The sequence below is a fragment of the Melospiza melodia genome, chromosome 1, assembly GCF_035770615.1.
Source record: "Melospiza melodia melodia isolate bMelMel2 chromosome 1, bMelMel2.pri, whole genome shotgun sequence".
Classification (NCBI taxonomy): domain Eukaryota; kingdom Metazoa; phylum Chordata; class Aves; order Passeriformes; family Passerellidae; genus Melospiza; species Melospiza melodia.
In genome coordinates this window covers 90,374,137-90,445,247 of record NC_086194.1, presented here as the reverse complement: position 1 = coordinate 90,445,247, position 71,111 = coordinate 90,374,137, and the positions used below count along the sequence as shown (strand labels likewise).

General features: G+C 45.4%; 2 protein-coding genes and 1 long non-coding RNA gene across 3 annotated transcripts; 1 reads left to right on the top strand and 2 right to left on the bottom strand.

Moving 5' to 3' along the window:
* Window positions 1-5,563: 5,563 nt before the first annotated feature.
* Window positions 5,564-11,368, bottom strand: FOXF2 (forkhead box F2). Its single transcript, XM_063161546.1, has 2 exons — window positions 10,342-11,368; window positions 5,564-6,431 (listed from the first exon to the last, which is right to left on the bottom strand). The coding sequence occupies exons 1-2, from the start codon at window positions 11,351-11,353 to the stop codon at window positions 6,265-6,267; spliced, it is 1,179 nt and encodes a 392-aa protein (XP_063017616.1). The 5' UTR covers window positions 11,354-11,368; the 3' UTR covers window positions 5,564-6,264.
* A 34,224-nt stretch (window positions 11,369-45,592) lies between these two features.
* Window positions 45,593-47,254, bottom strand: FOXQ1 (forkhead box Q1). The gene has a single exon (XM_063161520.1). The coding sequence runs from the start codon at window positions 47,234-47,236 to the stop codon at window positions 46,001-46,003; it is 1,236 nt and encodes a 411-aa protein (XP_063017590.1). The 5' UTR covers window positions 47,237-47,254; the 3' UTR covers window positions 45,593-46,000.
* Window positions 47,255-47,415: 161 nt separating this feature from the next.
* Window positions 47,416-64,804, top strand: LOC134421096 (uncharacterized). The gene is made up of 2 exons (XR_010028522.1): window positions 47,416-48,020; window positions 48,128-64,804. It is a non-coding gene; the product is annotated as an uncharacterized LOC134421096 (long non-coding RNA).
* The last annotated feature ends 6,307 nt before the right edge of the window (window positions 64,805-71,111 follow it).

Genomic DNA, 71,111 nt, shown 5'->3' with positions numbered 1-71,111 from the left:
TAAGTTACCTGGAATCAAAGTACTCCCCTTCAGTGCTTTTCTGATGCCCCTTTTCCTCTGTGATGAACAGCTCTGCTTTCCCTTCATTAATGGCCAAGAGACCATCTGACATTAAGACACCATGTGTCGAAAGACAAGTGGAAGAACACGGAAATATTTCTGTGTTCTGCAATTTTAATTTATCTTTAATTTGAGCCTATTGAAGGCTCTTTATTCCTTTTCTAAAGAAGAGTGAATCCTGTAGCTGACTCTAATCTTCACTACATCTTCCCCCTCCCAATTGTTCATATTGTCTCCAGTACAAAGGATGAGAAGCACCATCCCGTAACCAAATAACTTTCTCTAAGCCACCAGAAAGTGCTCTGAAAGCCACCAGTGGTCAACAAATCTCTGTCAAGGAAACATTAAGATTTAAAAAAAAAAAACAAACACCTCCCCAGCCAAAAAAAAAAAACCAAACCAAACAAAACAACCCAAAAAAACATTTATAAAAAACGTTTATTCAAGAAGGCTCAAGGTCTGATTTTAAGGTCTTGATTCCATAAGATTGTCCAGAAAGTTATGATATTAATCATGCTTTACATCCAATTTCTAACATTCGGCTATTTCAAAGGGAAAAGCTGCAGCCCTTTAACACAAGAACACCTAGTCACAGACACTGCCTTGTTTAGTTTCAATCAGCTTTGGGCAGCTGATACCACTTTAAAGTTGGTTGTATTGGTGCAGCTTGCAGCTGTACATGTCTAAAAGAAGGATTACAGTAATGGAGTGTCCATAAACACCAGTTATGCAGTTTGAACTAAATCACACTTTTCATCATATCAGAAAATTGTTGTGCATGAGACACTGTCTCAAAGAATGATTTTAAACTAGTTAGAGAGATTTTTCATCAAGTAAAATGTGTTTGGTATATGTTAATCGGGACAGGTATAAACCAATCCAAAGAGGATCTCTGAAAATGAGATAAGATTGTGTACATAAGGGATTTCAGTAGCTCAACTAAATCAGTTATAAAACTTCTAATTTAAACTAATGCTACCTATATTTGGACAGTAAGAATTAATGGGCTGCAACTCTACTGCAAGGAAAATGTTCCCAGTGGGGATCCAGTCCAAGAAATCCTGTTCCTCAAAAGCAGCACAGTCTCTTTGAATCGCCCTAAAAACATCACATTACCTGTGAACTCAGTTGTACTTTGCACACTACCACAAATTCATTTTGCAATGCTTAAAATAATCAATGTAATGCAGTTAGTATTTCTCCATAATCTCCTAAATAAATCTAAATCCACTGTTAAAATATCTCTAATTTCCAGCTGCAGTTTGGTAGCAGTATCCCAACATATTTTAAAACCTCCTCCTCCTCCCTGCATATTTCTTTTTAGAAAAGACCAGTGGAGAAGCCAATAGATTTCTATAAATCACTGCTGGATGAAAACAAGCATAAAAAGGAGGCTTGAAGTTGTTTAATATTACAGATGTTTTGGAGCTCTATTCAGTAGTTGGCAAGTCACATGAAGCTGCTCTGAATTCTTTATAATCTAGACACAAAGATCATTGAACTCTGAAAGAACCTCTGGGCTTTTATTCAAAAATATGTTGGCTTCTATTTACCTCTTTCTTCATTTATATCTATCAAATGGCTCAATATATAAATAAAGCCCGGGTGTTCTTATTAGCTAAGGCAGTATTTCATGCAGATTAATGCCAGCAGGTTTTGCAGAATACATCTCTATTCAAAGCTGGAGTATGTTTTGAATTAATTTTCATCCTGTATATGAATCAGGTATATTCTACTCCTTTTCTTATACAGACCTCAGCTGCAGCACATGGGAGGAACCTGTAGTGTTTAATTCTCGTCCCATCATCCTTCTTCAGCAAAGCACTTTTAACTCTAAGCATCTGCATAATCCCATTGACTTTAACGGGAGTACTCATGTGCTCAGGTATATTAAAATTATAATTGAAAACAGCACCTTGCTTTCTCTAAGTGACATACCTAGCATTTTATTGAACAGTCTTATTTAAATATTACCTCATGTATATATTATGAGCAAATCTTTCTAGTTCAATAAAATCAGGCTTATTGTTATTGAGTTAAAAAAATCTTTACTTTTCTTTGCCTCCAAAGCAGGCTAAAACTCTCACACTAAACTGAAAATATTGTGTTGGCTAAAGGTATTTTGCCAGCTGAGCCAAAACACAGCAAGATGTTAATCTGCTGTTGGTCTTAATAGAATAATGGGCAAGGAGATTTAATGGGATTGATAAAGTCTGTTTTATAGAAAGCTTTGGTCCACTACCGGCTAGAAACTCAACATCCCACATAAGATATCTCAGCATTTGGCTAATTTTGCCAAAGTTAAAATGATTACTCAAATGATCCCAGCTTTCAAGTGGTTGAGTGGGGTTTTTTTCTGTGTAATATAAACACCCTCACAAGCAAAATCCCTCCACTGAGGCAGTAAGACTGTGATGAAACCAGAGAATGGAGAAAATATATATGTAAGATTACAGCGGATCACACGCAAACTGTTTGAGGCACTCCAGCGTGATTTCATTCCCATCCCACGGAGACTCTGCCTAGCGTGTTCTAATAATGGAAATGTTTGGATTAGTCTATGTTCAATCCATTTACCTCAGCACCTCACCAAATGTGAGCTATGCCATCAGTCTACATGACTAACTATTTGTAATTTAGTTGTAGCTCTCTTGTAGCTGCGGCGGTCCGGGGTCATTAGGGAGGCACGGTTTGCATTACTAGTGCATTAAACTGACTGATCTGGTTGGAAAAGCTCATGCAGCTTTCTGGATGCACAAGATGTTCACTAGGATAGACTAGAAGTGTACCTAGAAGTTCTCTGCTCACATCCTCCTTTGAGCCCACCTGAAAAGACAAAGTCACTGTGGGGGCTGCAGTCCTAGGCTGAAAGCAGGCAGTGACTTTTTTCCAGACACAGCAGAGGTGTGAGACTGTTGTTGGGTACTATTTGGGTTATAACACTGCTAAACAGGGAAAAACGTATCTTATAACATTGCTAAAGGGGGGAAAGCGTATCTTGTAACTCCCTACAATCAAAACATAGGAAACAAAGCAGTCAGGGACATGTTAGCAGGCAAGGAATCAAGAGAATAAGAGGAAGAGAGTAGACTATTGTCAAAGAAAAGAGCAGTAAGGGAGAGCTGCAGAGACACAGACCTTCCCATGTTTTATACCCACTGGTGCTCACTTTAGCATAGCAGCCACAGGAATACCTATAGACCAGCAAATGCGTGCTGAGTTTTGGTTCTGCCTTCCTGGACTCTTTCACAATGCTGAGACTAAACGTATACATCTAGATTTCAGGGGTTTTTCTAATGCTAGAAATTTCAGCTTTCTCCGGCACTTTGACGCCGTAAATCCCCACTAGTCTCAGAGATGAGTACTGCATCGCTGGTGCTGTGATTAGAAGTCTCAGTGTGCTGGATATCTGACAGAGAATTTCTCTTTCTGAAATGTGAAGTATTTGGGAATGCTCGATGGCTGTTAACAAATGTTAAAAGATGTAGGGAATTTTTAACTGTATGGCTAAAATGTAAATACCTTGTCCTCACAGGGGCATAGCTCTTGGTCATGACTCTCACTGGCTCTGCAGCCACTGGAGTTCTTTAGACTAAACAAGGGTTGAATTCCTAGGGTAGAAGGTACTGCAATAAAATCAAATATCAAAACAAAATCAGATCAAATTAACTTAAAAATCTGTCCACTTTTTTCCTCCCTGTCATTTAAGTCACCCTTAAATTCAGAAGAAGGAGTTTGAGCTCGTTTTACTGGCAGCACCCAGAAACATACTGATGTCTAAAGAGTACAGCTTCTGAAACGTCCTTTGTTTGAGAGGCTTAAACGGGGAAAGGGGAACCTTAATAGTCTTAAATCACCAAGGAAGAACACAGAAGTCCAAAACCGAAAGATGCCCTAGCAAATCTTTCCCCTCTCTTAGGTGACCAGCCACTGGGAGCGTTACTCACATCTCCTGCTATACAACAGCACTCAGAAGGTGGGGGGAAAAATAATAATAATTAAAAAGCATTCTCTGCGGCGGCGTCGTGCGGAGCTGCGGGGCTGCGGGAGCCGGGCGCGGTGCGGGCCGGGGCCGCTGGAGGGCACTGGAGCCCCGCGCCGGCCGCCGGCAGGGAAAGGCAGTTTTTTTCTCTTTGAGGTCCTGTCATTCCTGTGTAAACAAGTTACGTTCAAGTGTTTAGGATATAAATTACGACCATGCAGGCTTGCCTCGGAAAGAATGTAAACACAGCACTGTGGTCGGAGCAAACGCTGAAACTGACTTTATAATTTATCACAGGCCCTGAGAAGCTCAGGGAAGAAAAGGGCATGTCTGAGCATAAATATGTATTTTAAAGATGAAGAGTTTTATGTCTACGTATAATTACATAGATATAATTTTTATATACATATATATATATATATGGCTGGGGGGGTGTGCGTGCATGCACATATATATATGTGTGTGTGTGTGTGTGTGTGTGTGTGTGTAAGTATATGTATCTACACTTATATGTGCGCACACATGCACAGAGCATTTTGCTGAAACTCTCTGCCCTGTTTCAGCGCTCGGGCTCGGTGCTGGGCAGAGTCGGGGGTCGGTGCGCGTTGCGGGGCGGGGCCCATTCTGTGTCCCCGTCCCACGTGGGGTGGTGGCCGTGCCCAGCTGTCCCCGGGCCGGTCCCCGCCGTGGGCCCGGGTGGGTTCGGAGCGCATCCCCGGCCGTGGGGCTGGCGCGGCCCCGGGCTCTGCAGGATGCCCAGACGAGCAGCTCCTGGCGCCCGGCTCCGACTCTTGGCCGCTCGCCATCCACGGGGCACCGTGGGGACAGGGATCGCCTCGCCTGGGGTGCTTCGGGGGCCTCTTTTTGTTTTCTTTTGTACTTTTTTTTTTTGCTATTTTTCTCCCCTCCGACCCTTTTCTCTGCCCTCACTTTGGTGGGTGCTTGCCCCAGACCTTATCAAGCCACGGTTTTATCGCTGCCCCCACCCGTGACCTGCCCTCCCGGGTCCAAGCCCGCATCGCACAAGGGCTCCTGTCCCCACACCTGGCAAAGTCCCCTGGGGCGCAAAGAGACTCCGAGGGCGCTGTGGGGAAAGGGGACACGGGGACACCCATACGCATCCCCAGAGAGTGGGGAGGGCGTTTCAGACCTGGAGGCGCCCTCCAAAAGAGGATCATGCACTCCCGACCCTCCTGCTTTTGTGTCCTCTGCCTCGGTTATTCCCAAGCCCATCCAGCAGCCGTGGAAAGCAAGGTGGGAAGTGGGTGACGGTGGAAAGTGCGGCCCGGAGAGCGTGGCACTGGCCTCGCTCTCCTCCTCCGCCTGCAGTGACTGGAGGATTTGGGATTGCATCCTCAACTCTCTCGGATGCCGGGGTGGAAGAGTTTTCTCAGAAGGAGCCAAGGGAAAAGAAACGCCTGTCTAGTGATAGTCGTTATATACATTTTATTGGAAAAAAATTTTTACATCAAAATATTTTGGCAAACTGTAAAAAGTATACATAAGTGCAAATATATTCTCCTTTTAAAGCAATAGTGTGTGAGTATACACGAGATTTATTTAAAATATTTTTTTAAAAAATATTGTGGTAGAAAACAACTTTTGTAAAAATAAAAAAACAAAACGTTGTATTGCTGCAATACTGGAAAAAATTGAACTTTTCTTACAGTCTATACACGAAAGGGCTAAACAATACTGATTTAATAATATCAATTGGTCGGTGCTGAAGTCCATACAAAGTGTCCTTGGTGGGGCTCGGGGAGAGAACACAATAAAAAAGTACATTTCCCGCTAACGCAGTAACAGAAGGGGGAGTCCTCGCAGGTGCGGAGACATTTACTTTTCTTATGCAAAGACACTTTCTCGTATAAAAACGTGTCGAATTGTTCCCTTTCCCAAAGCTCGGTTCTTTGGGAGATGGCAGAAAGGCGGTTTGTGATTAAGGTGGTCAGACTTGGCATAAGGACACTTAGGTCCCCCCTAAGCCAAAACGTCACGCAAGGCATTTTTCTTTTAGTAAGACCTTTGGAGCCCTATACCGGCTGTACGTGTCCTTCGGGGGGTGGAGTGGGACGGAAAACACTGCTTCCTTAGGCAAATTCGCTAAGTGACTCGTGTACTACCAATGCTACCAGAGTGCACATTATATTTAATCTGCGTGGCTCCGTCTACACCTCGGCTCTGCTCGGTGACGCCTGATTGTCTCTGTTGGGGCGCGGCCTTCACATCACGCAGGGCTTGATGTCTTGGCAGACGCTTTGGTGGTGGTGGTGGTGGTAGTAAGATCCACTAGCGGACGGGTGAAACGAAGAAATGCCATTAAAATTGAGGACAAAATCTTTCCTGTCACACACCGGGGAGGGATGATGCTGGTAGCGAGGCAGTCCCACTGCAAGAGAAGGAAATAACAAGAGCTGCTCAGAAGTCGGAGAGCTTTGCCCGGGTGGAGCAGCCCTTCCTCCCTCACGCCAGGGAGGAGAGGCTGCCTGCACAGAGCTGGCACACCGCTCCCTCACGCCCAGGAGTCACCGAGGTTTGGTAACTCATCTTTGCCTTTCCTGGCGGAGGACTCGGACGGTCCCCCAGGGGCAGCGCCTGACGTGCTGCGGGGCAGAGAGCCCGGGCGTTCCATTGCCCCAGCGAGGAGGAGAAGGGCATTCCGCGGAGCCCCCCACCGCCTGCAGGTCGGCTCGGAGCTGCGGCCGTGCCCGTAGGAGCCCCGAGCCCGTTCCAGAGCGCACGGCCGTGCGGCACGCAGGCTGAGGGGAGGAAGGCGTGCGGAGGGGGATGCCCACGGACACGTGCCCGGCCGCATCCCGGCCTCGCGGGCATCCCTGGGCATCCCTCCTGCGGGGGCACACACGGACTGCTTCTGTCTGCCCTCTGCCTCGGTACTCATCAGCGCGGAGGGGTAGCGCAGCCCCCTCGTGGGGGTGGATAAGGGAGAGTGTGTTTTTTGCGTGCGTGTGTGAGAGGGAAAGAGGAGGCCATGCCCCTTGAGTGTTTTCCTGCGCGCACCACAGCCATTTGAACCCGATTCCCACCTTTCCTCGCTCTTCCAGCTCCCTACACCGTTCCTGGGAGGATTTAGCTTCTGACTTGAGCGGCTGCAGGTTGAATTCCAGTCAGGATCCGTTTGTGTGTTGACACAGTATGTATTTATTTATGCGTATGTGTGTGTAAGAGCCTTCACGCCTTTTCGCGTGTGCGCTTTCATAAACTCAAGATACACCCTACGGTTCATCAACAACAACAAGCCGAGTACATCCGTGGCACCGACATGCAAATGACCTCGCAAATTCCCACTGTGATTTCCCACAGCCCAAGGCAGCCTTTCGGGGGCCGCATGGGAGACGCCACCCCAGCCCCAACTCCGAGCCGTAGGACGGTGCTGGGATCCCTGGTCTGGCAGGATTCCTGCTGGATCCGGCGGGGAGGGGAGCGCTGCCCGAGCAAGGCCCGCAGGGCAGAGCCAGAGAGGGTTTGGGTTTGGCGTGTGGATGTCAAACTCGGCTAGCGGGATCCTGTCAAATGTGACCGAGGGTCAAGGGGAAAAAAAAAAAAAAAAGCGAGGAGAAAAAAAAAAAAAACCAAAAACAGCAAAAGAAAGAGCAGGAGAGTGAGTGTGTAAGGGAAAAAAAAGGAAAGAAAAAGAATCAGGAGGGAAAGGTGCCCGGTTTTCCTCGGGATGGCGGAGCCGAACCCTTTGGCAGCCCCGGCCGGCGGCGCGCACAGCCCGCTCTCCTCCGGCGCTGTCCCCTCCTTCACCCCGCAGAGCTCACTTTATAAAAGTGATTATTTCGCTGGATTTCCTCGGCTTTCTAATAACCCTGCTGGTATGCTCACCATAAACTGGGGCACTTTATTACAATCCTGATTCAATCATTTAGCAGGATTTAATAGTCTGCGAAAAAAATCCGGCTCCCCCCGCCCCCCAGCTTCAAAATCCTTTTAGCAGAACCAAGCCTCCTGTTTCCAATTTTTACCTCTCTTATTCTTGAGTCTGATATAAATTCACGGTTTTAAGTCCTCCCTGACGCTGTCATGGGTAGAGAATTATTGACCGACCAACAGCGATTAGTCACTGAATTTGCTTTGCATTTCACTAAGAGAAAGGGAAAGGCGAATTTCACTTGCTACTGCTTTCGCGGAGACAGCAGGGGAAAGATTATTGCTGATTTTAGCACAAATAAAAGAGCTCGGGTCCTTTTCCCCCATCTCCTTTCACTCTTCTGAAATATTTGTGCCATAGAGATTTTACTTATCATGTACAAATGAGGATTGGATCCACTAAAAACAAAATTAAAAAATAAAATAAAATAAAATAAAGAATTTGGTTTGATTTTTTGTTCAGTTAATCAAGGACTGCGTATGGTTTGCACTAAAGTCTTGGGCCCAGATACTGAAGCTGTAGAAAATAAGCGGAGAAACACCGTTTTGCAAAGTGATTGCATTAAATCTGAGCTGCTGGAAACGGACGCTGGTGGTCGACATTAAGACAGCGTCCAGCGGTTCGTATGAGTCTGTATCCGTCCTTGAACAGAAACAATTCGGATTTAAACCGCCCGGCCTCGGAAACCGCAGTGGAACTCCGGGAGGACCAGAACCCTCGCTCTCTCTCCCTCTGCTTTTTGTTTTGTGGAGGTATTCTTGGGCTGTTTCTGGATGAAAATGAAAAATTCTCTCCCAGGAATCAGCTTTCTTAGCTCAGGTGTCTGGCAGGAGGAGGGGGCAGCTGCCTCCCAGCCCCGCTGCCCAGGCCAGCCCCACTCCTGCACCACGCGTGGCCCCATGGGCCCTGCGTGGCGAACTGTGCGGCCGCAAATAGTAAAACAAACAGAGGGGGAAAAGATCCAAAGAAAGAAAAAGAAAAGAAAACAAAAATCCAAGCAAAAACAACAAACCAAAGCAGAAATTCCTAACGGAGAAGGTACGTAGTTCGGCGGGGGATGCCCCTGTGAACCCGCCGGCCTCTCGCCCCGGCTCCAAAAAGCACGTGGAAGGATTCCCTATGGCTCCGAAAAGTTGGTTTGAACCTGAGCAGCAGAGCCCTGTGGGCACAGGGGAGCCCGGCCGGGGACGCATCCCGCCCGCTCTCTCTCTCCCTGCGCGGAACAGCCGGAGAGACGCGACCCGCTCCGCGGCCGCCTCTGCCCAGAAGGCGCACCAGGGCTCTTTAGGGGTTCGCCTCTTTTGTTGTTAAGGGAGGAAACTTTGCAACCGCTCGTTGTCTGCGCCCTGACAGCCCAGGTCCCCTGTGCGGTGGCGGCGAGGGGACTCGGGCGGCGCTGCCCTCCCCGCGGCACAGCGGGCTGAGGGGCGGCCGGGGCAGGCTGCGGCGCTCGCAGGGGGACAGGAGAGTGATTGACAGGAGCCCAGGGAGGGGGCGGGAGGGGACCCAGGGCTGAGGGTCGCCTGTATTTGTTACTTGTTGAAATTCCCATAAAATTGAACAAGACCCCGCTCTCATAGGGGTTAAGTCAGGCTAAAATCCTCTTCGGTGTGGTCCAGCCCAGACTGTCTTTGTTTGCTTAACCTCTGGGACCCACGTTTAAAAGGGCTATTTGGAAAAATTCCCCGTAAGAGCCCAACATCTTTTACCCATTTTTACTCTCGGATTTTTCTGAGCAGACATTGTCTGTAATCACCGGCCGGGGAGGGGGTGAGGGGGTGGGAGACAGCGACCAGAAAACTCTTTCCCTCGGGTTGCAGAATTATACTCGATCCGCTTTAATCTTTCGAGCAAAGATAAGCGGTTGGTTTGGTGTTGGAGGGTTTTTTATTCTCTTTTTAATTCTTTCTCTCTCTCTTTTTTTTTTTTTTTTTTTTTTTTTTTTTTCCCGGTAGGGTTTGGAGGATAATATTTGACCCCTTTATTTGATTACTGCCGCGGCGCGTCTCCGCGGAGCGCGGTTTACCGAGGCGGCGGCGATGCCCGGCGGCGCTCCCCGCCAAGCGAAGCCGCAGCCCGGCGCGGAGGGGCGGCCCCGCTGCCACCCTGCCGGCACCGGGAGGGGGACGCGACAACCGGGACGGAGCCGGACGAAGCCAGGCTTTCCTCGGAGCGCTCCTTCTCGGCGCCGGGCAAGCGGGAGGGATGCTCGCCGCCGTGCCCACGGCCGCCCCCCTCAAACAGCCCCCCTGTCCCGAAACAGAGCAGCTCCAACCCACGCGTATTTTTTCCCGTCTCGCAGACAATGCGCCTCTTTTCTCCGACACCGTGGCGGTCCGGGGCTCCCCCGAGAGAAACCTTTGCGGCCGCGCTCCCCGCCGCCCCCGCCGCCCCTCCGCGCCCCTACCTGAGAGGTCGTCGCGGGGGCTCTGGTGCAGGTATCCCTGCTCCAGGGAGTAGGAGGGCACGCTGGAGTGGATGCCGGAGGAGGCGGCGTTGGCGGCGGGGAGGCCCTGCTGCTTTATGTAGGGCGAGGCCCCCGAGGCTGTCCAGTGAGCCGAAGGGCTCGTGTAAGGCGAGTGGCACTCGATGGCGCTCGCCATGGCCGGCGAGGAGGGCACGGGGCTGCTGCTGCTGTCGGGGCCGTAGTCCCCGTTGGCAGTCACAGGGCAGCTGGCCATGTAGGTCGAGCCGGGGTTGGGAGACATGTGCGGGACGTGGTGGCCGCCGCTGAGTCCCTCGTAGCCGCCGGCCATGGCGTTGGGCATCATGTCCAGGTTGTAGCCGTTGGAGTGGCAGGCGAGGGAGGCGGGGGGCGCCTGGAAGTCGAAGCCCTGCGGGATGATGGAGGCGCCGAAGCCCAGCCCGTTCATCATGCGGTACATGGGCTTCAGCGCCTGGCATTTCCTTCTGAAGCCGCGGGGCCGCCGTCGGAAGGAGCCCTCCTCGAACATGAACTCGCTGGCCGGGTCGATGGTCCAGTAGTGGCCCTTGCCCGGGCGGCCCAGGCCCTTGGGCAGCTTGATGAAGCACTCGTTGAGGGAGAGGTTGTGGCGCACGGAGTTCTTCCAGCCCTGGTAGGAGCCGCGAAAGAAGGGGAAGCGGGCCTGCAGGAACTGGTAGATCTCGCTGAGGGTCAGGCGCTTGGAGGGCGAGCTCTGGATGGCCATGACGATGAGGGCGATGTAGGAGTAGGGGGGCTTCTCGGGCCGCCGCAGCCCCGAGCTGGCCTTCTTGCTCTTGGAGGACGCCGCCGCCGCCGAGGAGGAGGAGGAGGAGGTGGAGGTGGAGGAAGAGGAGGTGGAGGTCTCCAGGGCGGAGGAGGGCGGCCGGCTCATCTGGAGAGCTCCGGGAGCCGGGCTGCAGGAGCGGAGAGGGACGGGGGGCTCCAGCCGCTGCTGCCCGCTCTCGGTGGTCATCTGGCGGAGGGAGGGGAATGGGGCAGGGTGGGGTGAGGCTGCGGGGGAAGGGGGGGAGCCGGGTGGGGTGGGTACCGGGGCGGGGGTGCCCTGAAGGGGGAGAGCGGGGGGGGCGGCGGGAGCCGCTGTCCTGCGGGCACCTCCTCAGCGCGGCGGGCGGCGGTGGGGCGGCGGCAGCGCCCTGCGCATCCCTCCCCGCGGTCCCTTGCGCAATGGCTCCTCTGCTTTCCGCCGGAGCCAGGCACTAGGCGGGATGGACCGGCCCAGCCCCGGCCCCGGCCCCGGCCCCGGTCCGGCCCCCTCCCTCCCCGCGCCGCGCAGCTCCGCTCAGCGCCGCTCCGCTTCCTCCTCTGCCCCCCACCTGGGGACCATCCCGCTGCCTAATCCGGCAAGGAGAGGAAGCGCAAAAGCCTGCCCCCCGCCCCGCAATCTCTTCCGCACTGTTATTCTTTCATATATACTTTTTTTTTTTCTTCGTCAAAGGCGCAGCGCGATCGCCTATCAGTTCCTTCAATCTCGCTATTATTTTTTTTCCCTTTTCCCGCAGACCCCCCTAAATCCGGCCGAGAAATCAGCAGAGATAGAGGGAGAGGGGGAGCGAGAGGGGGAAGAAAGAGACCACCCCTTTTCCAGCTGGCCTCTGTCCACCCGTCATCTGGGCAAGAGCCGCCGCTGCTGCCGCTGCCGCTGCCGCTGCGGCACCACCCCGGCTCGCTGCCGCTACCGGACCAGCGCCGGTCCCGCTTTCCGCCTTCCCGGGGCTCCCTCAGGGGCCCCACGGGCACCGCTTTGCCCTCTGCTCCCGACACGGCCCCGGGGCGAGGCGAGCACCCCGAGTTCCGCGGGTGCGCCCCGTGGCACAGGGGCGCTGGTGCGGGACGCGCGTGTGAGGGACGGCCCACCCTGCGGGGCCCGAGGCAGCAGCGTTTACCGCTCCTCAAGCCTGCAAGGCATTTGCTTTGTAAGACTTTTCGCTACCCCTTGCCACCTCCCATGGCCCTATAAAATGTCATTCATTTTCTCGAGCAGCCGGGGCAGAGTCCGAGGACCAGGGATGCGCCCTCCCTGCACGCCTCGGGATGTTCCACCCGTGGGAAGCGGGTCACGCGTGCTGGCTAGCGCCCTTCGCCCGGGGAAACGGGACACCGGAGGGGACAGGCAGGAGAGGGGCCGGCGGAGGCACGGGCCTGCTCACGAATGATGGAGGAGGCTCCAGAATCAAACTGGAGACGCAAGGAGGACGGCGGCGGGGCGAGAGGCAGAGCGGACAGGGATGCTGGAGCGAAGGGACGGGGGTGGGAAGGACGCGGGCAGAGCGGGACGCCGTGTCAGAGGCGTGCCTGCAGTTCTCTGTGTGTGTCTGTGCGTCCGTCTGTCTCCAGTGCAGCTCCGTGCTGAGAGCTCGCTGGTGGGTACGGGCAGGGAGGGGGTGGGGCTGATCCCAGACAGTGACCTGCGGTTGAGTGGAAGCAGGCTTTTTCCATCAAACTCTGCCTGGATACCACACACAGAGCCCAAGTGTCAGTTTACTGCCCTGAGCCCAGCTCCTTTTCCCTAAGCTCCACAGTAATTAGACAAAGAAAACCTAAATTAACTGAACAGGCGTCGACAGCTTCCTCCAGATCACCACTGCTACATACATGGGAATGTGTCCGAAAATGGCTTGATTGTATCTGAGGATAAGCTAAGAAAAACACTACCAAGCCCTGCTATGTTTATGACACATTTTAATAGAAAAAATAATAGGTCGGTCCATAGACCCATGTTTACCTTTCCTAGGGCATCGATTTAAATTGTTCCCATAATTACAAAAAAAAGAAAAATTCTATCAACCCATCTGTCTTCTTATCTTTTTTTTTTTTTTTTTCCTGTTGTTCCCTGGAAAGGCAGGGAGGCCAATATGAGATTCCTGATCTCGTTGTAACGACCTATTTTGCCTTTTTTTTTCTTCTTTTTTTAATATCTGTGGTTTTATATAAAAACATCTTTCCTTGCTCTAGATCGGAGAGGGAGAGTGCTTTTCCACCTTCCTCGGCGGGATTTCTGTCTAAATGTCATCTTCGGATGACGCGCTGAAGTAATCTCTGCAATCTTCAGGAGACCAAAGGAATTAAAGGCAGGGGGGAGAATCATCGCCTGTAAATCACTCTAACCTGCCCCCGATTCAGACTGTTCGTTTGGAGCATTACTTTCAGTCGAGCGAGAAAAATCCATTTCTCGCAGCACAAGGTGTCACGATGCGCCGGGGTGTCACTGGTGTCTCGGCGGCGCGGGACGGGACAGGCAGCGGAGCAAAGCCGGGAGAGGCAGCCCGGTGGCGCAGCCGAATGCTGCTTCCATCCTGACTTGACACGGCTCTGATATCGGGGCTAACACATTCAATCCTCGACCTGTCAGCAACCTCCTCTTCCTCGCAGCAGATACTTGTTTGAAGCACAGCATTAAAAAGTCTCCAAGACATGATCCCGATACTTTAAAAGATGATTTAAATTGCCTATGATTAAACAGAAGTGCATTTGCTGTTTTGTGGAGATGTTTATTTTGGTTGGTGTATCCATTTCTGAGCTGATCCTAGTTTCGGAGCACAACTGGTTTGTTTTACCAAAGTATACGGAAATTAAACTTTTTGGCAGATTTGGTTACTCAGATGTTGTTGTATAATCATAGTTTTTATTCTAGGAAATCTCTTCATTATTGCGGTTTCAGTTTCACGTTCATAACAGAGTCCCTTCTGCTTCGTGAGCTAAATGAAATAAGTTAGACTAAACCAGTTAAGAAAATGGAAGACAAATATGAAAGATAAATGTTTACGGTTATGTTGGAGTTCTTTCCCCCCCGCCTCTTTTTGTTCTTTTTCTGTTCTTTTCCTCCCTTTTTAAACTGTGTGCTTCAGGCTCTTTCCTCTCCTCTGAGGTTCTGCAGATGAGAAGCGTTTTTTCAATTAAAGCCGAGACTGAAACTTAAACAAATCCCTCCAGTATTGTAAAAGTGCGTTTCCTTAAGCCCTGGAGGATTTTCCTCCAACTGTCAGTTTCAGGGTGCCTGGATTTAGATCTCGATCTGCAGCGGCTGACAGAGATCCCTTTCCGCATGAGGGGCATGCGGGCATTTTAACGAGATGGAAGCAGCCTTGCTGCCGCAGTGCAGCGCCCAATTCCCGGCCCCGGCGGCCCAGGGAGACCACCTGGAGGGCGTGGAGGGGGGCAATCCCACCGCGGCGCAGGGAGCAAAAGGGCCAGCATGGGAAGGGACTCCCAGCGGTCTTGTCCCGTCCTTTGTGCTGCTCCCGGGACCTCTTGACTTCTCGGGACCTCTGGCAGTAGCCGTGCGATCCCAATGTTTGTTTAGAGAGGTTTTTCCGCTTTTTTTCTAACGCCCCCCCCCTTCCTTTTTTTTTTTTTTTTTTTTTTTTTTTTTTTTTTTTTTTCCCTTAGCGTACGCAATGGGCAGCAGGCGTGACCCTTTTTATAGAAGTCTCCCTGAAGGCTGCCATCAGGACCTTTCTTCCCAGCTCCTGTTGAAGAGTCGGTCTCTCCCTCCTTTCCGAAGCAGAGGAAAAGGGGAGATGATCACGGCAATCCGAGGGGTTGAGACGTCTCGCATCTCAAGGGCAGACAAGGACATTCAGCTCAAATGCGTTGCTTTTTCCCGTGACGGGAAAAAACCCCAAAAATAAGCCTGACTCCAAGAGCATCCCCAGACACTCTCCTTGCACAGAGCGGGCACCTCTCGCAGCATTTTACAGGGGATCACCTGGGGAATCGCCACGTGGGTTTGGCTGGCTTTCCGTGAAGATACCTTAAGACATTTTTCACCAGTGTCTGAATGTGGCAGAAAGCTAAGCCGGGCACAGGACACCTACACGAGTGTGGTGATCGCAAAATCGTAGGGCCGCACCTTTCCCTTTCCTCCCTGCTCCACAGCCCTCAGGGCCGGGGCAGCTTTGTTCAGCCTCCCAGTCCTCAGAGGACGGAGAGAAAGACCAGGCGGGAAACAAAGTTCGGGCGAGGAGCCAGCCGAAGGGCAGAATCTAGTTGCCTTTGGGGAAGAGTGTTCCAGGGGAAAATCGGCCTCAGCAGGTGGGAGAAGAGCCTCTGCTCGACTCTCCCACGCTGCACCCGCAGGACCCGGCTCCTGGGGGCGTCCCGCAGGGAACCGGGGCTCCGCGGGCCTCCGGAGGACCCCGCCGAGGGGAAGTGCGAGCATTGAACACCGGGGACGAGAAATATCCGCCCCCCGCCGCCCGTCCCATCCTCCGCCTCCGGACAGGTCCTGCTTTCACAGGCATTTGGTGTCTTCAGCGGGCTGGAAAAGAGTTTCTCAGCGTTTAGACTTTCCGGGGGACACCTTATGCCTAAGATTTTGTCGCATTTAACCCCCCAGCTCTCCCCCTCCAAGACTGCCCTCATCCCCGCATCCCACCGCAGCCTCCTCGCTGCCCGGGAGCCGTGGCACTCGGACACCCTGCGAGCCTGAGGTGCCCGCTGAGCTCCGTCTGAGCTCCCGAAACCCAGGGCTCAGCCCCGCCGAATGCCGCCGGACTGCGGGGCTGTGCCAGGGACCCGCTGGTGCCGGGCCCCACGGGCACCCTGTCCCGCACGCCCTTCTGTGCTGTCCCGCGGTTCGGGATGGTGGGACACGGGAGAAAGGGGGGTCCCCAGATGGGGGTAGAGCAGGGGCTCAGACACACGGAGGGGACCTGGCTGCCCTGCAAATAACGCGGGTGTTTCAAGCACCGGCCGGAGCCGCGCGGACACCGCAGCCAATAAACTTGCCCAGAGACCCGCTCCTCGTGTAGCAACAGAGCTGGTTTTGTGTCAGCCCCCGAGTACTTCCAACCGGGTGTTTTTGTGCGTAGACTTTGAGTTTCCTATACCAGATGACAATGTTAAAGATTTTGTCCCCTCCCATCTCTGCGCAGCTCCAACTGAACTTCCCGGAGCATCAAAATAAACCCCCTACAGCGGTCAGGATATAGGCCACCTCTCTAAAAGGAAACACAACCTTTCCAAAAATATAAAACATCTTTGACGTAGAAAAAAAAAATACTCTTTTGTCTCCGAGCATCCTCTGTCGGTGTAAATAAAACGTGACAGGCGCGGGGTAAAATAAGAAGCGGGATGTTTCGAGATCACAGGAGAGGCGAGGTGCCGGCGCAGCAGAGCGGAGGCTCCGGGCAGGTGGAGGCTCCACCGCACTCCCGGGAAGGAGTCGTGCTGGGGCCTCGGGCAGACCTGCGAGGGAAGGCTGCAAAAGACACGGGTGGGAGCCGGTGCCCTCCCCCCGTTCACATCCTAAAGGCTTCTCGGTGGTAAAGGTCGCGCAAGTGCCAGCCAGCAGCGCCAGCGCAAAAAATGTGAGCGGCAGCCCTTGTAGGGATTCATCGTGTCCCTGCAAGGCTGCAGGAAGAGCCCCCCCGTCTCCCGATCCTGCTCTGCATACCCCGTTGACAGCCGCGAATAAGGGCAAACACGCTTTGGCCCGAGATCTGAACACACGGCACCTTTTTGACTGGCTTCTCCCCCGCCCAAGTTTACATTCCGATCAAATGAGATTTCTAACTTTACACATTGTCAATAATTTTCATACATGCGCCGACCTTAATTACTTTCCATACCATTTGCAGCAGACAAATAGTTTCAGTGGGGTGAGGGAGCCAGCGGTGTCCCCGGCCCTGGCGGAGGGCTGCGCTTTCCTCCCGCCCCAGGAGCTCCCCCTCACCCCGAGCCCTCCGGCCGCCGCCGCTCCCGGCGGGACAGCATCCTCTTCCCGCAGAAACCCGCGTGGAAAGCTCCGCGGGACGCCCCCGGAGTGGGGCAGCGAGGGGGGAGCCCTCGGGGGCCGCTGGCGTGTCGGCAGCATCGCAGGGTGTGCGAGGGGGTTTTAATTTGGGACGAAGAAGGGCTCGGAGCCATGCGCGCAGCCCCCGCCGGGGACCCTGCGCCCCTCGGCCGCCCCGCGGCGGTGCCCGCAGCCCCGGCCCCGAGCTGGGGAAGGCGCTAATCAGGAGCAGCTTTCCCCGCTTTGCCTCTCCTTCCCTCCTCGCCGCCTCCCCCTCCGTACCCCCCTCTCCTCCTTTCGTGAGAGGTTTGCATTAATTTTTAAGTAAAGCCCATAAAACATAACGACCCACTCAAAGGTAGGGCAGAGTTACTGAGTGCCGGATTATTACATGATTTACGAACATAGTTTGGAAAAAAGTAATAATCCAAGATCGCACCTCAGCAGCGAGCCTGCCAGGCCCGGGCACGGCTGCTGCGGCCGCGGTCCCGCTACCTCCCGCCTCGGTGACCCTCAGTAGGGCCGGTTCAAGGTGCGGGAGCAGGAAACCGTAAAACCAATTTTAATTTTTTTTGTTATTTTGTTATTGTTGTTGCCTTTTTTTTTTTATTTTTTTGGGCTGTGGGTTTTCCGGCTGCATCTCCCCACCTCTCCCCCTCCATACACACCTTTTTACACCGATACCTCCGAAGCCCTGTGTCTGCTACGATCCCCCACCAGATCAAAGGGAAAGGGGGAGCAGTTGTGCCTCTACGGTCCATGTCTCCCCCACTTCCATCACCCTTTCTCGCTTTGCCTCCTCCATCCGGGAGGCTTTTATTGATGAGCTGCCTTCGAGCCCCCGCACGAAATGTCTCTGAAGGGTTTAGACAATTCATCAGCCATCACTTTCGGTATCTGCTTCCTCCCTTTCAAATACAATCCTCGCACACCACGCCGGGAGGGGAGGGGAGCCGACTTGAGACCAGAGCAGCTACAAAATCAACGTCAAAGTGATACCACTGACCTTTCGGAATCATGGAGTCCCGGCCAAAAAACCCTCCTCATGATTTATTTTTCCATTTTATTTTATTTTATTTTATTTTATTTTATTTTATTTTATTTTATTTTATTTTATTTTATTTTATTTTATTTTATTTTATTTTATTTTATTTTATTTTATTTTTTTTTTTTTTTTAAACTTTCACTGCCACACCATTTACACCACTATTGCTTGCTTTCCCAAATTCATTAAGGCTTTGCAGCTTGGCAGATCCAGCTCCTCCACTGCAGGAGATGAGAAAAACGGAAAATACAACGTGAGGTTGTAAAACCGTGTCCTCGTAAGCTGTCCATCTCCTCCGCGCGGTGTGTCCGGGCGAGGAAGGAGGGACCGTGGGACCACCGGGATGCTCGGTCTGCCCCGGGAGGGGACCCCGCCGCGGCCCGGCCGCTCCGCTGGGTGGCGCTGGGATCCTGGGAATGGGGGCTCGGGCATCCCTCACCTGCCGGGACAGGAGCCCGGGGACCCCGCCGCCCCCAGCCCAGGGCTGCCAGCCTCGCCCCGCTGGGCGCCTTCCCACAGCAGCTCCCGAACGGCCCTTTTTAAAGATACGTCTATATCGAAATTTTTCGCCCCCTACCCAGATGGGTTATGCCACTGCCTGGAGAGAAAGAGGGGGGACCCCTCCGATTTCAAAGGGGCCCTTGTTTGGCTCTCATGTCATCCCTACCGATAACGCCAGCCATGCCTGCTTCTCGCCACGAAAATAAATTCCCAAGCTGACAGGCGGAGAGGGGCGGCCCCAGCCGGGTCCCGCTCCTCCTCGCAGCCAGGCTGGGTTTGAACATCCCTCATCACTCCAGAAGCAAAAACTCTCGCCTCGGATTTGTCCCAGGGCAGAGCAATATCCTCTGCTTATAAAGACCTGCTATGCCTTTTAAACACGAGGCTGACATCATGCATACATTACATATACATTCGTCTTTATTGAAACTTCGAGAGAAGTTTTTGTAGTTTGGACCGAAGGGAGAGGAAGGGTGAGATTTGTTGGGAGGGACGGTGCTGGTTATGTGGACCTGAATAAACCTCTTGTCCTGGGTCTGGGCAGTGAGCAGGGAGCCCGGGGCTTCCTTTGCCATGGCCAAAGGGGGAACCTGGATGCCAGGCACCCCGGGCAGTGCATGGGCACAGACTGCTTCTTCCCCGAGGTCTCTCAAGGGCAGCTTGGCACCGACTCTGGCTTCTTCTTCCTTCCCTGGAAGGAAGAAACACTTGTGGCTGCTTGGGTGTGAAAAACCATTTGAATGGCACCAGAGAAGAAGCAGAAAAATGTCCAAGTCGATGCAGTCGTGAAGACATTTTACTATTCCTCTTCTGCAAACCCAGACAGCCTTTAAAGCTGCATGTGACATGCAAAGCAATGGATCTTTTCCAGCACTAGATATAGTTAAATTCCCTTCTCTTCCTTGTCTTCAGTCTTCAGAAAAACAAAAAGGCAAATAAAAATAGGATAAAATGGATTTGAGGGACAATTTTTCTTTAGCCTTTATTTCCTTTCCCTTGTCCTCCTTCTTCTTCATGAAAAGAAAAGAAATGAAAAGAAAATACTTTCATCTTCCCACCCTGGTTGAAGGACCTCAGGATGGAGGGATAGCTCCTGTGGTTAGAATCTGGCTCCATCTCCAGCTGTCACCCCCGAAATACAGTGTCATGCATTATAGATGTGAGGAGAGTTAATTAATGCTCTGGGAGTTTACAGATTGCTGGATTTCATCACAGAGATCCATGCCATGTCCAAGGAAATAGGTTCCATACTCACTGCATTCAGGAGTCCTTGTTGTGTGTCTCCTTGTTGTGTGTCCAGCCCCGGGGCAATGCAGCCACGGTGTGCAGTGGGAATTGACAGATGCCCTTGTTGCAAAAGATACACAGTGAGAGAAATTGTGTGGAGTGCCTGGTTCAGGCTGCACATGAATGCAGAAATATGTCCTGTCCCCCCTTTTCCAGAGGCTCTGCACTGGAACAGCAGCGTACATCTTCACGGGATAGAGGCTTAATTTCCTGCACTCTGAGAAGACATTAGCTAAAGTGTCTTATGGCTAACCATGCATCTGATTGCTTCAACAGATCAGACAAACTGGCTTGGAGGCTCTGAAGATATCTAAGAAAGAGCCAAGAAATAAGTGGAACAACAGCCGTGAAGAGGATGAGAGGTAGAGATTCCCCCCAGGGAAGGCAGCTCTGCTGCTTCTCATGGTACTGAGGATAGAAAGTCCTGTACTTATTCAAATTCAGCTATTCAAATCCTGCTTAATTTTAATTAGGCTTCCCCCCCCCCCCTTCTACTACTAACCCTTCTACTCTTTTTGTTCTCATAAAAGAGACAGAAAGAAAAGGAAAAAAAATCCCATGGGCCTTAATAGAGCAGGAGCATTTCTATTTAACAGAAAACATCACATCTTTCACTCTCCAAATTGAATCTTATTACCGACTCTTTCCAAGAAACACCAGACCCAAGAGGAAGAGGACATGGCCTTTTTTCCCAGCTAGAAGAATGCTAGCAGAGCAACTGATTGGGAGATGAATCTGTTGCCAAAGTTGTCCTGCCAGTAACTAATTTATTCTCCAAAGCATAACTTATTCCAGCTCTTGAAATCTGCAGTGCGAATCCAAGGGGAAATTGCCTCACAGAAGGTAGCAGGTTCAAGTCTCTGAGCTCCACACAGGAAAATGAATCTGGTGCTGAGGGTGAAGATATGTAATTTTCTTTAAAAATTTGAGCACTTGTAGCACTCTGGCACATTCATCACACCAGGATGTCTGGATGTAGAAATAACTGGCAGTGATATCTGTGCACATCCAGATCATATCTCAATGGTTGTCTGCCTTTCCAAATCATCAGTAATTTTATTTTAAAGTTATTTCTTCCCAGAGGCTGGACCTAGCCCTGCAAAGTGGCACCTTCCCAGCTGAGAGTTGGGAGCAACAGGACTGTCATCAATTACTTAGTTCCTAAATGGAAAACCTTAAAAGATTTTTTTATACATTGGTATAAACACACGTTTGCACATACACACAACTTTTACCTTTGTATCTTTACATAGGCATACATATAGCATGTACCTAAAGCATTTGCAAAACTCACCAGCAAGTACAATCCAGACAGGCTGTGTATTAAAGGAACAATTATCCATGTACAATTCATGTATCCATGTACAATTATCTTTCTTTCTATGATGTTAACCTCAGCTGTGGCTCAATCAATTCCCAACACAACTACTGAGTAATGTCAGAGTGACCAACACAGAGGTGAAATCTTAGCCATCCTATTTTGCAAATGGTATTTATGCATGAGATAAATCTGATATCACTGCACTTGTCTGGATGCATTGGTGATCTCTGATGCAGGTGAATAAGATGTGGCAGCATAAGTATTCTTCATGTAAGTGACTTGGTGATGCCTTTGGTTTACAGGATTGGAGGGATGTGATAGAAGTTTTCTGGTTTGTGCCTTGATCCCTTCTCCATGCACACTGTTGCCTTTTGGGCCTTGCATGTTTTGATGGCACAGAGGGATTCTCAGACCTGCAGGACTATTGTTAACTAGACACTCATTTTCTGTGGCCATCTGAGTGGATCAGTAAGTACCTTGAATCACTGACAAATTGTCTGCTGCCCCTGGATAGATCTGGCAAAGAAGGAAGCCCAGCAGCAGAAGGAGGGAGGAGAATTGAAAGATTGACACAAGAGTGAACTTACCAAAATGGCTGTGGAAAGCAAGGAAAGGTGTAAAAGCTTAGGTGACTAAAAAAGCCAATGATAAAACTAAACCTCAGTTCCAAAACCAGAGCAATCTTGATGGACAGGATAATAGGATTGTTTCCTATCCCATTGGCCTTGATTTTCCACTCACTTCCACTGCAATAAACAAGGACTAATTCAGATAAGTTAATGAAACTGTGATCGTGCTAGTCTGGTATACAGAGCTTATTGAAGCCAATAGAAATTCTACTGTGAACATGAGTAAAAGCAGGGGGGGAAAAAAAGCAAGCTTACAGCTTTCCTCCATTTTGCATGTTTTTGTACAGCAGAATTAATCAGCAGTAATATCTCAGTGCGACTGGAACAATGCAGGCACACTGTAAAAAAGTGGAAGTGGTGGGGTTATTTTTGGGCTCCTGCCATTGGGTGCAGTCCATTTCTGAGGCTGTGAGCTGGTCCCCCATGCAACCACCATGAGAGGGTGTTCAATTGGCCTTGCTGTCAGGAGTTGGGGTGGAGTTTGAAGTAGCTGACAAGTGCATTAGAAAAAATAAATATAACTGGAATGCTTGGGAAGTTACCTCATCCAGAGCTAGAAAATAATTTGGACTGCTGTGAGAAGGAATATTTGAAAAAAGATTATTCAGTAGGAAAATGCTTGGATTGGCTATTAATCCCCAGTGCTAAGCATATTTTTCTATATTTTTGCAATTATATTATTGCCAGCTACTGTGGGACAATTGACAAATAACATCTGGTCACAAAGCCTGTTCGGGGTGACGGAAAAATCACTACAGCAGCAATTAAAATGCTTAGAGCCAAAGAATAAAACAGCATGCAGCAATCAAGTGAAACAGAGCACACTCCACAGTCAACAGTTTTTCTCCCTCAGTTTTAAACACAGCAGTGCCAGTCCTGGTTGTTACAAGCACAGACTCACTGCTTTCTCAAGTGGTTCCTGCAGACTCTCCTGACACATTAAACTAACCAGGGCTTTTGCATCAAATTCTGCTTGATCCTAGATGGGGCTTCATGCATCCACAGTTGTTCTGTGAAGAAATACATATTTCAACTAATGCTTCAGTCTCTTTTTGATAAAATACCTTTAGATTTAGAAAGCTGAAAACGTTTTTGTTCCTTTCTGTGTTTTATTCTTTGCTGTCCCTCTTTTCTTGATTAGTTTCCTCTTTTTTTTTCTTTTATTTTTTTTTTAAGTCTGAATGGGGAGTGAAAAGAGGGCAGTGAAAAAGTGAAAATTGCTTTCAGTTTGTCTTATTTCTGAATACCTTATGCATATGCTTAATTTATAACTTAGCAGATAACTTTGGCATAAAAATAAATATCTCACAATTACCCCTGTACATATATATAATTCTGTATGTGGCACATATGAAGAAACATTAGTGGATGTTTACAACTCAAGCCATATGATTTTTTCAGTTTACAGGAACAGTTTAAAAGATCTGTTCAATAGCTGAGGTGTATACATCAGTAGAATGATTACCTTTAAACTTTTGAAACAATATTTCAGCAACAATTTCCTTGTCTACAACTTTACAAGGCTGTAAATAGCCCCTGTGTGCATAATGAATTCTGACATCATAGGCCAGGGTTCTTATACACAGCAGGTTTTCCAGAACTTTTATGAGCAAGTTACACCTTGAGGCAAAACTAAACCCCCCAACTTCTATTATAAATGTTACAATAAAATGTTCCTTTGAGTTTTCCTAGAGCTCAATGTTCCGTCTTTCTTCCCGTTCCAAGTCATTCTTTCTGTGCAGTGCCCGGATTCGATACATGAAAAATGTGTTTTGCTGCAGACATATTGGATATTAGGTATGGTTACAAGGTGTTTTTTATGGCTAGGCTTGCAGGACCAATGTAACAAGGTGATAAAGAACAAAATCTCTTGCTCTTACAATACTGTACTCAAGGCTGTTGCTATTCCTACATGAACCACGTGCGGTGATTTTATTTATCCAAGTGCTGGGCATAACAAACCTCCAGTATGTCACAAGCAAGGACTGGGAGGAGAAAGAGTCAAATGATTTTTTCAAAAGATTGAATAGATACAGGCTTGCAATGAAACTATTCTGTGCAGCCTGTGTTTCTCTTCACCCAGTGCTGTGGTGAGCCCACCTAACAGTGCTGCTCGAGGTCCCTTTGTATTCCACCACAAAGCTGATGAAGCTGTAAAGGTCTTTCTCCTCAGTTTTCCCACAGTAAGTCCAAGCTTTAGAAACACAAACAAATTAAACTGGATATATAAACTAGATATTAAACTGATACATGCCATCTCCTTTTAATCACTAGAGTCATTCCCAGCAGCTAAAAATGACCCTGGTTAGAGAAAATAAAGAAAAATCTCTTCTGTCCTCTGCATTGTCACTGGACAAGCCACTTCCATGTACATTTCTGAGCAGAAGACTAGCTAAAGGGTGGGGACAGTTGAATTAGCCAAGAAAGCACTTCAAAAGATGTAAGCAGGCATCATTCCTAGGTGAAAAATGGAAATGGTAGTGCATCCTCACTGTGTAATGCCCCTTCCCAGCCCTTCCTGTACAGAAAGGATTTCATGACAGTGTGACCAACACCTGCCTGTGCACAGGAAAAAGAAACCTAGGCAAGGTGAACTGAAGGTGTTTATACAATCAGCTGCTTACTGAATGTGTGCTGCTGTCAATGGCCATGCAAACAACCCCCATTCCTGCTTTTGACCCTACTTTCCCCTTCACTTTCAATTCTGCGTCTGCACTTGCATTTCTGGTATCCTCTGGGATGAATGACCAAAATCCACACTGAGACTATATATCTAAGGCAGAAGAGCTTGATTTGCCCACTCCCTCTGTGCCTTCAGGTTGAAAAGCTGTGTACAGTGTGGAGCTACTTTTTCTTTGGATTCCATTTCACCCTGGTCTGTGGAAAAGCAGAGTTGTCAGGTAAGAGGATCAAGGCAAGTGGAGGCAGCACCACTTAGCTGGTGCTGCTAGGGCACAGAAATTCACTTCAAATCTCCGTCAGGAAACAGTTTTTTTAGAAATGTGATACTCTTCTCCTTTTACAGACTCATCAGACGAACATCAAAATGATGACAGAGTTTTCCTTGGCCCATTTCCTATGGCAGCAAAGCATCTTCCCAGCGCTGCCCCTCCGCCTCCCCGGCGCACTGTAAGTTTCATTGTTGCTGAAGTAGGTTATCTAGAGGTCAGTAGGCTAACAGGGTGTTTGGATTTCCTAAGATTGTGCTTGTCCTTAAACGTGGCAAATGGGATTGTTTACCCACCACGGGGTGAGCCAGGACCGCACACCAAAAGCCGCATTCAATGCTGCTATTCCTGCTTCCCTATTCCTGCTTCCCTATTCCTGCCTCCCTGCTCCCTGCCCCCTCCCTGCAGGTATTCGGCTTTCCGTGGGGGGGCTCATTAAGGTTCATAAAACACAGTAAAGGACCTGGCTGGAGACACTTGTAATTCTACAGGTCCACCATGTGGGATATGCAATAAAAAAAATTGCATAGCTGGAAAGAGATGTCCTCAATAAAAGGCTTAATTGAAAGCAGCCCTGATGGTCAAAGTGGTATCAAGAGGAAGGAACTACCATGACACTAAGGTTTGAATTTGTTGCCTCTGACACTGATTTCCTGTATGGCTTTGAGCAGCAAGGCACTTAATTTCTTCAGAGCTCTGTTTCCCACCCATAAAACAGGGATAAGAAGATTGCTTTTATTTTATTGCATTTTATCTTACCTATTTGGACTGTGAGTCCTTCAGCACAGAACCTGTCTCTAGCCAGCTAACAGTATCCATGTGGCTGTTTAAGGTGCCAGCATTACACTGTCTAAAGACAGACAATATCTCTGTTCTCTTCTGCTATTTAGATGTTCAAGAGGGTTTTATTATGAAGTGCAGGAGTGAGTGTTACATTCTGCTCTTCTTCCTAGACCAGTAAAAAAGCCCCTTTGGAAGAACTCACTTGAATTATTGAGGGCTCTTTTGGGGCTTCATTAAGAACTACATTAACACTATTTATCCCAATGTACTTCCACTGAGATAATTTCACTGTCTTCACAGGTATTTTACCTTCTGTTTTTTCTCAATAAAAATATACCTGTAAAAGAGCAACCCAATTAAAATTCTAAACTGGAAACTTTCCACTAATGTCAACAGCTTTGGATTGAGTACAAGAAACAAGGAAGAACCTCCAAAAATAATTTTTTTACTTCTAAAGTAGTGGTAATCATAAAAAATCCTGGTTCTGGTTGAAGTGAGTGACATTTCTATGACTTTTTGCTTTTCCTAAACACAATATTCAAACTCAATCTTAACTTTGGCTGCTGTTCACTGAAAATACAGCATAACACGAACACTTACTACTCCTGCTACATTTTCTTGCCCATTTATGTCACGTGGATAATGTTAGAAATCACGCATTACTTTGCTTACAGATTGACACTCAAACATTACTGTTAAAAAGGCCTTAGGTGCATAGTGAAATTTTGGGCTGGAAGAAGACAGTTTTGGAGAGGCTGAAAAAACACACAGATTTTGAAGACATCTATGTCTACCCTAAGGGTACAGAAAGTTAAGGAGCTTTTACTGGAATATTGAAACATATATAATAAACTGAACTTATGAGGTTCACGTCATTCTGTCTTTTTGTCATGGCTTCATATTGTCTCCCTCCTTCTGTGCATGCCTGGCACCCATCCTGGAAACCACCACTGGGGTGGTTTCAAGCAGTGTGAGGGATCCATCTACACACAGGAAAAGTAGCCAAAATGACAAAGTAGAAGCCATTCCAATAGATAATGCCCACCACATCACTTCCAGTTGTGCCTGCATCAGACAGCTGCAGGAGAGACACCATGGCACTAGGAGTTGCCCTGGGGACAGGGGCCCTAACATCCATCCCAAATCCACTCTTGTACAGATGTGAGAGACCACGTGAAGGGTGATGACCACCACCTGCCTGCTGTTCTGAGGGAATATAGGGCCAGGCTGAATGCATGCAAATGCTCTGAGCCTGAGCAGCACAGTTCTTTTCAATATACTGCTGATTAAGGCAACCATAAAAGTGAGGGTGGCCTGCAGGCTGTGTTAGTGGTCACAACTGGGTATTCTCTGTGGTTTGTAAACAGGGAAGTTGCTGTAGTGCAATGTGCTATGTGTTTTTTTAGACCAACCAAAATCTGGTGAGTAGCTGTAGTGTGAGTTGTTCCAATCCCCTTTGGGTAACCTGGGGGAGACAGAAGAAAAGGAGTTGTCATCTTTAGCAGAAAGTGATCCAATGTATGCTTGAGCCTTTTTGTTGTTTGGCTTTTATAACAATGGCCTTGTTCTTGGTGTCTTTGAAGGTAAAGGTGTGTGATTCTTTATTGATATGGTGTTAATTGAGGCAGAGGGTGTGCATAAGACAAGCTGTAATTGTGTATGTGAGCCTGTGAAAGACTTTTTCTAGAAGAAAAGGCAGAAGATGACATGAGTGCAATGTCTGCAATATTGAGAGATGAGAACTCATTGGTGGTCAGAGAGGTTGTTGATGATCAATGGCAGGCTTCAGAAGGGCACAGAAATGGTCTTCAGACTGCTTGCCCTGTTGTTCTGTGCAGTAGGAAGTACTTAAGTTGGTGACATGATGGGAAGATGACTTGTGATAGTGTTTCTCTGTTGTATTGCACTAAGGTGTCTTGCGTTTCTCTGACTGCTTTTTGTTGTGTCAGTGCAGAGGAGCCCCAGCCAGGTGTGACCCTACCCAAATGGGAAACAATTCTGGGGCTTGGGAGAGCCACAGCTCCTGTCCTCATAAGTAAAGTCAGGCAGGAACAGGTAAGTGCCAGAGGGGAGTGTGGGGCTGAGCAAAGGGACCAGACAGAGTCTCTGTGTCTGCTGATCATGAACTTTGTGTGCTCTGAGAAAGAAGAAATAAAAGATGATGTCCAGTTAGTTAAGCAGAGAGAAAACATTTATTGACAGAAGACAGAACTAGGTTTTAAAATATTATTGGCAAGAGTCCACAGCTAAATGAGTATCCTGACACCTGTTGAAGATAGAATGGTGGGTCTTATAAACGTTATCCCAGAAACAGAACTGAGAATAATAGGGCAGTGAACTGAGCACTTGGGATCTCTCTACACTAATGCTAATGGTATGGCAATTAAAAAAAATGTCCAAAGCACAGACATTTAGACCACAGCCAAAAATAAGTTATAACATGTATTGTAGAAACTTGGGAGATGGATTTTATGACTGCTATATCAGAATAAATTGCCAGAGAAGGGAGACAGGGGAATGAAGAGGAGAGATTGTAGTACATGCCAAGAATTTTAGACTTTCTCCAGAGAAGAAGAGATGAGTACCTAGTTTACTGGATGCTTCTGGGAAATAGAAGTAAAGATCCATAAGCCTTTTGAGGTCACAAAACTGAATGGAGGCATTAGAGCAGAATCTGGTTTGAGTAACTATTAGAAGGATTTAAAAGACAGGTCATGGAAGAGTTTTAATAAAAAATATAGCAGGACAAAACTAATCAAAATTTTGTGCTGAGAACATTTAACTGTAGGAATGTGGAGAAAGTAGTAGAAGATGTTATTTCTGGCTCTTATTTAAGAAGCTGACAGAGGATCTGAAGTTCTGAGGTAATTTAAGTGAAGAGGATCATCTGAAATATCTTGAAAATGGTGGTGGTAAAGCACCTGAGCTCCAAGGAGAGAAATATGTTAAAGCAATGGAAGGGGGCAATAGACTTGAAAAAAGCTGCCCTCACCATGCTGCCTACTGGGACTTTAACAGGGTATCTGGCTGCTAAATCAAAGAAGGTAATGAGTGTTGGCTGATTTGGTCCCCACTTGTGTGTTCCTTCTCAGTCGCAAGTCTCTATTTCCCTCTTATGCTCCCAGTTCCGTGTAAAATTACATTTATTGCTCATCATCTTGAGGTTTATGGAATTTCCCATGCACATAAACATCTGTGGATAAATACAGAATTCTACAAATAACCTTCATCAAGTCCTTCAATTATTGAGAAGGGTGGGGGTTGGGGGGGAGAGGGAAGGAAAGGTAAATAGTTATTTCCTTCTAGTTATGAACACAGCCTGAATAATTTATTTTTTGTCTACTCAATACATACATAGCCCGTTGAAGTGACTTCAGAAGATCCTCTAGTCCGTCACTGCCAGTGTGCTGTCCTCAGGGAGTGGCGAACAGGGGAGTATCCAGGTGTGTCCTGGTGTTATCTTAAAACACACCTGCAGGCTGCAGTGTTGCCTTGATTATCTGCTCACCTCCACGGAGGCTCTGCTTTGTTTTATTCTTAATGGAGTACTAATAACCAGCTGTAGAAACTGGAGTCAAGAGAAAGCCAGCAAACTGGCTCCAAACTAAGACAATGCTGGTTAGACGTTTTAAATGGTGTTGCTCAGGCTAATTGGGGAGAAAGAATACTGTGGGTGTTTCATCAGTTCTAATGGTAATGTGTCTATTCCTACCGAGCAGATCTAAGAGACACAAGGTTTGTAAGGGTTGCTGATGTTCCTGCTGAAAGCTAAACCCATCTTGGTTTAGAAAGTGCCTTTTCCTACAAGTACCTACAAGTTCCCTCATATTGAAGGATGTTTAGCTTTGTGTCCAAGAAGTAATATCAAATTCTGTTTTATCTTTTTTCTTTGGAAAGCATATGCTTCAAGAATAGAATGAGGGCCAAATATTCCTACAGAATATTTGGCCCATCCTCTCCTTTTGTAAGGGTGGATGATAGAAAAGGGTAAGTTTTGAATCTGAGATTTTTCAGCCTGTGTAGAAAAGGGTTAGTGTGTCCAGGGCTTGTTGCTGAAGAACATGGAAGACTGAATACCTTGGGAAAGGAAAATTGACCCAATTATCATTTGGATAGTGGGAAGAGAGGAATCTCCTCATCACTGGGGGTTGTGTAGGTGTGAAGTTTTTTGCTCTCATCCTTGACTGCAAAGTGACTTCACCTAGTGTATGGCACAGGTATCACACTTGCTGGATCAGATTTGGACATCACAGAAACAGAAAATGGGGCATCTCCAGTGCCTCTATAGAGCTGAGCTCCTGGGCAAGTCCTTGGTAGATTCAGTCTCTCTGCAGACATAAGTCAAGACATGCAGACCAGCACCTCCTTGTGCTACAGGTCTCTGCTCTGCTGAGTGAGAATCAAAAGGATTTAGAAATGGAATTTGGATGCTTTGGTGGGGTCCTTGGCTGCAAGGGTCAGCACCATGAATTCTTCTATCTAGAAAACAATTAACAACAAGAAATTGTGCCCCACTGAGAGGTACCCACTGTTGTGTTGACCTGATTAAATTACCAGACTGTGTCCATGAAAAGGAAGAATGTATGTTGGAGCACTGTGCAGCTCTTGGTTGATGCCAAGCTTAGGCTTGTAAATTACACTGAGAGAGCTGTGGGCTAAAGGAGAAGTTATGAATCTGGAGAGACCAAGGGTGTTCTGTTGGTCCTGAGTAGTGTCACTGTCAGATGGTGATCTGGAGATGTGAATTTCCAAATGAGTTAGAGGCACAGAAACCAAGTAAAGTCCCAGGTTATTCTGCCCATGTGGGCTGTCCTGCTCAGTTGCAAGGAGACTTCTCTGGGAGTTATGAAACTTTTTCTTTTTTTCTATAACAAAAAAGGCATCTAGATCCTGCAGGCCTCATTTAATGGCAATTAAGATTTTAGGAAAATTTAGCAATTAACAAAACTGACCTTGTCTACATTCACCCCAATATTCAAGACTCCATAGATTTCTGTTCCCCCACTCGCTTGTTGACTCTGGGTTAGTTATTTTTAACTGCTACAGAGCACTTCCACAGCAAGGTATTTTTGAGCCTGATCCTGCAGATTGTTACCCATCAAGTAAATTCAAAGTCTTAGTTTTGATTTTATGCAGAAGTCTTATGTTTTCTATGTCAATATATATGACTGTATGTGAGAGAATGTTTTTCTTTTTTTTTTTTTTCTCATAGTATTTCCCCACTGAGTTGTGTACTCCCCACAGCCCTTAACAAGCCTGGAGGAAGGGAACAAGTAGAGTCCTCACCTGCAGCTTTACAGATAAATTGTCTCACTAGAGTGTCCACTCCTGTCCAAAAGGGCTTCCTGATGGATAGAGATAGACTTACAGCTGAGGACTCCATTTCCATGCTGCACATGTAATTTTCCTGTTATAACAGTACAGCTGGTCACGTATTTTGCATTTTTCTTGACCTTAAACTGCCTAGGAATAGGTATATCCACTTGTATCTCAACGGCTTCAGATGCTTCTTGCTAGGATTGTCTGTACAGGTCAGAACATTCCCTGAAGTGAAATACCTAGAAAGTATTCAAACCTATATTTAGGAATATGAATTGATGGCCTGCTTTTTTTTTTTTCTTTTTTTTTTCCCTCCCCTGGAAGGATGTAAAACAGATGCTACCACCACCAAAATCAGTGCCAACTCTGATTTCTGAGCTCCAACAGGAACATATGTCCACTTTCCAGTTTGAGTCCTTTAGTTCCACAGAAGCAAAAAAGGGAACAACATAGAAAATACTCAATGCCTGATCCAAAGCATGTTGAAATGTGTGCAAATCACTATCATGGGCTTTGGATTAGGTCCTAAGTAAACTAATTCTTGGATTGTCACCTCTGGCCATAATGACCCTTTGTTTTGCCTTTTTAATGATAAATGATTATGTTATAAAAGCCTTGTGTAATTTCTGGCATGGTTAGGCATCATAAGAAAGGTGTGTAATCTTAGAAATGCTCTAGCTAGTTTCTTGGGTTGTGTAACAAATAATTATGGAATCTCGCAGAGTCTTGCTTTATTATTATACAGCTTCAGGCTCTTACCCCCAGTGGCTTTACATGCTTGTTGATATTTAAGCTATCTTGTAGCTTGGGTAATTTGTAAGGAGTTTCTTTTGTTGTTGTGACTGAAGACAGTATTAAGCAAAAGTAGTTGTTGGAGGAAAGGGGGAAAGATGTCATGGATGATTTGTTCTTCTGAAAATCCTTTTCCTTGTTTTAATACCTTTTGGCTCATTCAGAGATACAAATATGAACTAGAAAGCTCTTCCAAAACCTTCCTTGTGTGCTTCTCTAGCTAATCAGGAATACATAGCACTGTACTTCTCAGCAGGTTGGGCAATGGTGAGCACTTAGTTTTGATATAAAGAATACTTTGGTATAAAATACAGATCACTCTCAAAGATGGTGGTTTTGCCTACTCAGACTAAAGCTCTAGAAATTTATTAAAACAGAGGAGGTTTTTTGACTGCAGAAAGTATCCAGACTCATAGAAAGGACAGACAAAATTTGGTCAACCTTTGCTGTGAAAAAGGTGGACAAGATAGCTCTTGTCTCTGATGATTTTGCCCATTTTGCATAACCATGAGCTCTTTCTTTGACAGCTCTAGTCAAAACTCAAGAACCTTCTAGTTACTTATTCAAGACATCTGTGGTCTGTCTTCAGGGTCAGAAGAACAGATCAAAACCAGAAACCTTTTGTGGAGAATTGGAGTTGGTCTTTGGCAGGCCAGAGCTTCTGCTCATATATGTGGTAGACAAGGTTTCAAGAATGGAATGTGCAACCATGAAAGATCCTGGTATGGATGGAATGGTGGGGGATTGCCTGGAGGGATTTCAAACTTGACTTATTGTTAACCTCACCCTCTCCCACCAGCTTTTGTGGTCTTCACAGGGACCTGAGGACAGCACGTGCTGCATGCTCTGCATGCTGCTTGCTCAAAGGGACAGAGTTGGACAGCCCAATACTGATGGCATAGACAAGTCCAATCCTCCCTACCAAAGCTGATGTCTGGCTTTTTGAAAGAGAGCAATTTTAATGGGAAAAAAAAAAGACTTTCAGGTAGGCTCTGAAACAACATTTACCACACAGGAGTGCTGCTTTGATTTTCCTAATGGGAAATAAAAGTCCAGATTGAGCTGCAATTGAAGAAAACAATAGCAACCAGTAAAGGTATTTTGTTCATGATTATCAGCTCACTTGTGTTTGCATGATATGGGTCCTTGGTATACTCAGCTCTCAAATCCTGTCTGTGGTTGGAGGCCTCCCAGCCCTGAAGCTTTTGCCAACCACCTCTGCTTCTCAAAGCAAGGTACAGTAAAGGCAGAATAAGGTTCACATGTATAATCAGGATGAGGGATAAATTTATCAAGACTCTTCAAGATATTTCTTGTAAGGGGATTTCATGCAAGTGTAAAGTTAGGAGTGAAGAGCTTCGGGCAATGGTTGCAAATTTCTCCCAGATGGCAGCTACAGTTGACCATGTGGCCTGTTATCAAGAGACACTTTTGTAACAAAATAGCAACACGTCCTTCTTCACATGACAGAAATCTGAAATTGAGCTGAAAAATTTGAGTTGGGCTCAAAAAGTGACAGGACTGATTTGCTAAGAAAGGTTTTTCAGGGCTATAAAGCACAAAAGTCCTGTTTTGATTTAGGAATACCCTAATCTTCATGTAGAGTTAGGAAATGCGTGGGACTATGTTTACCTGCTGTTGACCATTCCCTAATCTATAGAAAATAGGTGTACTGGAGACAGGATCTTGGACTAACCAAAGTTCTTTGATATAGGACTGGCAGAGTTTTGGACATATCCGAAGGGATTTTGGAATTACACAGCTTCCTATGAAAAGATGCATAACATTTCTCCCAATCGAGCTTGGTGTTCCTCGTGACATTTTCCCACCAATTACAGGTCAATTGGAAAGCTCTATACAGGTTTGTTGTAAATTTGGACTTTTAGTAAGGTATATTTCAGCTGCATGGAATGTGCTGGAGTTCTCCTGGACAGAGCAGCCAGGGAGAAGCTAATTCACCTGGCAGGCCATGCTGGTGGTAGCCCAGCAAGCCTGTCCACCCTGCTTGGGTCTTTCAGCATCCCATGCAGGAGCAGGCTGGGAGATGTTGCAGAACTCACAGGTTCAAGTGGAGCATGTGGGCCCCTGGGGGATGAACAGCACCGTCACCTGTGCCACTTGTGGTGCAGGTGCATGCTGCTGTCCAGAAGGACACATTCCTTTGCTTGCCCACATCAAAAAGATGGATCCCTTCTTCTCTGTAGCATGTGGGTCTTGCTCTGATTGCAGAATAAGAAACTGGCTCTGCAGGTCTTTTCTCACACAAAACCTTTATTTTTTCATGCTCCCGTTTGCATCAGTGAAACTTGGGGATTTAAGACCTGTACTTCTTTCTAGCTTTGAGCTCTGTGTTCATAGTGCAAATATGGCCATGTTTAATCCATATTTCTACTCTGTCATATTATACAGCTTTTCACCAAGACAAACTTGTTATTTCTATGAATATATATTTATTCACTGAAATATATATTTATTTTGAATCAATATATATATTTATCTCTGCAGCCATAAAAATGTTATGCTTTCATTTTCATATAAGTGTAAAAGGTGATTTGCCAAATAATTGACGGTTTTACTTGTAGATAATATTTTGATGTCTTATTCAGGTTGTGTATTGATGGGCTCTTTGCTATTACTTTTATTGGATGATATTTAAAAAAAGATTGTTTGTTTTTTTCCTCCTTATTTTGTGTGGAGCTACTGAGTAAAGCAGGTGCTGGAGTAAATCAAGGAAATGAAAAGTAGTTTTGACAGTGTTGAATCAGGTCTCCGAAAAAGAAACCAAAGTTGAAATGTGAATAATTTATAATAGGATTTTTTTTTCCCTTCCTGACTGAAAATCAGATTCTGGTTTTGTTCTCACTATAACTTTATTTTAATGAAAAAAATATTTTAGTTAAATATTTAGTTTTTCCTGTATGTTCAATCTGTAGAACTAACAGACAAGGAGAAAGCCGTATGTGAGCAGGGCCACCAGTCAGTTCTCTACCAGTCTGTACATATAAACACCTCAGAGTTCAGGTACGTTTTCAGCCTGATATGGGTGATCAACGCTGTATGGTTATCATGCATCAGTGCAACTCGTACAGTAGTTGAGTTTACATGATAGAAAGTGATGATAACATATCTATGCATTGATGGGCAGGAGGGAACCCCCAGGGCTCAGAGCTATACATGGTGATAAGAGTGTTTAGGTTGGAAGCTTATAAACCTTTAGACTTGTGACTGATATGGTGTCAGGCAGAGCTGCAGCAAGGCCTTCAGGAGACTGAGTCGTTTCCTCCTCCTTTCCCAGGCTCCTTCCAGCAGCTGCTGTGCTTGGCAGCTGGTTGTCCTGAGAGGCAGCAGGGGTTGGCAGGGCTCGGACAAAGCTTCTATCTCTGCAGACATCCTGTGGGGTAGTTTTAGTTGGAACATGAATCCGTGACCCTCTGGACCTCAGGATTGTCTCCAAGGTCCTAGTTCTCATAGATTTTCCTCTTCTTTGTTAAAGAATGATGTGTCCTTGTCCAAGAGTATCTGACTAACTCCTGCCTATCATGACTCTCCCTGAAGAATTACTGTGTATTTCAAAGGCTTAAGTGGTTTTGTTCTGCCCATTAAGGGGATGTGCCCTTGCAAGACCTGGTCTGTCAGACATTCCAGGGTTGCTCATTGATTTCACCTCCCACTGGAGTAAAAATTCTTCTTCTGTCTATGGTAAGGATGGCACTTCTGGGTATGAGGTGGAATTCTCTGTTCCATGCTGAGAACCTCAGAAGAATGGGATGCAGCCTGGCCCATGGTAAGCTCAGCACCCTGAAGTCCCTCTGGCTCCTCCCAACTCGCTGCCATAAGGTTGTGGTCATAAGGCTCTTTGAAATAAGTTGAAGATCCAGGAAAGCCGTTACTATGCAAGTGATCATTCTGTTCAGCATCTAGAAATCTCAAATTTGGCTGTTATAAGGCAAGTTTAAAGAAGTGCAACAGAGAAATATGAAAATATATAATAAATGATCAGGTGAAATTTACTTTTAGGATTTCCTGGCTTCGTGCCAAAACGAGTCTCCTGCTCAAAACAGAGTTCAATGTCAGAGTTTGAGCCTTCTAATTTGAACACCTATTTGGCCTTTTAATAATGCAGGGGACACAAAAATACCCCTTCCTGCCTCTGGTTGCTCAATTTGGCTGGGGTTTCCCATTACCTTCTTTCCCACACTATTTATAGAATAGCAATTAAGATTAATGTATAGCTGCTCACATTTAGTTCCTGGCTCAGCTGGGTTTTGAGCCACTCCCAACAAGAGCTGAGTGACTGGGATATTTAATGTCCATGAGAACTCCTGCTGAAATCAGCTGGAGCCATCTGTCATGTAGGTAGATACGTGCCTATCTTGAAAACAAATGGACCTTTTTTACTTTTTTCACCATTGTGAAATATAATTTTGAGGCTGAAGTCAAACGGAACATACTTCTGAGTCAATCTATGGAAATGTTTTCTGTTTTTCTCAGTCTATTTATGTCATTGAATGGGAAATTTATCAAATAACTAGAAGTGACTTCACTATGTGCATCCAATTCTAACCCAGCCCTTTTGAGGGGAAATATCCATACAACTCAAGTATTTTTCAATTGTTATGAAGTGATGAAATGCAGTGATGTTTTCTCTACTGCCTGCAAGCTTTTGTGGGTAGGATGTGACTGATATGAGTAGAAATTTTAGGCATGGTCTGGGGGCTGCATGTGCCACTTAGAGGAACTTACTCCAGTAATAAGTGCACGACATCCAAGGTCTTTCTGTGATGGAGATCCTGTGGTAGTCCTGTGCTGCACTTTGTGTAGTGGGGGCTGATAGATCCAGGCTATTGGCACAATCCCTGATCATAGGATGTTACTTGCTGGCTTTGTGTCAGGGGATATGGATGGATGGTGCCTACAAAAGCAGCCAACCAAAATAAATTGAACTCGAGCAGTGTTCAATCCTGTTTTGCAAGCAATTAAATAAGAATGAATATGATGATATGGCTTTGTCAGCCCTCATCACATCTGAGAGACCTGTAGGCTCCAGCCTGCTAAGCCAGACTGCTTGTGCTGGTAAGGAAGAGCAGAACTGTGCCAAAGGGAAGGGTCCAACGGCTCAGATTATTATCTGAGCTAGATTCAAGTCTGGGTGCCTGTGACTCCTCAGAAATTGCAAAACCTCATTTCTTAAGGATACTATGACAGAGTGTGCAAGTCCACAAGAGCCGTGCTTTTCCACAGCAGTGTCCCTTGGATTAGAATGGATTCTGGTAAAGACTTTATTTCTCCCGTGTATATGCACATCTATAACACTGTGACTTTAATATTTAAAACATTCATTCTTTTCCAGAGGTTTTTATTCTCACTTGGAATAAACCTCCTAACTTCCACTGAGTCAGGACCCTGAAAACAATTTTGCTTTTAGCTCCACAAGACAGTTTCCTTTCCACAACAACTAGTTATATTGGATGGTGCAGCAATCCTAGAGGAAGAGAAGTGTGGTCCTTTAATTTAAATAATTCACTACACTGATATGTGCACTGAATTAAAAGGTGCTAAAATAATGGTGTACACTGGTCCATTTTTAAAATTTATTTGCTTTAAGATGTTTTATTGTAGAGGCTTTTTTAATGTAATACATATAAATGTGAAAATAATTACTACTTGCTGATACCATACTGTATCAGCAATTAGCAATTAGACCCAAATAAAAAGGCTTTTATGGCATCTTAGAGTAAGACAGTAAACTACAGCTTTGGCTAATTAGCACATAGCCCTAGAACTATATCCCATGCTCTTCTCTGTTATACAGATTTACTCCTCCAACTAACAGGCCTTTGGCAACACTGCAGTGTTCACAAACCTGTGGGTGACCTGAATGACTTCTAGCTGCTTCAGTTGTTTGCTAGTTTGAGTCATCTCTACCCTGTAGGAAACCCCAGCACAATTCCCCAACATTTAAATCAAGCTATGAAAATTTACACCTTTCACTTCTTTTCATACAGACTATCTCTTGGTCTTGAGGTTTCAGTTGGGCAAGAAACAAAATGATGTCTAACATAAATTTTCCTGATGAAAACATTAATTAAAGCTTGGGTAATCTTACAGTCCTTGTTCTAGTTGTTTGTAGTGGATAGGAAGATATTATAACAACAAGATGGTAGTATATGTTGATTGTGTCAAGTCACCTGCTCAGAACCTCTCATCTGTGGTGCTAGAAATAATAATGCAAAGAGGATATTCTCCCTTGCATCCACTGGTAACAGTATGGGATAAGGGAAATTTATTCCCAGCAAAGAATAAAACCAATCTTCTTTGTATGGAATAAAGAAACGGGGAGCAGTATCTAGTACCTGTGAACAGGAAAATTCTAACCTGAGTTCTCCCTGGGAGCTCTGACAAGTGTTTTATCTTGTTAGCTGTGGAAGACCCAAGAATTTCCCAATTTCCTTGGGAAATGGCATGAGCAGTGCTATACGGTGATTTTGCTTTGGCCAAGGTCTCAGCAGTGACATTGCTACAGGATGAGTGGGCTTTGGTTTAGGAGCTCTGACTAGACAAAATACAGTTCACATGCTTTATTGTCCCAATTTAGGATCTGGAAGGACAGATGCTGTCTGTTAGAGACTTGGAGCAAAGCTCTCTTAGCAGAGGATGCTAAGGTATGAGGAAAGTCTATGGCAAGTTCTGTCATTTTCTGCCCAGTGTTTTGTAGACTACATTCAAGGGCAAAATTGTTTCTCTTTCCTTAAGGATAGCTTTGGATAAGAGCAAGCAAGAAAAGTGAGCAGAGGAAAGTGAAAGGGGAAGACTGTTTCTCTGACTGGGCAAGGTTGTTGAAATGTTACACTGAAGTGGTTTTTTTTTAAAATGATTATTGCTGAGAAGGTTGAGTAACTGCAGTCTGTACTCTGTTGTCATGTGTGAGCCTGGCTGCTTTGAACATAATTTATAACTTCTTTGTCCTTTTTTAACCTGCTTCTTCTGGAGCTGTGGGGCATGGGAAGAGCCTGATATGACTCCAGGTATTGTGACACAGAAAGCTATGCCTTTGCCATGTTCTTACAATTAGTCAGAAAGAGATGATCCAGAGAAGTTCAGAGAAACACAGAAATGACTTGGGGGCTTCCTGGACTGACTTACGAGGAAAGAATTGGGAAAGTTGCTGCTGTACATCTGTAGAGTTCTGCTAAATGATTAATGGGGAATGTGATGATAACATACAACTAATTGAGGCTTGTGTAAGCCAAAGTGAGGGGAATTACTCTGGTGCTGTATGAGGATGAGTACTGAGCACTTACTACTGCATTGAAGATGGCTCTGTGAAGTACCCAGAGCAGCAGCAGTTGCTTGATGCTGAAAGAGAGCTGCATTATACTCTTGTTTTAGGAATAATACTAAAAATCTACTGCCACCTGGTTATGCAGCTTAACTAGTGTCACAAAGAAAACCATATCTTTGTAGGGTTTCCTCTTCATTGCTTAGGATGCTTCAAACATAGCTACTAAATAATGCCTTGCTTCAGAAGTTATTAAAAATGGACTGAAAGGAACTGAAATGGAGGGAAAGTAACTGGGCAATTCCAGAAGATGTTCATGTCCACATTTTTTATACATTCTTATTGAAAATCTAGTGAAGCTATTTCTGTAGTAAGATCCTGTGATTTTAAACAGTAAATGCTGTGGAAGAAACTGAAATGGACAATTTGGTGTCATAAGTCTGGTTAGAAGAACCATAGGCAATCTCTGAGGTTTAACAGAAAATTGTCTTTTCAAAAATTCAAGTTTGACAACTTCTACTTGGAATGTTGAAGTTCATCTGCCTGTTTGTAACAGCTACTGAATAAAGTAATAGGCCAGGAAAATGGAGTCCCAGGTTTCTGCTGAAACACCGAGATCTTTAAGACAGGTAACTTAAAGATCTACCAAATAAAAAATGAATTTCATAGAAGCAGTCTTATTGAAGAGTCCTCCCAGTAAAGTATCCTGGGATACTTCAAGGACCTACAGAGTGCCTGTAGTTAGGCCCAATTTGACTCAGGTATGTTATCCATTAACACTATTTCTCTAAAGTGGACTAAAAATACTTTAGCAATATTAAGGATAAACAAGAAGTGTACTATTTACGTGAAGGGTTACTAGCTGACTGACGGATGTTTTTGGAATTATACTCCAGTACCAAATTATGACTTAAAATAACAGCAATTCAAACACAGCTAAAATAAACCCATTGGACCCTAAACCAGCTAAATTATACTTATTAAAACATTTATGAACACATACTGCACATAAACATGTGTTTTGTGAATAGTTATGATCAGGAAGCAACTGCAGCGGAATTTGGAGAACTGGGTGTCAGCCTATTTTTCTTGTTTTTTCCCCTCTTACATGTTTTTTCTACCTTGTGGTCCTGGGTCCCGCATTCTCTGCTCAAGACTTTGTACTGAGGACTGGAGTTGTATTGCCCCATCTTGAATATTCTATGCAATTAAGGAGGGGAAAGAACCCACAAAAACATTGCTTTTCCCCATAGCAGAGGAGGCTATTAGTGTGCCATGCTGCTTGAAAAAGCTCTGACATTTTGAAACAGGTCATAACAAAGAAAACAATAGCATGGTGCAAGAGCACAAATGTGTAATGACTGTGTTCTCTCAATCCTTCCTCATGCTCTTCCCCCTCTGGCCCTGGAATAGAGGACAAAGGCCTAGTCTATCCAGATGCATGGAGGTATAACTTCCTGAAGGCAACAGCAATGTTCACCTCCTAAGCAGGGCTGGAGACCATGTGAATTAGTAGCTTTCTGAAGCTGTCAATAGATAACCTGAAAAATGATCATTAATACGTTTGCATATTTAGGAGGTCTTGTGTGTTCTGTAGCCATTTGTCTGATTTTATGATAGGGTGTTTGCACTCCATAGATGTCTTCTCTGAGGCTGGTTTTGAGGCTTCTGAGAGTCAATGAAGACAATTTAGTCAAAAGGAAAATGTTTCCTCTTCAGGATGTAAACAAAAGATGGAACTGTATTCACCCCATCATTAAAGAGCTACTGTAGTGCTCAGCAAAATTGCAACAAGCACTCTTGCCAAAATCACAACTTAGTGCCTTGAATTTGGCTGGAGGTGGATTTCAACTTTGTTTTTGTCTACTTCAGACTTAAAAGACAAAAACCTGGCACAACAAAAGGACTGACTCTCTTGCCTGTTATTAAATGAAACGCCTCCCCCAGCCCAGTGAAGAGTTGTGCAAGATGTGGGCTTTGGTTAGAAGCACTACCCTTCTGTGTAGGGCTGTGCTTGTTCTCCTTGCCCTTGTGTAGGAGGTTTCACCTTGGGCTTCTTAAGGCATGGTGTGAAAAATGAAGGCCCTGTGAATCTGAGCCCTTTGTATGTGCCTTTTCTGGGGTGGAATTTCTCTTTCTAAGGGTCTTCTGTTCCTGAAACATCCAGCCCTTAAGAATCGCCATTTTGAAAAATGGTTTGGGGAAAAAAACCCCTGCTAATTCCCAAGACAAAAATTCTATCCAACTTCTTTCGGTCTTTTTAGCATCTAGTATGATATGAAGGGCAGCACATTTTTCCTCAGAAGCCTTCTTTAAAGATCTGTGTTAAACTGAGTTTTGTAGCTAGCACTGCTGTGCTGAGCTGGCTGTTGAATAAAATTGATTTCAGTGGATTCCTTCCTGAGTAGCATTATGGATACTGATGGGATACTTATGCCATCTTATGGGTGATTTGGAAGGTAAGCTGAAAGCAAATTTCAGGCTTCATCAGATCTGAATGGTGAAAATTTGGGTTAATTAATCTGATGGGAAAATAACAACCAAAAGGCTGTCCTGCTGGCATGCCTCCACTGAGATACAAGAGTTAAACACTTTGCCTCCACTACAGAGGAGACTAGGCACAGTTTTATTGCATTATACTGCTGCATGGACTCTATGTAACATGCAAGCTGTTATCTACAAATCACTTTTGCAAGCTTATTTCTTCTAGGATTTACTGTTTGGCAGTCATTAACTCCTCAAATGCACAAAATTCTGCTTAAACCACTCTTTTACATTGATTTAGTTTTATTCCATTCAGGAGAACTTTAGGCAGTTCTGCTGCTCACCAGGCTAAAATCTGAAGATATTTAGGAAAGTGGCTAGGACTAACATTATTCAGGTAACCATTTTAATCACTATCTGCCATAGTTGGGGCAGGATATGGAGAAGCTGCCCAAAATATTTGATGAAAATATTTTGATTGTCAGGTATGATTTTCCCCCCTGCTTTAAAGCACATTTAAACATTCAAGCCTGAAAGAAATGAATCAGTTATAGGGGGGAAATGTCTCAGGAACAAAATATATTTATTTGGAAAGCTAAATCTTTCCTCAAAAAAGTGTTTAAAACCAGAGCCTGGTTTGAATCTCAATTCACATGCGCTTCTGCTCGGGCTGGTGCTTCCATGGAAGAAACTGCAGTGGAGTTGGAGCAGACAGCATGGGATATTTTCAGGTCCTCTCACACGGTGACAGACTTGTTTTGCTCCCTGTTCCTGTCAGGCTTTCTTTGCTATTGACCTGATTTTTGCCTGCGCAGTGTGTAAAAATCCCTCAAGTATCGTCACAAACGCACCCATGCCATGCAACAAACATGCTGTGGGTGATGCAGACACTGGTAGGACTAAAAGGCCATGGCGCCAAAGTGTTGGCTGGCTGCTGATGTGTCAAATATCACAAGGCAAAAGGCTTTGTCTCTCTTCTGTCACCCTGATTTATTAGACGTTAAAAAAGACAAAGTACCCAGACACACAAACATCGCTGTTTTGGGAAGGTCTGTGAAACGGTTAATGCGCTTGTTCCACACAAAAATGTAAAGTGTCGGGTCTCTGATTACCTGCTGCTGGGAAGTGTTTGGACAGGTGCTGTGTTTCACCAGCCGTCTGTCAGGGCTGACAGCTCGGATTTATGGCCGCGCACCGGGGCCGGCCGTGCCCCTCGGCCGGCTCCGCTCCGAGCGGCGGCTGCGGGCCGGGGGCTGCTACGGGCCGGTCCCTGGGGGGCTGCGGGGGCTGCTACGGGCCGGTCCCTGGGGGGCTGCGGGCCGGGGGCTGCTACGGGCCGGTCCCTGCGGCCGCTCCGCCCTCCCGCCCGCCCGGCGGGGCTGCTGCGGTGCCGCTGCCCTGGGCACAGCGGGGCCACGGCATCGGCACAGCGGCTTCTCCCTGCCGGTGCTCTCGTTCGCTCGGAAGAAATCAGCCGGCGTGCTCTGAGAAGTTGCGCGAATGGGACAATTCCCGCCCAAAGGTCAACAGGGGGAAATTGGTCTCTTGCCGCCTCTTAGGAGGATGATGCTCGAGCAGGAGGAGGCGGAGAAGACCCTCCCTACCGAAAGCCGCACAGCCCCGCCGCCGAGCGGGCTCCGGACAGCAGCCGATACCCGCCCCCTGCTCCCATCGCCCCGCACTGGGGACCGCTTTAAACCCCCATTTCGAGAGTCTGAGGGTATCCGAACAAGGGCTAAGAAACGACCGCGAGGACCCTGTTACTGTGCTGTTGACATACGTTTCTCGACATATCAGAAAATGGAGTTTCGTAGAAGATGAATACAGAATAGAATACTTGTTAACAAGGGATATATGGAACTCTGTGGGCTTTTTTTCCTCCTTTTTTTTTCTTTTTTTCTTTTTTTTTTTCTTTTTTTTCTTTTTTTTTTCTTTTTTTTTTCGTAAGTAAAAAGCTCTATGTCATCCTGTTTAAGCATACGTTTATACACAATTCACCCCTATTCACACTTAAATGCATCCGATTAAAATACACACTTGTGGCTATAACAACAAATTCCGCTTTCCATCAAGGTACTTCTAATGCACCCTGAAATATGACCTCTACAGATGGACAAAAGCAAAAGATACTAGGAGCTGCATGCTAACAGGTCATATGGACTCCTATAAAAAGAGATGGTAAAATACAAGCCAGAGGAAAGAGCAGATTATGGAAGGGTAGATTAATATTTGCTCAGAGCCTTGAAGGCAGAGTGATGTCGAAACAGTGTGTGTGTATGTGTGCGTGCGCGTGTGTACATAAAAACCAATTCCTTCAAGGGCTGGATTACTTCATACATTAGTCACTAATCTCTCACAATGTTCTGATGGATGTTATGGTCTGAGCTTAACGCACCGTGAAATCTGTTCGAGCTGTATTGAAACAAGTCGGTGTTTTCGGCCGCAGATTGTTCTGTTTAAAGCCTTCCTTTCACAACACACCTTTGCTATTCGGAATAATTTTTGCGAGTAGGGTAGAAGACAGCCGCTGAATCTCAGCGCTGAGGGAAAAAGAGGTGGGAGAGAAACTCCAAGGTCCGAAATGGGTGTAACTGAAAATTCTCCTTGACATCGTTTTCTTTTTAGGTAACCTGTGTTTGCAGAGGACTTGAAGGGGAAAAAACCCGCCGATTTTCATACTTTTAAAAGTATTAATTAAAACAAGCAACCAAACAAACGAGCCCCGAATGATCATTTCAGCATTTGTATAAACTCTTCGAGTTCGGGGACGACGCTGATTTTAATTCAGCGGCACAGGCGGCTAGCCCCCTAACCTTTCCTTTTCCCGATTTAGCCTTTCTGAGGCTTTGCTGATCACTTCTGACAACACAAATCAGCCTTAACACAACGCCCGTCGGGAGAAGGCAACGCGTGCGAACTTTTTATTACCAACAGATCCTCCCCAGCTTTCAACCCGCTGAGGATTCGCCCGCTGTAAGTGCCACCGGGGATGTCTCCACCAGAAGTAACCGGAGCCCGGTAGTGCCAGCGACCTTCCTGAAGCGAGTTTTCCTCGGACCGAGAGATGACAACAGGATTACATGTCGCCTGCTGTCCTTCGTGGAAAAAATAACAAAAAAAACCCGCCAAAACCAAACAAACAAAAAACCCCAAACCAAACCAAACCAAACCAAACCAAACCAAACCAAAAAGACCGAGGGGAAGGGAAAAAAAAAAAAAAAAGGCAGGCAGAAGGCAGATGTACAGGATTTTCACAGGCTGCCCCTACGTCAGGCGGTTTGCCTGCAAATCTCTCCGCCAGCATTTCTGCAGGGCTGAGCCCCGGCGAGAAATTCTGATTTGACTCGAGGAATTGCAGAGGACTTTCATTCCTGGCGGCAGCCCAAGAGGAGAACCTCTCATGTCCCTGACTAAAATAAGGCGGGTCCATAGGTGGCACCTCTACCCGCCGGCAGGGATGGGGATGAAGGGGCGGGCAGCCCTGCTGCCCCCGCGGGCCTGCCAAGCTTCTCGGTCAAGGCTGTCCCACGACAGGCTTCCCTCCCTCACGCCAGCACAGACAGCACGCTCTTCTCCTTATTACCGCCTTTATTTAGGGGGCAGCTTTTATTCGGGGGAAAGGAGAAAGGAAAACATGGTGGCCGAGCGTCAGTAAAATGCACACGCACATATATTACATACAAACATAAAAATAAAATACGAAAAAAATTTACTCTTCTCTTTCCAGTAGCAATGGTCTTGGCCATAAACGTAGAACGCCAGCCAGTACAGGACATAACGCCTGACATTTCCTTGAGCCCTTTCCCCTCTCCCGCCCCCTCCAATAATTAATTAAAAAAGCTGCACTCTCTTTGTGTTAAAAACACTACTTTTATAAATAATTTAATATCCTCCCTTCCCAGGAAATGCCAGTTGCCGGACAGGAGAAAAGGTTTCTTTTGGCACAGTGATGCATTGCTTTGCAGTACAGACCTACGGCTCCTCAGCAGACCCCGGCCCCCTCCCCGACTCTCTGGCTGCTGCTCCCGGCCCCCTCCCTGCTCCCCGCCCTCCCAAGCGCACAGCGCATCCCCAGCGGCCGCCACCGCGCCCCTCCGCGGGCACCCCCGCCCTGCTGCCCCCGCCTTCGGGAGCGGGAGATGTGGGGACAAGAGAGGGACACACAAACGGGATGGCGACGGACTGGCTTAAGTCAAGTAGTCTCAACGAACAGTAAGAAGCACTTGAGGCTCATGGCTTTGTCCAAACCGACAGTTGTTTGATTTTTTTTTTCCTATTTTTTCCTTCTTTTTTTTTTTTTTTTTTTTTTTTTTGGCTTAAGTTAAACCCACTGTCATTTCACTAAGGCACAGTCACCGAGGCTTTTGCTTGGAGGCTGCGGTCGCCTCTGGAGTTTAAAGTGCGGGATCCAGAGCCTCCTCCTTTCCCCCTCCACGCCTCCCCGGGCAGGTCCCTCGCAGGGGAGGAGGGGGGCTCCATTAAGCCAGCGGGGTCTCCACGGCGTACGGCTGGAAGGAGGCCGAGCCCCCCGCCGCCGGCGGCAGCGGCCCGGCCAGCCGGAGGGGCGCGTACAGCGGGGAGCCGGGCGGCGGCCCCCGCCCGCCCTTGGCCATCCCGCCGTGGAACAGCGGCGCCCGCGGCCGCTCCGCCAGCGGCGCCGCCTCCCCCGGGGCCAGCGCGGGCCGCCCGCCCCCCAGCAGCAGCGGCGGCGGCGGCGGCGAGGGCTCTCCCAGCCCGTAGGCGCAGAGCTGCAGGAGGCCCCCGCCGTAGAGGGCGGCGGCGGGCGGGGGCTGCGCGGCAGGTGGGTAGGGCAGCAGCGGGAACGGGCCGGGCAGCAGGTGCGGGGGCGCGGGCGGCGCCGGCCACAGGAGGCGGCCGTGCGGGGCCGGCGGCGGCTGCGGGGCGGCGCGGGGTCCTGCCGGCCGCTGCAGGAGGCTCTCGATGGCGAAGGAGCTGGAGAACTTGGCAGCGCCGCCGCCCGCCGGCCGCGCCCCGCCGCCCCCCGCCGCCGCGTCCTTGGCTCCCGGCGCGCAGTGACAGGGCGAGGAGGCGCAGCAGCACCGCGGGGAAGCGCCGGGGGACGCGGCGCCCGCTCCGGCCGCCTCCTGCGGCACTTGCGGCGGGACGCCGGCGGCGGGGCGGGCGGGCTGCGGCGGCGGGGCGGCGCGGCTGAGGCGCTTGCGGCGGCGGCGGAAGACGCCGTCGGCGAAGGTGTACTCGCTGCTGGGGTTCAGCATCCAGTAGTTGTCCTTGCCCCAGGGCCGCGCCGGGTCGCGCAGCACCTTGACGAAGCAGTCGTTGAGGGAGAGGTTGTGGCGCACCGAGTTGCGCCAGCCGGTGTAGGCGCCGCGGAAGAAGGGGAAGCGGCTCATCAGGTAGTCATTGATCTCGGCCAGGGTCAGGCGGCCGCCGGCCGAGTCGCGGATGGCCATGGCGATGAGCGCGATGTAGGAGTAGGGCGGTTTCGGGCGCCGCGTGTAGGGCTTCCCCTTGGCGCTCTCGGCGGGCGGCGGCGGCGGGGGCTGCGGCGTGGGGGGCGGCGGCGGGGGATGCCCCGGCCCCCCGGCCCCGCCGCCCGGGCTGTTGGCCGCGCAGTCACCGTCCGAGCCCAGCTCGCTCTCCGCCGGAGCCGGGGAGAGCGAGCCGCTGCCTTCCTGGTCGCTGCCGGCGCTCAGCTTGTCCTCATAGTGCTGCGAGAACACCTCCAGCTTCATGGCGGCGCCGCCGCCGGCCCCCCCGCACCCCGCGGCTCCGCTGGGCGGGCGCGACCCCCGCCCCTCGGCGCGGCCTCAGGGGATGGAGGCGGGAGGCAGCCGGGTGACCCAGCGGCTGCTGTCCCCTCGGCGGCTTGGACAGCTCCGCGGCGGCAGCGCCCGCCTCAGCGCCGCTCGGTGCCCGGGTCGCTGGCAGGGGCCGGCCCCTTCGCGGCCGGTGGGCGCCGAGGACGGGCTGCGGTGCCCTGCCGCCTTCGGGACCGGGCGATTCCTCCGGGCTTCCACCTCCTTCTTCCCCACTGGGGTGCTCGCTCTCCTTTCGCCCCCTTTTTGTCCTTCTCGCCCTTTACTCTCGCTGCTCCATGGGGCCGAAGGAGGGGGCGAGGAGGTCCCCGTGGAGCCGGTGCGAGCAGAGGGCGGGCGGGCGGCTGCCGGAGCTGGCGCTTCTCCGCGTCCGTCCGGACTCGGTGCTCCTCGGGGGCGCTGCCGCTGCTGCCGTTCGGCGCTCCCGGGGCGCGGGGAGAAGCTCTCAGGGCCGTCGGGGATACTCCGCTCTCTCCGGCTTCGAGCGCTGTCAGTGCCGGGACGCCGGGCTGGCTCCTCGCTGCCAGGCGGGCAGCAGACGGGTTATTAGGGTTATTAGTGTTATTGTCATTATCTCTCCCTTCCCCTGTGGTTGTGTGTCTCTCCACCACTTTCAGACCAGCCCATTATAACGCCGGCGAGAGGCGGAGCCAGGACAAAGATCTGAAAGGGTGGTGGGTGGAGAAGCAAGGTAGCCAAGGTGGGTATGCCCTAATAAGCCGTATCAGAGCCATAATTAGCCAAGATGACAGCGAGGTCTTGTTGGAAAGTTATTTTACGAAACTTGTTTGTATTTTCTCCTGCCAGGTCCCTCCCCTTCCCGGGTATTTCGAACGAAGCCGCAGTTCGGCGCGACTAAGCAAAGCCGGCCCGCCTCCCAGGTGTAAAATGCAGAATGACTTATAGGTGGCAGAGCTGAACCTGTTACGTGCAGTGATTTATTTTAATAGCGCCGTATAAAGCAACAAGTTGTAATATGACAGCTCAACAACCTGTTGGAAAATAATACATGGCTTTGCAGTTGTGAATTCCTAATGATTTATGTAGCCTGACAAAACAGTTTCAGTCCTGGTCTTCTCTTTCCTTCTGTCATAAGCACACCTGGTGCAGAGGTAGAGTGGGAACAGGTAGGCAATGCTTTGAAGTTTTGCTATGAGAGAGTTAGACAAAGCCTTAACCTCAGTTTTATGTGTCTCTTTCTGTAGTAGCATTGCTTAAGCTCTTCTGGATGGTGTGTTTGTAACCTCTCTCTTACAACTGACACTCTCTAGTAAAATCTTGTATTGTGTAGGTTTTGGGTTCGGGTGTTTTTAATGGTAACTTTAACATTTTTAAATCACCGCGAGTCTGTAAATTTCCCATAATACTTGGGACTATGTATTCTGCAATTTTACCTAGACACTCTCCTTCTTTAAAAAAATTAGTCATACTTTTTGGGTTTCTTTTTGGGTTTAAGTTGTCAGGGTTTTGGGGTCTTGCCCTCCTTCAGAGTTTTTTTTTTCCCTCTCCTTCAACATTATGCTAGGCAGAAGAAGTCAATGAAGAGAGCTAGCTGGCAGCAGCTTCTCTGAAAACTCTCTGTTCTGCTCACTGTTCAGAGTTCATTGCAAAATTCCATTTCACTTCACATGGCAGTAGCGCTGGCGTCTGCAAAACAATAACAATAACATCAGCAGAAATCCAGTGTGGTGCTTATGTTTTATTTCTCATATGTATGCTTTGAATTTTGTGTCCTGGAGTAAGAGTTGGATTGCTCCATATTTTCCAAAAGCAGTCTTTCTAAATCAGACCTTATTTTAGAATAAATACATAATGCAGAGTCACTCTGGTTAGAACTATTCCACTATGGTCTGGCTCTCAAGGAGTATTGGAGAGGAAGATGAAAAAAACGCAGGTTTAAAAGACTAAGAGGAGAAACAAACAGCCCTACTTTCTATCTTGATCTCTCTTGAACAGAATATATGTTCCCCCACACACACCTGCATTTTGCTTCAAAGCTTTGCCATTTCTTCTGTCTGCATGAGTTTACGTGGTAAATACTGAAGAGTGAGGGGTTCTTATGTCCCCCTTTTGAAAACTTTAACGGAAATAATAATACCCTGGATGTCTTGCTGTTCTCACAAAAGCTGTACCAGTTGAGAAAAGCAGGCAATTCAGAAAGACAAAAATAAGAGGAGGGAGACCTCTCTTGGTTCATTGTTGTTGTTGTCTCCATGTGATGTAAACTGAAATCCTTCAGTAAAGTGTTGTCTTAGCTGTTGGTGCCAATGTTTGTGTTTAAGGGTATGGGAAAAAGGTATCATTCCTTCCAAAACTCATATTTTCTATGATGATGCCAATGGCAAGGGTAGGTTTGTTCCTCTTCCTGCTTTTGTTGTAAATAGCAGTGAAGTAGCTATGATTTGCTAGCTTGCCTTTGATGTTTATTTTATTACCGTTCCACTATTTGTGTGGAAAATGTACACATTGTCTCTTATCTTTATTCAAAGAACTTAAAAAGTCATTCAAATGCTGTAGGTAAACACGTCAGACATAACAGAAGCTTTTTCACAGCCATACTTCAAGACTAGGAGTGGATGGCAAAGCTGGTTTTGCAAGATTCAAGAGGGGACAGAAGCTTGTACTCAAAATAATACAAAGATAGCTATTAATGGGTGGGAGCAGGGAACCTTTCTGAGATCAGCGCTGATTCTTGTTGTGGCTCAAGGCCCCTTTGCTATCTCTGAGCCAGTGCCTGTTGTAAACTCTCCCTTGAAATCTCTGGTGGCTCTGACCTGAGAAAATATATGAAAAGTGCTTATGAAAGGTCTGTGCTGGGTTTAAACAGAGCCTTCCTGGCCTGAATGAGAGCAATATCAAGCCCATTGCTAACGCTGCCAATGAAACACAAGCAAAGTTGTAACAAGTGGTGAAATAATCCAACTACTCCCATCTCTCACCACTGAGAGTATATGTAACCTCAAGTCTTTTCCTGCTATAGTTTTTAAAAAGGCACAGTATCGCCTTCAGGTTTATAAAGATTAACACAATCATCGGAAAAACTGATTCTGTTAAGTAAACTTCACATCAAAAGCACTTTGATGTGCTGTATTATAGCAAAGCCAAACACCCCACCCCCATCACCCCAAGAAAAACCTCCAAAAACCTCCAGTGAAGCAAGGTAAAAAAAAATCTAATTCTTTGTTCTAAAATGAAATGTCTCTTCCTCTTTAGATCAGCAGAGTAGGACTTTTTTGATGTACAATCCCCTCTTTTCCTACCCAAAACAGTATCCAGTCAAAGACAAACGGAGAAACGTGAATGGTTGCTTGAAAACCATGCGATCAGCTTTGCTTCCCATTTTTTGTAGTATTTCACTCATTTAATTCAGAAATAGTCTGCCAATGGGTACTTGGAAATGAGGTTGTATAGTCCTTTGCAATTTGCTCAAGCTACCAATTACAAAAATATTCTGTACTAAATGTAGAAAAATGCTTTGCTGTCTGGTGGTTGTGAGTGTATTTTTGGTTGATCCATGTTGTCTCCATGGTATTTTAAACCATGGAGATATGTGTTTTTTAGTTCAGCAAACATTGTTCAAAGGTGTGTCACGATATGTTCTTGGTTCAAATTCTTTTTAAAAATTATTTCTTCTAGTTTTTTTTCTTTTTTTTTTTTTTCACCCAATTCTTTCTTACTTCTCTTTTCTGCCTTCAGTCTCTCCAGATCTCTAACTATAGAATAGAGAGGAGGGTTTCCAAGTAAGGTCATATAAGAACAACTGGCCAGTAAAAGTCTCTGTGGTGTCTGGAAAGTCCTATAGTTAGTGGCAGGCAAGCTTATTTGTGCACCTGACATGTCCAGCACAGCAGCTGGACAAAGTGCTCCATCATCCCTTCTCCTCCTGTGGCAAGCTGCAGGAGTGCCCTGCCTTGCCAGGAGCGAGCAGCCTGGACAATGCAATACACGACGTGAGAAACAATGGAGCAGTTCAAAGAGCTCGCTCTGGACGGGCTGCTCGCAGCAGGAGATGTGCCTAGCATGCATAAATGAACTGCAGGCTGTGAGGGCTGGCTAATTGCACTATGTATATTTTTGTAGTTGAAGGAAATCCAGCTAGAGACCAGCCATAAGAGAGGAGGTTACTGGAAATTCTTTTAGACCTTGAGAGGAAGAGTTTGATCACTGAAGCAGAATGCATGTCTGCGTGAATTCCCTCATTGGGAAAGACCGGCACTTTTTCAGAAGAACATCCATTCCCTGTGGGCAGAGATTTTCTTGTGTCTTTGGCAGGTACTAAGAGCTGAATTTACAATGGGGAGTTCCATTTCAATTTTGTTTCATGCAGTCTTTATTTTCTTGGGAGACATTACTCAGAATGAAATTTTCCCATGCTGAGAGCTTAGTATCACTTCCTCCCTGTGCCCACTGCATGTTCCATAAAAAATGTGTGCATCTAAGCAAATTTTTTTTTTCTCCAGAGCCATGGATTGTGACAGAATGGGCAGGCACAGATGTTCTCCTGTGAAGGAAGTGACATTATTGTTCTTGTTTTAATGCTTAGTATTGGAGAAAAAAATCCAGATTCTTACACCATCCTTTTCACCAACAAATCTCAGAGCTCTCCCATTTTACAGGTGACAAGGAATGATGGCGAGTCCTGCTGAAAATAATTTGGTAAGTCAGTTGCAACCCTGTCTGTAGAACTGAGCTCTCTGGAGCCCTTGTCCTGTGCTGTGTCCACTGAGGTATCCACCACAAGGCCTCACTGGAAAGTGCTGTACTATTTAGCAAGGAGCTGTCAAAATGGAGCTTGCTCTGTCTCAAGACTCAGATAATTTATAGCTAATTCTTGCTTTTTACTAGTGCTGTGTTAAGCCTCCAGGACTTGAATGAGGTTCCACACTGGCATAAGATGAACCTCTCTGGAGTATATTGCAGGTTTGCAGTCTGAGAAATACGTGACATAAAAGAGTGCAGGGTGAGGTTAAATCAACACAGTATTTACAACATATTTTGTGATGACTTAATTCAGTAACTGTCCCCAAAGGCTTTTCTCATGGCTGATTACCGGGTTTCATGTAACTGCACCACGAGAGACAAAATCCAAATGGTGGATTTCTTGTGGATCTCTTCAAGAGATCCTTGTGGATCTCTTCAAGGAAATTTTTCTTACAGTAAGGAGGAAACTGGTATTGGAAAGCAGCATGTGTATTGATAATCCTGGATATATAATTGCCAGGAGGGAATTGCTTGCTAAGGGGCAGGCTCCACTGCAATTAGAAGTTACGCTGTGTTACGCTTGTTATGAAGTTATGATGCAGAAGCCATTTGGTGAAATTCTGTGGCTCTCTGCCAAGCATAGTGAATGGTTTTTGCTACTGGTGCCAAACAAACTTAAAAAGAAACCATCATAGCTTGTTTTTGCTGGTGCCAGACCAAATATCTGTTGGCATCAAACTTGGTATTGATGCCAGAGGCTTGCTATCACTGGCCCGTGATATGAGGAAACACCAGCTGAGCTGTTACAATAGCCTCTCACTGCCTTCAAATCCATGCATTGATGGAGGAAAGTGAACAACCTTGTGAGAAGAGAATTACAGCAAAGTTAACTAAGGGATGAAGGACTTAGAATATATGATGGAGACTCACTGAACTTTGCTAGCCCTTGCTGGAGTACACCTAAGCCAACTCAAACCCACATATATTTTACATGGGTAAATAGTGACTTGAGATATGAAGGATATGTTTCAATTCAACGAAGTTAAAGTACTATTTATAGCACTGTGGATCAACAAATTAATCACCTTGCCAATAATATTCCAGTTGAACAGCAATAAGTATTTAACATTCTTACTTCTGGGTTGGATTTCTTTTGTTGTTTCTTTGCTTTCAAAAAGTTATTTCTGGGTGGAATCCCATGATTTATATAGGCCTTAGCCAAATCTATGAATAAATAATGGTGTGAAAACCTTCTTGATTTTTATTTTTTCCAAGGCAAAGTGAAATGCATTATAATGGAGCTATTCGGGAGCAGGCTGCTGACAGTCAGACTTTGCTGTGTTAGGCAGGATTTGGCAGTACTACCCTGAATTGTACCTCTCTGCTGCATTTTCTGTCCTCTGTTTGCTGTGTTCTGTTTTCCTTCTCTGCAGCCCTCCTGGACAGCTCCAGAACCATTGGAATCTTTGAAAATCTGGTCCGCGCTGCTGCTGGCTTACTCCTGGAACAGAGAGCAGAGTTATACCGAGGGCGCATCCACTGCAGTACCTCAGGTGGCGAGGGATGGGGATTTATCTCCTGCAAACTGGTTCTAAAAATCGAGCATGTTTTCACCACCTTTCAAAGAAATGTAGCAAATACTTGGAGAGCTGGTCCTTCTGTTGCTGCAGATGTAATAAAATCATTACTTAGTTGAGTTGCATGCACTATGTATTTGATTTTCAGTTCCTAGGTGAGTTCTTAAGGGATTAGCTGAGTTTCAGTCTCTTTAAGGTGTGAATAAACATCCTGTTGCCTCACACCCATGAAATTTCTTCCCGACAGTTGTCAGAGTGCTTTGTGCAGAGTGTTGCTATTTTGGTTCTCTAAGTAAAGGTTCACAGGGTTTGAATGTCTTGGCCAAACTTACATGATCTAAGATGGGAATGGAACATGGGTTTCCTAATTCCTTCACTACTTCTCTACCTACTAACCCTGTTGTTTCCCTGAACCTTTACATATACTTTAGTAGATTAATAATTAACCTCCAAGTGGGGCACTTTGAAGCAAATGTAAAATGAAACCAAACACTTGTCATGGTTTTTAGTCATACCAGATTTGCAAGTAGGGTGTGTTTAAATGATGCAAGTAGATAAAGTCTTGTTAATTTAGATTAGAGTAAAAGTCAGTGCCTTATCAAAGCAAGTGACTAATTAGGAAAACTATTACCTTTTGGAAAAGAAACAGTTGAACTATCACTCAAAATTATTTTAACTAATTGAACTATGCAACTGCTCAGGCTCCTGCAACTGCTGAGAAAGAGGAAAGACAGAGAGCTTTTCCCAGGAATTGCCAGTGTTCTGGGGACTTTTTGATAATTTTGCTTTTAGAAAGTTAACAATACTTGTCATCACTGCGTAAACAAGGAGAAGGGAGGAGAGTCCCACGAGTCATCAAGGAGCCAAATATACAGAATTTAAGTGAAGAACTGGAGCATTTGTACTAAATACACTGCCTTCATTCTCTTCACCTTACTGAGCCAACAGGACAGCAAAGTGCTTGTGAATGGTTTGAAATGATGAAGTGAATCTCAGGTCTGTAATAACAGACATTGGGCATTTGGGAACCTGCAAGGGTGGAAACAGCAGGGCAAATTCATGGTGTGAAAAGAAAGATTACGATCAGACTGTATTTATGTTCAGACAGATACATGCAATTGTGAAGAATCATTAAATAACTGTTAACCACACCTGCACAGAGCCTCTGGCAATGCTGGCTTATACGGAATCTCAAGAGCTGCCATGTGCCTGACGTCATACCTTCGCAAGGAGAGAAAAGTCTTGGGTGTTAGCCCAAGACTGGTAAGTAAAACATAGTCCACGGATTTGTGCCAGTTTAATGTCTGCAAGTGACTTTGTGGTGTGTCACACCCAGTATCTTCTGCCCTGTAAACCTGTCAGTAGTCCTGATTGCTTATGACCAGGTCTTACTAAACATCTCCAAATCTGCTTTAATGCAATGGCTCCTTCCCTCTAAGTCAGTCAGGACTGTGAGGAGGGAGTGGGTGAGTATGGGTGCACAGAGGGAGTCTAGCACAATCAGGATCCTAACTTTTCCGGGATTGTAATTTCTACTGTGGCACCAGATGCTGCTTAGGGTTTCTTTTTACACGGATCATTTTCCATTTTAAAAATATTGGGAGGTTTTGACATTTTTTTTTTTATTATGGAAATGACATTTCAGAACCTTTTTATTTTTACTGTAAAAAAAAAAATAATGGAAATATATGGGGGAGGGAATCAGGCAGGTTAAACGTAGCATAGGAAAAAGAAAAGGGAGCAAAGCTGAGATGAAAAGGGAGCAAAGCTGAGATGAAAAGGTGAAGATGAGGAGAAAGTTGGAGTAGAGAGCTCCACCTGAGAACACATTGCACAGCAGTTCCATTTAGACATTAGAAAATTTTCAGGATGCCCAACAATGTCCAATTTGACTGCTTCTGCTGGTGTAATTTTTTGGACTGCTCACCTCTACAGCTTTCCTCAGGCTAGGGAGTTCTCTGGCTTTTCTTTTCCCATGGTGCTTTTGGAAGTGATTGTCTTTCATCTACATTTTGTCTCTTGGAGTATACTTTTCCAGTCTTTCATGGCTAGGGGTGGTTGAGGAGCGGAGGTGGTTTTGGTTTTTTTTTGTGGTTGATTTTGGTTTTGTTTTGTTTTACATGGAATAAAAATTACAAAAAAAATAAAGCAAAAGTGAAGGTTGAACATCAGTATGTAATTCCTAAAGGGGCTGGGGTGCTTCAGTTTGAAAGTTCTTTCTGCTTGTCATTTCTGTACAAAATATTTTCTCCTTTTATTTTTTTTCCTAGTGAAAATATCTAGCAACTGTTAAGAACAGGAGATTGTGAACAAGAAACAGAGCATGACATTCACAAAGGGTTTCAAAGATCTGCAGACTTCAGTATTCATTTATGAGCTCTGGCACCTGACATTGATGGATCAGGCGATGGAGATATTTACTCATCATTTATGAGAGTTCTTATTCATAGCTTGATTTATTTATGCCATAAGGGTTTGGAAGACAGTCCGTTTTTACCTTTTCCATCTGACACACGGTCAGTGCCAAGAAACTCAACATGGCCCAACTCAACACAGATTAAAGATTTTTTTTTAAGAGTTATCTAAGTGGTGTGGGGAAAATGGCCTCCTCCAGTGCTACTTTAAAAAATAGTCATCTCTGTGAGTAAATCTTGGTGGCTTGGATAGAGTTTATGTTGAAGGCAGGATGTAACACCCAGTACCCTCTTGACCCTACTCTAGCTTTTTAATATACTATCACTAAAGTTTAGCGCCATGAGGAAAATTGGGGTAGTCAGGTGCAGAGGCAAACTGAATAGGCGAGGCTTTCACTCCAGTGGGCCTGGCATTCAAACCTTCAAGACTTTGTCAAGACCCGCGACTATTCCCAGCTGAGACGTTAATTAAATGGTGTTGGATATGAGAGTATTCTATTATACTGGCTTGTGCTGCTGAAAGAAATAGTGCCGTGCTTCTTGATTGAAGAGACAGAGTCAAGTGAATAATTCGCAACAAATAATTAGTCTAAATGTTCCTAGGTGATTCTTACAGAATCTGAGTCTGGTTGAGAAAGATCCCTATTTATTAATGTCATAGGACTCCCTTCCACAAGGGGAAAGTTTATTTATATAAGATGAGTAAGTTAAAGTGTAGACTTGCAAGTTCTTCTTGAGTCATCAGACCCAGAAAACACATATTTTATATTAAGGTTAGTACAATCTTTCAAACAACATTTATGAGTGTGCTTTAACTGATGGGTATATGATGACTGACATTCCAGGACCTCTTCTGCACACACCTACGCTGGCATACTTTTATGCATAGGAGTAATCCTAATTAATTTGGGAAAATTGCTCTTGTGCATGAATGTATTCATTAGTGTTTGAAACACCACGGTATGGTGAGTCTTCCAGATACAATCTTGATCTTGCACTTAAAGGTGCCCACAATGTCCCATCCGGTCTTTAGGGCTACCTTAGCTCTAATGAAAACAGGCCAGCACCTAGTCCTTCCCCTGAGGGCTTTAGCATGGCTAAATTCTCTCCCTTGCAAAGAAGTGGCCTCATCTGTGCTGTCTAGAGGGAACTGTCCTTCACTGTGTTATCTCCTGACCAGAGGCCTCTGTGTGGCATGAGAAAGTGCTGGGTTAGAGGGACAGCCCTTGTCAGGAGGCTTATTGCTAGTTAAATAGTGTGGACGATCACATGCCAGCTTCTTGAGGGCATGTCCTGGCTCTTTTTAATTTGCAAGATGCCAAATGTAACTTAAATGAATATTTGGGTTCATTTTATGCCTTGAAGCTTTGATAAGGTATTATTGCTCCCATCTGCTCTTGACAGGAAAGAGCAGCACTGTTGTTCCCTTCAGTAGTGTAATTTTGTGGGTGTATTAGCTGGGTTTCTGTCCCAGTGAAGCTGAAAAGTTTTGCTCAAGAAAATTGCAGGAAAACAGTCTTTTTCTGCATATTTTGAGTCTTCCTTTTCAGAGGTAAGATTTGATGCAGCCTAATTTTTTTTTTTATAAACACCATTTCAGTTTGTTACAAGTAAACTATTGGCCAAGTTATTAAAGTGTTCAAAAGTTATAGCATTAGAAAGAGTGGTTTTATTTTAAACAGTGGAGAACACTGATAATTTCACAGGCAACGAGAAAATAAAGCCAAAGAACCAAATATATAATAGTCAGTTTGAACTGAAAATTTGTACCTTTAAAGATTTCTAAGTATGTAGGTTCTGCTTTGCAGATAGTAGGTTCTCAGTGATGCTGCCTGAAATTTTAAATGCCTGCACATGTTGTCACACCAGGGAATTATAATCTCATCCCAAAACAGGTGAATGTAGTTGATGAAGTGATTTTCACCCTGTAGTACTTATTTCTGTCAGCTGAAAGGAAGTCTAAGTTTTCCTAGGTGACCACCTGGGATGCATTACAGAGCTCTGAAAAGCTCTTAAGGTCAATTTCAGTTGATCTGTCTTCTCTTATGAAGTACCTAAAATGGAGGTTCCTCGGTTTTTAATGCTTGAGATACTCTGCTCATTAGTTAAGATTATTTATTAAGAGATAATTTATGTAAGGTAATTGATTGTGAAAAGAAAAGTTACTTTCATCATTAAATCAAACTTCATCCTGACGTTAAGATAGGATTTAGCATGCTGAGCTAGACAAAAACATTGTGTAAGGTGAGAGGGATTGCCCCTCAAAATTTATTTGCTGCTTAAGTGCTGAACACTGTGTTCCACCTCAAGCATTGCAGATATTTTCTTCCTTTACCTGGCTGCCACTAGTTTATAGTCCTTTCTGCTATTACTTGTGCGGAAGAATGTTTCCCATCAGGCTATTTTGTAACATCTTTCTGCGAAGTGCTTGAACATTAGTGCTTGCTCCAGGAAAAGGTGAGTTAAGATATGTTTTTATGAGTCCTGCTAGCTGCCTTGCTTCATCAATACTAAAAGGGATGTCTTTATTGACACTGAGTGCTTTCCAAAATTGTTCTTTCCACCATTACTGATGTGTTGCTTAAGCTTTCTGCACTGAGTTTTGTGTTGTTTGTGTTGCATTGGTTGATTACCTCCTTCTGTTAACTTTCCATGCACAATTTAATTAAGCTGTGAATAATGGGATGTTTTATCAGATGGTACAGCATTATTAACTTCAGTGAAGTGTTGTGTGATGAACCAGCTAAAGATCTGGACAATCATTTATACATTCTTCCCATTTAACTGTCAGTGCATTTTGGATGAAGATAGCTACCAGCATGTGTGATTGCAACCCTGCTGCTGAAAGAGGTGTGTCTGTTTATGCCAGCAAAGTGCTTGACTGTTGGTATAAATATAATGGCATGGTAATTACTGGTTATAGATACAAGGAAGATCAAACTTCCCCCCGCCCCCCATCCAGAAACATTCTTCCCGTCTTTTTGTATAAATAACCAAGAGTACAACATTTCAGAGTTAGAAAACTGAGTGGAACAAGACAATCATAATGATTAATTTCTGCAAATATTTTTCTATGTATTAATTGCCCACGCACTGTAAACAGTATTCTCAGGTGGCTCTCTATACAAATTATTAATGACTTATTTTAGCTAAAAACCAACAACAACCAAAGAACCTCTTTATAATGTCTGTAATGTGCATACTTGCTATTTGTATAAGCAAAATAGTGTGGTTTCTTTCCTCTGATTAGATAACTTGTGGACCAAATTAATTCAATGCATATGTGAACAACGGGGAAAATTAGAAAATAATCTATTGCCAACAATAACTGCTTTTAAAGTTGTTTTTCTTATGTATCTGGAAATTTAAATAAGCCTAGTCTGATTTCTTAGTAAAGCAAATAAAATGTACATTTCAATAGAAATCAAACTACTCACAAATGTTTTCAGATGGAGGTTGACTTTCAACAGCAAATGGCAATGCAAAGTTTTCCTGCTCTTTTCAGTTCATACTTCTGGCTCAAAGGTGTATGCAATGTGACACAACATGTTGTGACTCCTCAGCGAAATGTTGCAATTCATATTGGTCAAAGTATGCAGTGTTTCAGACCAGTGCATAATTTGTGATTGCAACAATCTCAGAGTATAAGCAATGGGAGCACATAAAATGTCTTCAGTGTTTCCATCTCATTCATAATTTTGACTCAGCAGTTCCAGCTGATTATTAGTAGTTTCTCCAACCAACCTGGATTGGCTAAGGGAATTCACTTTAACATACTGAAGAGTATTTTCATTAAACTTGGCCTATGTAAAACTGGCTTTCTAAATTGAATTTACTGAACTCATCTTGGTGCCTTTGCTATTGTGTATTGCATCAAGCAACAAAATAAGCAAGAAACAAAGTGGTAAAAAATATTATTTAAACTGGAAGCGAAGCAGAATTCATTAGAAGGAGAATATGGACCATGCTCATTATAGGATTTGCTAATGTTCATAAGTTCTTCTAACTAAATTTAATGTATGCAAATCATTATTTATGAGCAGTTATTATCAACAATACTAATAACTTCTATAGTACTAATAATAGCTATCTGGGCTAATTAACTGTTTTAAATTGAATTTTGTAATATTTGCAATTTTTCCTCACTTTTATGGGAACTAAATAAAATCACCCTCATTGCTTAACACAACTCCATACAGGACAATTCTGGCTTTGGAGACACAATTTGAAGCAGAATTAAGTGGTGCTTAAGAAAGTTCTTGCTTGTGCCAACAAAATAGATAGAGGAATAAATTCAACATAAATTTATTGAACATGTTTTCTCTGTTAGTATGAAAACAGTTCATTCTGGTGAAATGCAGAAGGCTCACTTAAAAGTTTTGTACTGTATACGCTGTGTTTAGATGGTTCCAAATGTTGTGGGGGAATGTTCTTCTTGTGTTGGTTCTTTTCTGTTTTTCTGGTTAGAAAGAAAATGATTTTATGATCTCTAGGCAGTTGTTTGCTTGGGTGTTTTTATTATTCTTTCCTGTTTGTGAGGGGGGGAAAAAAAAGAAAAGAAAATTCTTGACCTTGCTATAAACAGAAAGTAGAAGGCAAATTGATGGGAGCACAGAGAAGGGGATCTCCTAGCTTTTACAGTTACATCTTCAAAATGGTTTAAGGATGGTAGTAGTGTGTTTTAGTCTGCAGATTCCATGGGACCTCGTTCTATTTGAACAATGAGGTACCATGTATATGTACCCTATGCAAGGCATAAAAATAAGTGAATGATAGCAATGCAGATAATATTGCTTCTTATAAATAATAATTAATGCTAATTAATGTTGACTCTATATATTGTGGCTTGGATGAAACTCTGGCAGGATTGGCAGACATGCTGATATGAAATCTCCACCCACAAAGATCTGCTGAAAGAGCAGTATCTGGTGTAAGGGGACCTGCCCTTTTAAGTGCAAAGAATACAAAGGTTTTCTAATCGTTCTTCCCTTTTGCAGGGAAAACAAGCGTGTAGCTTTAGAGTCAGTCTGCATACAAGTCTCCAGGAGCTACAGACATGGAACAAATGCAGGATCAGATCCTGTTCCTTATGTAAGCTTATAAGCAGTGTTGCACATGCAGTGCAGTGTTCTCCAGTTGTACTGGCCCCATCCCGTGTGAAGATGTAGATGCTGAAGCATTTGTTGAGGACAGGCAATGCCCTTTCCCAGACTGGGTGGGAGGCTGCTGAGCCATGCTGCTGTGTGGCTGTTCTGCAAGATGCAGGAAGGCAGGCTGCACAAACTGGTGCCAACAGGGAGGCTGACGCCTCCTCACTAGGCTTTGGTAAATCAGTATCTGCAAGTGTGGCCGCACATATGCAAACTATTCTCCCTCTGCCACTTTCCTCCCACTCGGAGCTGCCTTCCTCCCCACACTGCCCTTGAGTCAAGAGGTCAGTGCTACCGCTTCTTTTTTCACCAGTCATGCTTTTCCTTCTGCATTTTATCCTCTGGGTGTTACTTTCCTTCCTTCCAGTGGAGGGGCAGCAAGAGCCATTTGGCTGATTTAATGTTTTTCTGGGAAGGAAAGGATAAGACTTAAAAGACCAGGATGGCTTCAGGCAAAATGTGATTTTACAGTCAAAATTTTTTGCCATAAAGGAGGGGATTTTTCTTACAAGGGAGAGAATTTGCCCCTGCAGAGCAGTTTTCCCCATATTCCTCTGAAACACAGGAATCTGTGCGCTGTCGGTGTCAGGGAGGATCAGGGATGGAATACCAGTTGCCATCATAAAATAATCCAGCTTTCCAGAGGGAGAGGAAGAGAAAGGGGTTGTGTGTGGCCTTGAAAACAAGAAGGAAAAGGAGAGGAGGAAGTGCCTGGTTGTTCCTGTCATGGTGGGGAGCGTTGTGGGGTCCCTGGTGACTGTGTGAGCAGCAAACACGCCTGCTTAGAGCTGTAGACAATTTGCAAGAGCAGCTCTGTGCCTGCAGCAGCTGCCTCTCGGTGGGTAAATGCTAGAGAAGAACTGGGCCTGTGGAGCTGTATTAACTGGCATTTCAAAGGTGAGATATTCTGTTTTCTTGTTTGTTTATTTGCTTCCCACTGGGGGATCAGTTGTATGTTGAGATGGCTTGACTTGATACACACCTCCTTAGCAAATACGTTGATTCAACGTTTAGGGGATCACGTTTCTTTGTGGTGCAGAGTTATTTAGTACAATATTTGTGGTAGGCTGATGACACTTGTGATGATCAAAAAGAATAACTTGTGTATTTTTTTAAGAATGTGTTAAACCAGTTCTGTCAAAATAGAGACAATAAATACCAGTAATTGTTCAGTCAGTTGAAAAGGAATAATTCCCCACATTTTTTGAAACACAGTAGGTAATGTTTTGGTTGAATGTTTATGAAGAACCTATACTTATCTCTTCATTTCTTAAGCTGGGCATAGAGTACTGTACTTGTTTTGTACGATTCTGGGATTGGAAAAACTGGACTACATCCCTGGTCATGACAGGGAATGTCTGCATAAAGTAGACAAACTTTAAATGTTCAGATTTCATCTGCTGAACTGTTCTGGCAGGAGTGAAATGCTAGGATAGCAAAGATAGACTACTATAGGAGTCAAGAGTGAGACTTTTTCAGTTCATGTTCTTTTCTCTTCTTTCTTTTTAGATGTATAGAAAGGACGACCTGGACTACACCTTCTTTCTTAAGCTGAGGAAGCTGGTAGGAAGGTGGGCAGGGACCAGGAGGATGGCACAGGTTCTGCCAGTTTGGTGGAAGCTTGTTGGTGGAAATCCTCACAGACCAGCTTGGGACTGATCTTTCTTAACCAAGGCATTTTCCTTAATGCCTTGGGTGTAGAAGGTTGGAGCTGACTTATGAAACTCTCTGCTGACACAAGAAAACAAGGCTTTGTCAAGGTTGAGATCATGTCCAATTCTTCCCATACAGGGAGTGTGAGGGCAGGAACAATAAAAACAGACTAAAATTTTAATAGTTGAAAGTTTCTGCCTTTAGTGGAAATGGCTGTTCCTAGGAAAAAGTGCAGGACAAGGTGGGAAAGAAAGTGGCAGAGAAAGATTTGCATATGGTAATTGACTAGAGAATAACTGTGAGCTTCTGGTGCAATCTGGGAAGAGCCAAATGGAAAGAGAGTGGTCATTAATGAATTAGGTTTGCAATTAGGAGGTGACTAAAAATCAGATTCTGTTACAATCTTTCAGCCGGAGTAGGAAGGGAAGCAAACCTAACTGGACCTTCATGAGCTGATGAACAGGGCTTTTGATTCAGAAGTTAGAAATATCAACATTAGCATGATGGCACAAGGCTAACACAGGTCTTATTTTTCACTCAAAAAGGCATGGGTGCATTATTTAGCTGTAGAGTGCATATGGAATGGGAAATTACTGTAGACATTGCTGATTAAAAGTCTGAAAGCAAACTAATATTGAATGATGAAAATGTACCATTTTATTCATCTTAATTTTCATTAATTTCTCCATGTATGACGTATTTTAGACTTTATGGAACTTGTTATTTATAATTGGTCTTGTGTCAACAAGCAGCGAAGATCAGGCTGTCTGCCTTTACTGAGAATTGGCTTAATTTAGTAGTAGTACTTAGCAGCTATGTAGCGCTTTAAAATTTCAAATATTAGCTAATTAGTCATCACACCAATTGCTTTAAATACTATCAGCCTTCTAGAACAATGAGTAAATAGCTGTTGTTATCCATATTTCTGAGATGAGGGAATTCAGACACAGATGGGCTGGTTATGTCCCATTGTGTATATATATATATAGGTATTTCAAAGGCACATATAGTTCCAAGTCTATCCACTTGTTAGCCCTGATTTGGTGTCCACTGGTGCCAATGGAAATTGTTCTATCAGCTTCAAAGGGTTCCCTTGCTGCCTAATTGAATTACCCTGCAGAAGCCAGCTTCCAAATATTACCCAGCTAGTATGGTACACTTTGAGATGGGTTGTGATGAAAAGCACATCTGCTCTGGCTGACAGAACCCTTACTGTGGTCACAGGGGACAAACAAGCACCTAAAGTGATGAGGTTTGCTCAGCACCCAGTGAGCAAGTCCTAGAGGTGAGACTCCATGTAAGCGGTTTTCTAGGAAAATAATATAAGAGCTTGAAAATATTAATTATAAGATGATGAGATTTTTCATGTGTTCCTAAGCAAACACCACCTGTTGATATTTGGAAGAAGTAGCCAGGTATTTTGACAGTCCCAATATGCATTTCTCAGTCTATTCAGACATCCAGATGACTTAAAAAAATCAATCTCTACACTTCAGTGCTATGTGGGAGTTTAAACTTAGATAAAAATGTCTGTTGACCTTTTCCTGAAAACTCTAAAACTCAGCAATGTTTTTTTTTTTATGTTGCTTTTCAAAACCTGAAGTTCTGTGAAGAAGTAAAAAGGAAAGGAAAAAATCTTAACCTCAAGCGTAAAGCTGAAAGATCATAGAAATCCTTAGTGATGTGGCCAGCAGCTCTGTAATGTCACCTAAATGTGACATGCCTAGTCCAAGTTTGACCAGTTATGGGCAGTCCTATGGTTCAGTTGTGTTCCTTGAAAGATGGAAATAACCCTTCAAAATTTAAGGATCATATTGTTATGTGTATTAATTCAAAGTTCTCATTCCTTGAGCATTTACAATGCTTTACACAAGAATTATTTGTTTCTGCAAATGTTCCTGCCCTTAAACTTATTAGGATTTGTGACAGCATAAAATGAATTAAAAAATGCCTTTATAAAATATATTATTGAATTCCTTTTGATGTTAACATTTACTTGATCCTAGTTGTCAATAGTATAGTATAGCCCAAGCTTTGAAAGATGAGCTTAGAGTGGGAAAGCAGCACAGACAGCATTTTCTTCACTGTCCTGCCACATGCTGCTAAATACATGCTTCTTTTCCCTGCTTTCTCTGCCCAGAACATTTCAGTATATTTATATAAATATATATATATATAAAATATATAAATAACATCACAGTAACAAGAACATACAGAACAACCCTCTCTCTGGGTGCAAGCCCTATGCTGGGCTCTCAAACAAAGCTTTTCATGTTTGTTAACTTGCTACTCAGCGGCAATTTGAAATGACAGATGCTGTAAGGGAGACCCCTCCTTAGGCTTATTTCTGTAAAGAAAAAAATGATGAGAAAGGGAGTCGTGTTCCTCCACGTGCCTCAAGGTGTCAGATATTACTGGGGCACTGCAGTCAAGCCGGTGTGTTTGCAGTGCATCAAAGGGGTGAAATGAGCCAGAGATGAAGGCTGCTGAACCAAACCCCCACCTGCTGCTGGCACGTTGGCTGCACACATTATACTCAGGGGTGGGATCAATATTTCTGCAGCAACATTGTGGAGGGATAGAATGTAAGACAACAGTGCAGAAGGCAGTCTCACACCTGAGGAGTTGCAGCTGTACTAATCACCAAAGATTAGGAACAGGCCTGCCCTTAATAGACCACAGCTGTGTCCAAAAAGAAGAGTGCCACAAAAGAGTGGGGTAGGTGGGCGAGGAGGGAGTCGGAGTTTGTTGGCTGTGATGGTAACGGGTCAGTGCTGCAGGGAATCACCAAGAGTGTAAGAGCTTTGCAATAAGATGGCAACGCAACATGGCAGCTGTTGTGCTCAGCGTCTGCTTTCAGGTAACCTCCAGCATGTGTGGGGTTGTTTCTTTATGTCCTTGTAAATGTTAGACTAGAATATAATAGAATCATAGAATGGTTTTGTTGGAAGGGACCTTAAAGATCATCTAGTTTCAACCCCACTGCCATGGGCAGGGACACTATCCACTAAACCAGGTAGCTCAAAGCTCCATCCAGCCTGGCCTTGAACACATCAAGGGATGAGGCATCCACAACTTCTCTGGACAATGTTGCAGTGCTTTGCCACTCTCTCAGTAAAGAGTTTTCCCTCGTATCTAATCTTTAAACTTGCTCTCTTTCAGTTTGAAGTCATTCCCCCGTGTCCTGCTGCTCTTGTGAAAAGTCCATCTTCTTGCTCCTTTCACGTACTGGAGGCTGCAATTAGGTCACCCTAACTCTAGGCTGAGAAATCCCAAATCTCTTAGGCTTTACTCATAACAGGGGTGCTCCATCCCTGTGGTCATCTTTGTGGCTCTCCTTTGGACTCACTCCAGCACGTCCATGTCCTTCCTGTGCTGGGGCCTCAGAGCTGGATGCAGGGTTCCAGGTGGGGTCTCACCAGAGCAGAGGGGCAGAATCCCCTCCCTGGCCCTGCTGCCCACGCTGCTTTGGATGCAGCCCAGGACACGTTTGGCTTTCTGGGCTGTGAGTGCCCATGGCAGGTTCATGTCCAGCCCCTCATCCACCAGCACCCCCAAGTTCCTCTCCCCAGGGCTGCTCTCAATCAGTTCCTCTCCCAGCCTGTGTCACTGCTAGGGTTGCCCTGACCCTATGTGTTGCAGCACATTGCACCTTGTCTTGTTAAACCATGAGGTTGCCATGGGCTCTCTTCTTGAGCTTGTCCAAGCCCCTGTGGGTTGGCATGCCATCCTTCAGTTGCACCACTAAGCTTGGCGTCATCTGTAAGCTTGCTGAGGGTGCACTTGATCCCACTGATGATGTCATTAGTGAATATATTAAACAGTAGTGGTCCCAGTATGGACCCCTAAGGGATGCCACTTGTCACTGATGTCCTTTGGGACTCTGGGCCTTTGATCACGACCCTCTGGATGGAACTGGACAACCAGTAGCTTATCCACCTAACAGTCCACCTTTTGAATCCATCTCTCTCCAATGTGGAGATGAATTCTGGTTAGCTATATCTACCAAAAAAGAAATCTGAATTAGACCCAGGATCTGTATGGCCTCCAGCATGGGAGCAGAGGAGGACCTGGATCTCCTCACCAGGATGTCTGCTTGCCCTCCAGAGCAGCTGCTTTCCCTGTTTCCTTTTACTTCTGGCTATGATGTTCATCTTTTTTGGTTGATGTTCCAGAAGAGACAATTAAATGGAAATTCAAGATAGAAGATGTTTTACTTTGTGTCTGGTAGAAAAGTGGCAGCTATGGTCTGCCATCATGCTGACAGTTTAATTGGCTGTATTGACATTTCTATCCTTGTTCTCAGCCCTGGAGAGGAGATGCCCCTTAATCCTTGGGGAATCCTTGATTCCCAAATTTCTCCAGGTACCTTTATATTCTTTCCTTGCAGCTTATGTCTGTTTAAGCATTTCTGTCTGATTGACTTGGGAATAAATTAAATCAAGGTTTAATTTCCTCAGTCCTCCATTTTGCCTTTTTTGAGCGGTATGGGATTTCTTCCTTTTCCTTGTGTGTTTTCTCCATCAGTAATGTTGTTGCTTTTTGCTTAAAGGGTATTTAGGAGTACAATCTCACTCCCGTCACCCAGATACAATATGTGTTTCAGACACCAGAACCTTTTTCCACAGTTCTCCTCTCCCCTTGTGTTCCTGCCCCTGTGATAAAAAGGTTTGTTTGGGCAGAGCACCAGAATTGTAGTGGTGAGACAATTTTTAGTTTGGCAGTGTGATGGTGTACGGATGATCCAGGGGAAAAGCGTGGCTTTGGAACGTGGCTGAGGCACAAGAATCTGCTTCTTAAACTTGACTTCTTGTTTCTCCCACCATGTGAGCTATGCACATAGCTTGACTCTGTGCCCTGCGTTTCCAACATGCAGCCTGAGCATAGTGGTAAGGACTCACGTGTTTCACAAGGCTTGGAATGAAGTGCAACATAAATGGCTCCCTTTCCATATGAGAAGGAGGTCCAAATCATCCGGTCCTTCTATGGCAAATTTTAGATCCTACTGTGGCCAATTTTGTGGCATTAAAAACCATTGAAATTAGGTTTATTTTTACTATGAGATCAAAGTCACATCATGAATTGTAGGGGGATGCATGAAAAGTCAGGTGCAGTTCTTGCCCTGGGATACTGTGAAGTTAACAATATTGGTTTTTGAAAAAAAATGGCTATTATTCCATATTGTGGAAAACTGTTAATAGATCTTTTCTAGAATTCTTTGGAATGAAGCTTGCTAAGGGCAGTCTCAGGCTGTCTTCTGTAGTCAAGCACATTTCTTTTTAAGAAAAGGAATAGGTGTTTATAGAAATTATTAGATTGGAATCACTAGGTCTTTTCTGGTAGTCCTTCAATTCCTCTCCCCACAGTGCCTGAAGCCATACTTAAGTTTCATGAATCTACATATGCAGAGAGAGAAATGAGATTATTGTGCTAAAGATCACTGTCTCCAAAGAACACAAAGATATCTTACACACATACACATACTCTGAGATGAATATGCATAAAGAAAGGAGAGATGATGGCTTTCTGTAAATTAGTGTAGCTTAATTGAAGTCAATCAAACTGCTAATTTGATTTAGTCAAACAGTACTAATTTATACCAGCAGCTGAGATTTTGGCCCTTACTGGTTTAATTTCATACTAATCTGTTTATAGCTTTCAAATATATGGAGCCAGTTGATTGCTAAACTGTTTATTGGGTGTGGTTCCAGGATTACAACAGTAATTATTTTACTGAAACCCTTTATTTTCAAAAATGCATGCTTCAGATTTACATAATAGGACTAGACAATGACTAAGGGGCAAATTATACAAAGATTATTGCATGCACTTACGCATGTGTTATGTTTTTATGACTCAGAATGGAGCTTGTTTGTGTTCCACCTTTGGACAGAGGTCTCTTTGTGGAGGGGGGGAACAACATTGTAGAGCACAGAATTACAAAAGAGTCTCAGCCTGTGGAATTCTGTGCCAAGGCACGATGCTAGACGATAAAATATTACTTAAGCGTGAAGGTGGGGGACTTGATTATGAAATGCCAAACGGTTTTCCAGGGCTGTGCTCCCTCCATGTGGTGTTTATTTCATCCTTAGAGCTGAGGCCTTCAGTGCTAATCCTCAGTGCAAAACACTTCTCTTTGCTACCTGATATCAAGTGGTGGCACCAGGGGCATTCAGAGTGGTATTTTGGGTGATGTTTGCCTGGAATTGCCCACTCTGAATGCCTTTCCCCATGCCAGAGGTTGGTGTTAATAAGAGCAGTGGCATGCTGCTTTGAAATTGTTGTTTTCCTCATCTTTCTTTGGTGTGCTCCAGAGAATAGTTTGCATCCGTTTGCTCCTCAGGAAAGCTGCCAGCAATCTTGTCTGTAGAAGCATTGCAGCAAGAAGAATTTCATCTCAGCACAGTGCCTGTGTTGGGATCGATGGATCCCAGTGCTCTGCCCTGTGTGGTCCTTCCCCTCTTCTGTCAGTCAGTGAGCCACTGAGTTGCTACTGGGTTTGATGAGTGCTGAGGGTGGGAGGCCACTTCAGCGTAGGTTTGATACTTGAATGAACCTGTTCAGCCTGGTTGTTGGTGGGATCTGCAGTCTGAAGGTGGAAGGCTTTAGACTCACATCTTTTGAGCTGTGCAGCTTCTCTCCTGGCTTCTCGGTGTTTACAACAATTACCTTAATGACACAGACCATCATCTCTGTGCTGTTATCAAGTGCACAAAATATTTGTTGGAGAGTTCAGGACTGCAAGATTTGCTTTCTTGCAGCCAGAAAAGAAATTAATTAAAACATCGCTCTAATAATCCCCATCCCTAACCTCTTTAATGCATCCTCAAAACTAAATGCGTATAAATAATCACCTGGGTTTTGTAAACAGAGCTAAGTAGAAAGATACAACCCACTTTGGGTTCACCAACTCTGACAGCACTTTTTAAAAAAAGAAGTGTCTGTGAAACAACTTACTGTAACTCTTACAAGTTTACAAAATGACCTCAATCTTCACAAATGCTTGTTAAAGGATTTTCTAAAAAGAGCAGCAACACCTGGAGACTCATTTATCACTGTCTCTGCCTACTGGCAATCCCACCTACACACTGAAGAATGACTGCTAAGATAATATTTATGCAATAAACCAGCTGAAATGTGTAAAAAGAAAAGTCTTCTGTAGGGATGGTAGAGATTAAAGAAGTATTTGATGTCATTGGTTATTTTTTTGCTGCCTGATAAACAAGGAGGATTCTTTTGGTTTCATGGCACAGTTCTCTTAAAAAGAGAAAACTTGGTATTCATTCTGACACAGGAAGGCCACCTAAGACTGAGAAGACTTTCCTGTTATGAAAAAGGTTCTTTTTTTCCCTTCATCTTCATGGTTATAAGCAATAGTTTCATCTTCTGTAACTCTACCACAGATCAAGGCTACTGAAAATTTCTTGAAGTCATTTGTTATCTTTCAAGCCTCTTCAATAATATCCAAAGGTACCCACCATGCAAATACCAGCCTCATAAGTCCTAAAGACCTTAAACTTCTCTAACTGAGAAATGGTGTGAAGACTCTACCGAAGACCCAGGTGTTAACTTCAGTCAGTCCAGTGGCTTTGATTATGAGTGACAACTGGGTTTGTAAAATATTTTTTCTGCTTGCAAGCATAAGGCCTCTCTCCCTAAACTTCTGTCTCTCCTGTTCAGTGGCCCTGTGCATTGAAATTCAGGAATGTTCATGGAACACAAATTTTATCTTAAATATCTGGATTGTCTACCCATGAAATTCTTAAACAATGAGCCTGTTAGTACAAATATACAGTAGCTATGTTGGTCAGTTGGCATAAATGAAGAGGGCTATCACCTAAGATCATGTTGGTCAGTCTAGGAAAATAAGGACATTCTCTTCAGGTCAAGGGAGCTGGTCACCACAGGATTATCACTTTAGAATCATGTGTGATTATTCTGTTGGGTCATACATTCATGCCCAGTGCAACTATACTGATTGTACAAAGGAGGAATAATTTGTATGCAAATGGTCAGCAAAAAGTGACTCTGTCAGGGCAGAGAGATCAGCCACTAAAGATGAGCTGAGGGACAGAAGAGTCCTCGTGGCCTCTGAAAGAGTTTGTGACTAAGCAAATAGCAGCTATGCCTGTATGTGGTAGTCAGCAAGAGCACTTACTGATGGCGTGATCCTTCTTCTGTATCCATCTTCTCCCTGCCCAACAGCTTTGTTCAAAATGAACAAAAATACCCCAATAAAACTAAAACAAAGCAAAATAACAAAAGCAAACAAAGAAACCTCCCAGGACACAGAAAA

Coding starts and splice junctions, on each gene's coding strand:
- FOXF2 (XM_063161546.1), bottom strand. CDS start 11,353: ATGACCACCGAGAGCGGGCAGCAGCGGCTGGAGCCCCCCGTCCCTCTC. Junction 6,432..10,341: donor CCCCCGCGACGACCTCTCAG/GTAGGGGCGCGG, acceptor CTTCTCTTGCAG/TGGGACTGCCTCGCTACCAG.
- FOXQ1 (XM_063161520.1), bottom strand. CDS start 47,236: ATGAAGCTGGAGGTGTTCTCGCAGCACTATGAGGACAAGCTGAGCGCC.